The sequence below is a fragment of the Meriones unguiculatus genome, chromosome 6, assembly GCF_030254825.1.
Source record: "Meriones unguiculatus strain TT.TT164.6M chromosome 6, Bangor_MerUng_6.1, whole genome shotgun sequence".
In the NCBI taxonomy this organism is placed as follows: Eukaryota; Metazoa; Chordata; class Mammalia; order Rodentia; family Muridae; genus Meriones; species Meriones unguiculatus.
In genome coordinates this window covers 64,833,569-64,905,311 of record NC_083354.1, presented here as the reverse complement: position 1 = coordinate 64,905,311, position 71,743 = coordinate 64,833,569, and the positions used below count along the sequence as shown (strand labels likewise).

Below are 71,743 nucleotides of genomic sequence, written 5' to 3'. Positions count from 1 at the left end.
CTGCCCTAAAATGTGGGAGGTAACAATCCATGGGCTGTTGCCTCGGATAAAAAGAATAAAGTGAGCTGATCACAGAATTCATCTCTATGCTTCTCTCTTTTTAGCTTTGTTTCCATTTTAAATTCCATGTATACATATATCTGTGTGTGGATATGTGTACATGAGTACAGGTGCCTGCAGAGAACAGAAAGTGTCAGATCCCCTGAAGAGACTTACAAGTGGTGGTGAAGTTACCTGACATCAGTGCTGGGGACTGAACTAAGGTCCTCTGGCAGTAAAATAAGTGCCATTTCTCCAGCCTCCCTCTCTCCGATTTCGGAATGAAAATATAATGTGACCAGCTGCCTCATGTTCCTGATGCTATACCTTCCCCACCCAGGATGGAGCTTACCCCCTCAAATTGAGCTACATAAACCCTTCCTTTCTGAAGTTACTTTTGTTGAGTATTTGCCACAACAATGAGAAAATAACTAATCCAACAGGTATGTCTCTCTCTGCTACATTTCTGCCATCTGTTACCTCCACCTACTATTCATTCTCCACACTGTTAGTTCAAAAGCTTGTATAGCTTTATCTGTTACTGAAAAGGTGCCCTGGACTCAGAGTGCTTCTGAGCAATTTGGAATAGAAAGTCCTACATAGATTTATCACATTAGTCTCTCATAAAGATTAAAAGATCTTAAAGAGTTGTATTCCATCCACCTAAAGTATAAACACTGCCCATGAACTTCCACATACTAGAAATGAGACACAGGAGGTGAAAACTGGAAGGGGATAGAGTAATAGAGAAGTTGATATGATCAAGAATAACATATTATTATAAATATACTAATATATAAAATGTTGATAAATTAATAAATAATTATGTGAAGGAATCTGATAAATGGAGTTTTGCCTCCTGGCCTTGGCAGACATGGGTTTAATCCAAAGTTCAGTTTCTCAGAGACTGACCTTGGCAACTTCTGGAAGGCTGACCTTGGCAACTTTTCCAATGGGATGTTCTGTCCCTAAGAACTAGATAATAAACTCTGTGCAACCCTGGGAACCCCAGATAGTAAACTCTGTGTAACCTTGAGTGCATCCTCAGACACTTTGCCAAGATGAGCTATTACTGTGAGAAAATTGCTTGTGATTCTTTGCTTTATGGGGTCTTGATCAGAAACCTGCCTTGGCCTCCATTCTTTGTATCTCTGTCCCTATCAATTCCCATTCCCTCTTCCAGGTGAACCCTGTTTGATTAGCCCGCAGGTCAGGTCAATTATGTATAATATAATATATTATATATAAATATATGTTTATTTGGCTCAATATATTATTATAAATAATTATACTAATATTTAAGATGTTTTTAGGAATTATTAATAAATAATAATGTATAACATTATTATATATATTATATATAAATATATGTTTATATGGCTCAATTTGAGGGGTATGAGCCATTATGGTAGGGAAGGCATGGCAGGAGGAACATGAGGCAGCTGGTCACATGGTATATAAAATATATATATATTTATATAAACATATATAAAATATGCATTATAGAAATATAACACAGCCCCTTCTGTTATACTATTTAAAACAGAAGTTGAGCCTGGAAAATGACTGAGTGCTTGCTATGCAAGTATGGGGACATAAGTTTGAACCCCCAACACTGTTGTGAAAAATAGACATGGATGACTATGCCTGCACCTCTAGTACTGGAGTACAGAGAGGGGTGGATCCATCAGTTAACCTCACCAAAATTGTGAGCTTTAGGCTCAGTAAGAGGCCCATGTCTCACGGCAATAAGGTAGAGAGCAACAGAGGAAGACAACTGATGTCTGCCTTGCTCTGGGTACTACATCCCTCCACACAAGCATGCACAGCCCACATAACCCAACACCCTCACATGCAATGATAAATCTCTGGGTGTGTCTGTGAATGTGTTTACAGATACATTTAAATCAGATGAGAAGATATACCCTGAATGTGATCATACCATTCCCCAGGCTGGGCCCAGACTGAATAAAAAGAAGCTGCGCTGAGCACCAGCACACCTCCCTCTTCTTCACAAAGTACCCTTCCTGCCATACAGACAATTCTCTCAAGCTAAGAACCAAAGTAAACCTTTCCTTCTTTAAGTTGCTTTTTGTCAGGTGCTTTGTTACACCAAGAAAAGTAAAAAAACTGATCAGCATACAACAAATCCATATACCAAAATATCATAGCATACAGCATGAAATAAATAATTATCCTCTGTCCATTTAAGAAAGGGAATAAAAAAGACAGCATGCACTTGGTGTCTATAGGAAGATGATCTCATTCTGATAATAGAAACATGGTGCACCCTCCCATCCAAACACAGTACTTACCAAGCGGGCCCAGAAACCCCTGCGAGGTATGTGACAGCATCCAACAGCCAAGTTCTTTCAACTCACTCAGTACACCAAGACAAGCAATGTGGGCCCGCAGGCCCCCACCAGAGTCCAGGACAGCAAGGACTGGAGCCTGGGTTTTGGAGGAAGGACAATCAGAGCCAGTGGACAATATAAGGAACAAGAGAGTATCTAAGGTCCTGCTTTGGTAGGGTGAAATCTGTCCCATGTCACTGTTCCATTAGGCTAAGTCTGTAGCTATTCATCCACTCATCCCAGCTCATCCTGGAAGAGCTGAACTACAGAGCCTAGGGACAGCAGAGACAATCCCACCAGTATGACCCCTCACTTGCACTCACCTCATCAGCCTGGGTGTTCAGCTTTTGCAGAGCCTCCAACACTTTAGGGCTACATTTGTGCACAGCTGCCTTTTCTGCTTCCTGAACTCCAGCTACAAAGTAAACCTCAGAGTTTCCCAGGACAAAGGGAAAAACAGGACACTTCAGGAGTTTCGCATTGAGAAAGAAAGCATAGAAACTACCTATAGTATTGCCCTACAAAGAGTTATCTACCAGTTGCAGGTTGCTTAGAAGCAAATGTCAAGGGCTCAGAGTTGAAGATGTATATCAGATATTATAAACATAAACTAAAGAGCAGCCAAGGGCTAGCCAAGATGGCTCTTTAGGCAAAGGTGACTCGCAACAAGTCTAATGACCTGAACTACACAGTAAAGAATGAGAACTGACTTTCCTAAGTTGTCCTTTGACCTATACATGAGCTGTGGCACATGTGTGCAAACCTGTGTGCATTCATGCACTCCCGTATGTACATACAAATAAACAGATAAATAAATAAATGTAATTTTAAGAGAGCTGGAGACACAACTCAGCATTTAAGAATGCTTGCTGCTAATAGCCAGAAACTGGACACAAACTAGACTCACTCAACCAAAGAATGGATAAAGAAAATGGGATACACTTATACAGTGGAGCATTATTCACCTATTTAAAAAATTACATTGTGAAATTTGCAAACAAATGGGTGGAACTATTTTTTAAATATCATCCTGAGTAAGGTAACCCAGACACAGAAAGACATGAATGGTATGTACTCACTTATAAGTGGCTATTAGCTGTTAAGGATAGTCATGCAGCTGGGCAGTTTAATCGCAGCTCCTGGGAGAAAGAGGCAGAGGCAACGTAAGTGTATCTCTGTGAATTTGAGTTCAAGGATAGCCAGGGCTACACAGAGAAACCCTGTCTCAAAACATAAAAAACAAAAAAACAAAACAAAACAAAAAGGATAATCATGCTACAATCCACAGACCCATAGAGAGGCTAAGTAACAAGGGGGTTCTAAAAAAGACTGATAGATCTCCCTGGGAATGAGAAGGAGAATAGATTTTGCAGCGGACTGGGGTCAGGTAGACATAAGAACAGAAGGGATCAGTTTGGGGAGAAGTGGAAAAAGGGAAACAGTATGGGGAAAGACAACTGGAATGGAGGGACATTTGGAGGACCATTTTGAAACCTAGTACAGTAAAAAAATTCCTGGAATCTATGAGGGTAACACTAGTGAGGACTCCTGTTAATAAAGAATACCATCTTCTCCTGTAACCAGGCAAGGCTTCCAGCCACGAAAACCTTCAACCTACAATCTGTTCTATCAGCACACCCAAGTCACAAGAGGGAGACCATGCCCAACATTGCCTGAATAGCCAGGAACAGAAAGTTGGATAGCCCAGAAACCTATGGTAGAACTAAACACAACTAGCCAAAAAAACAAAACAAAACAAAACAAAAGTCAATGAAATGATTCATAATGAAATTCTACCATACTCATAGATTGGTGCCTAGCCCAACTGTCATCAGAGGCTTCATCCAGCAACTAATAGGAACATATGCGAATACCCACAGCCAAACATTAGGCAGAGTATGGAGAAGGAAAGATTGTAAGAGCTACTGAGAGAGGGAGAGTCAGTCTTCTCAAAGAATAAACCAAATATGTTATTAAATTCCAAGTGGAATTTAAGCACATGTACATACAAACAACATTAATTAGACTCATGAGGGTTTGCATGTGTGTGACATGTGTTTGACGATAATTATTAAAGAGGTCATATATTTGAGGGAGAGATGCAGAAAGAAGTAGAGTGGAGAGATGGAGAGGTGGAAATTATGTAAACACAGTACTTACATGAAATTCTCAAAAAAAAAAAATTCTGATAGGTTGACCATGCTCCAATGAAACGCCACACATTCACAAACATATGAGCAATACAAATGAGATTTGAAGGATGAGGGAAAATTAAAGATAGAAAGTTGGGTGGATAAAAAAGGTATAATAGATGTGGGAGGAGTTGTGGGAGAGTAAATATGGTCAAAACACATTGTACATAATTCTCAAAGAAAAAAAAAGGTTTTAAAAATAAGTTTTGTTCTTTTGCCAAGGCTGGTTGATATCCATGAGAGGCCTCCCCTTTTCTGAGAAGGAGGGTAGGAGAGGTGAGTGGGAGGATGGGAGAGGGAGAGACTGGCAGGAGGAAGGGGAAGCAGCAATTAGGATGTAAAGTAAATAAAAATAATTTTTGTTCTTTGACAATTCCATACATGCACATACTGTGTTCTAATTGCCCCTTGCCCCATTCTCTCATTTCCTTCCCACCCATACCATCTCTTCCTTACAAATCTCCTTCCTATATTTACTAGTTTTCATTTTATTTAGTGTCAGCTCTAGAGAGGGAGATGGCTCTCCTTGTCCTACCACCTACTTCTGAGCTATTGGCAACTAACAGATTCTTGAAGAGAGTGTCAACAGTACCCAATTGCATACTCACTTTTGAGCACACCAGACTCTGATAGTTCCAAATGTGGGGCAACACAGAGAGCCCTAGTTTAACTCTGTGAGACTGTATTTGATTTTACACTTCTACCCTCTCCTCTCCTCCTTCTATTGGTGTCCCCACCATTAAATATCTCTCATACTATCTTGTTCTGTTATGTTCTCCCTCCCTCCCTTCCCTCTCCATCTTCTCTTTTTGGTCTCCATCTTCTCTTCTTTTGGTCTTCTTAACACCTTGTTCATCACAGCCATTGTCTTGGAAGTACTCTCAGCATCTGCCATGTTCCTCCCTTCTTTCTCCCATCTTTGTTCTGGACTCAGCAGAACCCTGAAATGAAAGCAGGCCTGAGACCAAATGCTGGCTCCAGTGATCCAGATATAAACCAAATGCTTGCCTTTTACAGTTTCTATGCAAAAGGTTACCACAGGCCCATGTGGACCCCTGTTGATGCCACTCTTTTAAGAGAGTGGTAACTTTCAGGACACAGGACCTACCTCGAGTATGTAGAACCACTATGATGGGCCTTCCACATTGCGGACTAGCATCCCTCCTGGTCTAGTTCTGTGCTTTGTTGGAAGATTAACAAGCTGCACAGTGAACCCCAGCCCATGATAGCAATATGCCTTCCCTATCATGATGGGTTCATATCCTTAAACAATGGGCCAGAGGAATTCCTCTCCTTTAGTTGCTTCTGTCAGGTGTTCTGTCACAGCTATAAGAAATACAGTCTTTAAGCTCAGCTCCCTCATACCCTGGCAGTAGGCAAATGACTGTGATGTTCAAATGGCAAATGCAGAGCCTGTCCCAGGACACAGAAGCACAATAACCTTGCCTCTGACCCCATTGTTCCAATCTCTCCTGTTCATTTACTCTCCTGTTTTATTTCCTCTTTCCTTCTATTCTTGGCCACACACAGCACCTATACAGGTGACTATTAATGTCTTATGTTTGCAGAAGGATGTTACTCTTTGTTAATTTCTCAGGAAAAAAAATGGCCAGAATCACAGGGTCACATGTACTCAACGACTTTACTTCATTAATTTCTGCAGAAAAATAGTTACTACGCTTGCCTTGAGTGTCAAGATCACTCCCTACAGAATGGACTTGTTGCTTCCTGTTAGTTTCTCCAGAAAATATTTAACTAGCCAAGGTGTCTAGGTTATCATCTGTAAATTGCAACAATAGCATCTGTCTCATTGTGTGTTTACATGAGACATGAATACAATCACAACTAACCTTACATTCAGTAAGCAACATTCCTCATGTAAATCATTAATCTTATCAGTTATTACCAGATGGTAGTAAAAGTCAAACAGGAAAAGGGATTGATGTGAAGTTTCCCTTCTACTCTTTTTTTTTTTTGGTATGGTTTTTGTTGTTGTTGTTTGGTTCATTTTGTTTTGTTTTGTTTTCTAAGACAGGGTTTCTCTTTGTAGTCCTGACTGTCCTGAAACTCCACTCTGTAGAGCAGACCAGGCTGGCCTCAAACTCTGGGATATGCCGGACTCTGTCTCAAGTGCTGGGATTAAAGGCTTGCACCACCACCTCTGGGCCTCTCTCCTATTCTTAGAAAACCTACATATTATTCTTCAGGCAATTTGTTTCTGCTTTTTTCCTGTCCTCCATGTGCAAATAGTAAATGTATATATACACATATATATATATGTATATACTAATATACATATATATACTACACATTCACACTATACATACACATTACATATATATACTATGTATGCATATGTACACAGCATATACATCTATTCACTACATATACACTATAGGCGTACCACACAGACTACATATACACATTATATATACACATATACATACTACATACAAGTTAACACTAAATACTGTAAAAGTAAATTTTATTTGCCTGATTAACATAGGCCTCATCCTAAAAGCTTCTGGCCCCACTACGATCTAATCTAGACCTAAAACACATTCAACCTTTTAGACTTACTGCTGAATAAGCATACCCTTTTTAGCTCTTTCTGAACTCTGGCTTGCTGGTTCAACTCAGTTGTTCTGGCTCAAACTCCTCTCCAAGATGAGTGATTCAAACTGGCTTCTCTCAGTTTCTAACTGAATTGTTCAACTTGGCCTGATACTAACTTTGGCAATATGTTCTAATCTTCTGGCTTCTCCTTCTCTGGCTCATTCTCTCTTCACCTGTGTTTTCTCTTCAAACTCTAAAAAACTTCCTCCTCATTCTCTTTGTTGCTTGCTCCATTAAGCAGCTTTTATCTGTATTCTTTCTGCTTCCTTTTACAAATTAACTTTACTTGCATTGTTTAGGATTAAAGGCATGTACCACCATGCCTGGACTTAAACTTTTCTTTACCTGAAATTTGCTCTATACCAGGCTGGCTTTGAACTCAAGAGTCTGCTTGCCTCTGTCTGCTGGGAGTAAAGGCATGTGCCACCACCACTTTTCAGCTGAATCAAACAGACCTAGGTCTTTGGATGTGATCTCTTGCAAGAGCAACCATGTTCTGAATTAAAATTCCTCTACAAAATATATACTATACACATAATTTAATACTACATATATACATACCATATGCATGTGTATACACATACAAATACAATAATACTGTACATACACAGATATATACTATATCTATATATATATCTGATATAGTGATATATGTGAGTGTATATACACTCACAAAACACATATACTATGTATACATATATACATGTGTATATATTTACATATATACACATATATACATATATGTATATCTACACTATGTATTTATATATATACTATGTATTTATATATACACACTATGTATTTACATATATACACTATATATATGTATATATGTATATATTGTGTGGCTGGTGATATAATAGCACACATTTAACAACTGTATGTCTGTAGTAGGAAGATGTTACCTAATTTGGCTCCTTGGAGTATATATTATCATCCCCAGTTTGACAGCAGAGACCCTGACTTGCAGCACCTGGCAGTTCCTGTGGTCAATAGTGTCACCGCAGGTGATTTCAAGCTGCCATCATGAAGAATGTGGAATTGGGAAGAAGAGCCAGTCAAAGAACAGGAAGAACAGCAGGTGCAGGTAGAGGGATGAGGAAAGGGAGGGAATGGGAGAGCAACAAAATTTTTGTATAAAAATGTCACAATGAAGCACACTACTTTGAATGCCAGTTTTAAAAACTAATTTGCAAAAAGGTAAATAGCCCCCAAGGGCCAACGTTATCAGGCTTCAACCCAGCACCAATGATCTCACACACTCACACACACACACACACACACCACAGGTGGGGGAGGGTGGGGGAAATCCAGTAGGGGTTTTAAAGTCCTTTTATCCTTAGGCAAGGGAAAGTAGAAAGAGGGGTTTGGGTTAGGAAATACAGAGATTTGTAGAAATCTAGATGCTTCTCCAGTGATCCAGAATAGAGTGTGGGAAAACTTGATGTCTGGTCATCAACTGATTTGGCAGTCACAAAATCCGAATGAGCCTGACAGCTACCAGTTACTCTTATTTTGGCACCATCCACCATGAAAGGGAAAGAAAAAAAAAAAAAAAATCAAGGCATCTCAGAAAATCCAGTCTTGCATCAATAGGTTCAAGCAAGCAGTCCTCAAATGATTAACCAGACAGAGTTGTTGGCCAAAGGGAAGGCTCAGCACTCCTTAGGAAAGGTGCAGATGGGTGTTACCATGGCCAAGATCTGAGAGACTGAAATAAGCTTACCACACTGACCTCTAAAACCAGCATTCTGTACAGTCCATTACATGCAAGTAACAAAACAAGTAGAGCAAGGGGGTTGATCTGAGTTCTCCTGTTAGAGGAATCCTGCTGTTCGAGGTTGCAGTGCTCCTAGTCTGGATAGCCATTTCTGAGCTCGCCATTAAAGTCCAAGACTTCCTCTTTCCACCAGGGCCTCCTGCTCTCTGCCTGACTTCATCTGGAGAGTGTCCTTAAACACAGATGCCCCTAGACATATTTAATATATGGCCTTTAACACAGCTCCCTTCTAGCTCTGCTCTCCTGTTCCTATAGGATAATTAGGTACTGTGTTCCTGTTCATATGTTAGGAGCATGGCTGTATAATGCAAATCAAGCATCCTTTAAGTGCCTAGTTCCAACCAGTTATGTACACCTATACACAGAACTCCCCACCCACTCCACAAGGCACATACAGCCTTTGTTCTCTGCATTAAAGTTGAACTAGCTCCCTGCTGTCCTGGAGTGTGTGATCCCTGTACAGTGCCATTCCAAGCACACTTCTCATTTTGTCTCATGACCCTCCTGACTTCGTGGGCTGCTGGGAGACAACCCCCGAGCAGGAGGAGAACAACATTCTCCCTCAGTCTCATTACATTGACATTTTTTCTCCAAGCCAACTCAAGATATTAGCAATGAGATTCCCACCCTGTACCAAGGATGGGATGCTCCAACAACCACTCTGTTGCCAATCCTATAAAGTATGTCTTTAAGTACACTTATGTATTAACTCATCTAATTCTCATTACTCTTTGTGGTTACTTATATAACCACAAAAAGTAGTTCTCTTTTGTTCCCATTTTACAGAGAAATAATCAAAGACACAGAAAGAAGTAACTTGTTAGTATAGCATACTGCCACCTACTCCACTTGCTCAACATTTATATCATTCATCCAACTGAAATTTCTTGTCTACTGCAGGCACAATTATCAACTTATATTTAAGAAAACCAGGGTTTAAGTGAGATATCAAGACTCAACCAACCCTCCACAGGCAAACAGCAAAGCCATATTTCACAAGAGTGAAGTTCCTGCTCACCCATACTAGCAAACATAGTGTGAAAGCTGTACAGAACCCCTGCAGTTGCAGCCACCTGATTTTTGACAAAGATGCCAAAAATATACACTAGAAAAAAAAGCCTCTTCAATAAACTGTACTAGAATAAACTGGGTATCCACATGCAACAGAATGAAGCTAGATCTCTGTCATCTTCTACAAAGGTCTGTTCCAAATGGATCAGGCATTATTGTTAAAAAAAAAAAAAAAAAAAAAAGTGAGGCAGATTCCAGATACTCAGGAAATAATGCCAAGAATTAACAAATGGGATTGCAAACTTTAAAAACTGTGCAAAGCAAAGAAATAGTTAAGTGAAAAGACAGCTTGCAGAAGGAGAGGACATCTTTGCCAACTACACATCAGATGAAAGATGAGCATCTACAATATATAAAGAACTCAAAAAAAAAAACCAAATACCAAGAAATCAAACCTACTCAATAATATGAGCAAATGAAATGAACAGTTCTCAAAAGATGAAGTATAAATAGCCAAGTAATAAAAAAAAAAGTTTATCACTGCCATTGAGTAAATACAAATTTAAACTATACTGAGAATCTATCTCACTCCAGTCAAAATGGGAGTCAGACCAACTCCCATTTAAGATGGTAGATTTAAGATCCATCTAGGAAATTTGCTGAAGGGCTCCACAGATATTTGCATTGTAGCACTAGTCACAAGAGCTACGATATGGAACCAGCCTAGGTGTCCATCACAGAGGAATGGATACAGAGAACGTGGTCTGTGTGCACAGAGAAATCTTATTCAAATATAAAGAATATATCACTTGCTATAAAAATGGCTAAAACTGCAAGTTATGAGATGAAATCTCAGGCCAAGAAAGGCAAATATCACATTTGTGGTTGCTGTTTTATAGACAGAGGGGAGAAGGAAAAGATGGAGGACAGTGGGAAGATGAGAGGAACAAGGTCAAAGTGCTTGCTGCCAAGCCAAATGACCTAGGTTCATTCCCTGGGACCCAAATGGTAGAGAGTGAGAACTAACTCCCTCAAGTTGTCCTCTGTCATGAGTTAAGAAGCCAGCCTGGGCTACAAAAAGAGACAATGGCCAGCTTCATTTCAGTAGGCACACACTTGAAAGCCTACTAGCCAGTCACACTCTGGGGACCACATTTCCACAACATTCTGTTAATTTCCAAACCTGCCTGCATCTGACCATTGATTCCTAACCTCTTTGCTTCCCCAAACCCAAATGAGGTCAGCACTCTGATCATGGCTTTACTGTCTCTGGAGCTGTGTGCCCCTTACTGAACAGCCTATTCCTCCTGTCTTCAGGCAACTTCTAACTCTGGTGGAAGATGGGCTTAACCTCTCTTGTCTGCCAGCCCTCAGGTAGGGTCTAAATTTGCTTGGGAGAAGATTGGCTAGCAAACAATCACCACACACCTCTAACTTGTCAAAATCCTGGCAGCAACCTGAGCCTTGATTTTGCTGCCAAGGTGGCAAGGAACTTGCAGGCATGATACTGGCAGTATGCCCAGAATATGACAAACCATAATGGGCAGTGAGGAACAAGCTCCAGATAAAGGAATGGCAATTGGAAGCAGATACTGCTCCCAATGACTAGCTTTGCTACCCCTTGGCCTTTCAGGTAGCTGGTTTATTTTTATCATTAGTGGTCTGGGAGGCCCATGAGGAAAGTAAGATATCTTCAGCTAAGCACAGAGAGGCCTATTTATATCATAGTTACATGAGCTGTTCTCAGGGCACACTACTTGTTTGTAGTAAGCAACAGTTTGTAGCAAGCAACAGTTTCCTTATGAGGGTTAGGGTTTTGTTTTTTTGTTTGTTTGTTTGTTTTTTGTTTGTTTTACTAAAAGACATTAAATAATTGTACCAAACAAATAGCTACATGGAAGGGGTTGGATGAAGTCACTCATGAGACATTTAAGGCTAAGTTTAAGTTTAGTTCATTTCATATCTATATGGAGAACTGTGGTGAGTTCCATTCAGTTAGTTTAGAAATGCCTTTCCAGCATAAAACACTTCCCATCAAGCTTTGCTGCAGGTATGGTCATATAACTAAGATCTGGTCATTTTGATTTACCTTAAACCTAGAGTGCTGCTTCCTAGTATTCATTCTTCAACCTCCAATGATACCCTCAGACATACACCTAGAATCCTGTTCTATTTATCCTCTTTCCACTTAAATAGGCCTATGACAACTTTTAAGCTCAGCTGGATTTCACCCTCTGGGGAAGATTCATGTACCCACTGCTTACCCGAATCCAGGCTTATCTCTTCATTGTCCACAGACTCTAGCCATCAACATACCTTCAGTTGCAGACTTGATCGTGGCAGGTTCCATGTTCTCAGTGATGCACAGGAGGTTCTCATGGCATACTTACTGTGAATATGTATATGTATATATGTATGTGAATATGCATATGTATATATGAATATGAATACTTACTGAAGCAGATAGCCAGGACCAAATCCTATCTCACCCTTCTCCACCCAGATGGTGGAGCCCTGTGCCTCAGAATCTCCACCTGTTAACTATACATTAATAATAAACTAGTCAGACTCATTTGTGAGAGTACTTCCTTCCAAGGCAGGAAGGCAGCAAGTCACTTGGTTCAGGCTCAGGCTTGCACAACTGGATCCCATGAGAACTGACAGTGCTAGCCAGGGACTATAATGACCCCAGTGCTTCAAGCTCCTGTGACTCACCTCTTTCTCAGCCCAGGCAGTATTGCAACCGCAACCAAAAGAAGGCCCAAAAGACGTCTTTTTTATGTGTATGTAAGTGTTCCTATTGATGTGTTCACATGGGTATGCAGGTTTATGTGTATACTTACGTATGCTCTAAGTTAGTGTTGGATACCTTCCTCAGTCACTCTCTACCTTATTTTTTGAGGTGGGTATAGTTTTTCACTTAATCTGGAGCCTGACAATTCAGCTAGCCTGGCTAGCCAGTGAGCCCCAGGGATCCTGCTCTCTATTGCCTCAGCGCTAGATTACAGGGACACACTACTTCTGCCTATTTTTTTTTTTTGATGGGTTATGGGGAAGATTATACTTAGGTGTTCATGCTTACAAAGCAAGCACTTTATTGACTGAGCCATCTCCCCAGCTCAACCAAGACAACTGCTTTTAAAGGGGCTTAGTGAAGGCTAGTTTTATGTCAACTTGACACAAGTTAGGGTCACTTGAGAAGACAGAATCTTGACAAATGCTTCCACGAGGTTGCCTGTAGGCATCTGTAGGGCATTTTCTTCATTAACAATTGATGTGAGAAAGCCCAGCTCATGTGGACAGTGCCACCCTTGGGCTGGTGGCTTTGGGTGCTGTAAGAATAAACAGGCCAACTGTCTCTGACTCTGTTGCCTACCTTTGGATCCCTTTCCCCTAACTAGGCTACCTTGTCTGGCCATAACAGAAGATGCCCCTTCCCCCCCCAACACACACCTATTGCAACTGATATGCCTTCAAGGCACAATGCTATCTATGGGAGGCCTCCCTTTTTCTGAGAAGAAAGGGAGGACTGAAGGAGATGGGGAGGGCCTGAGAGAGAGAGGGAACTAAAGAGGAGGGAGGGAAAGCTTTGATTGGGATGTAAAGCAGATTAATCAATTTTTTTTTTTAAAGAAAAGAAAACAAGCCAAGCAAGCCAGAAGCAAGCCAGCAAAAAAGCAGCACTTTCTCTGTGGCCTCTGCTTCAGTTCCTGGCCCTGGCATTCAACCATGACTTCCCTCAGTGGGCCTATAAGCTGAAATAAACCCTTTCCTTCTCAAGTTGCTTTTGGTCAACCTAACTAAGGCAGGCTTTCACTCTGTCCCACAAGAATGTCACTAGCCCTGCAGACCTGGTTGTCTACCCTCCTTCTGGTCCATGTCTCCTCCAGCTGTTGCAGGTCCCTAGAAAGCTGCCAGGGCCCAGTTCTTTCTGAGACCATCTCAGAAAAGCAGGGCTTTCTAGAAGATTCTCCCTCTCATCTTAGGAGCCTTTCTATCACATCTGCTGAAGTTCTGCAACATGTCTGTGTCTTCTCCAGCCTCAGGTGACTTTCATGGGACCACAGACTGGCTAGGATTATCTGTACCCCTGTGAAGACTGAAGCACTCAAGAGATAAAAAGGAACACTGGAGGAAGACTAACAATGATGCTAGTCTCTGATCACATGCCAAAGAAGGCTAGTACTCAGCTAATACTTCTGAGCACCTGCCATACACCAGACATCATACTTAGGGCACAGCCATGAGCAAAACAGCCACAGTTACTTCAGTTACTTCTTGATCTTGTGGAGTGATGACTGAAATGCTACACTGAAGATTCTGAGGTGATGTCTGGTGACAAAATGATGGGAGGCACAAATGGAAACTCCACACCTGGGTACTGCACTAAGTCTCCCAAAAACATGGGAACCTTCTTTGGAAGATGTTGGACTGACTGCCAGCAGGCCACTGGGTTGGAGTCCTAAGTGCTGATGCTCTTGGCCAGGGCATTTGGTGGCCCCTGGCCATTTCTGTGTCTTCATCTATAGCTGTAAAAGAGCACAATAGTGACACCCTGCCAGAGTGCTGGCAGTTCAAAGAAGTTAAAACATGAAAGCTTGGCCAGGCAGTAATGGTGCATGCCTTTCCCTTTAATACCAGCACTGGGGAGGCAGCAGCAAGATCTTTGTGAGTTCCAGGCCAACTTGGTCTACAAATCAACTTCTTAGACAGCCAGAGCTGTTACACAGACAAATCCTGTCTCAAGAAAAAAAAAAAAAGAGAGAGAGAGAGAGAGAGAGAGAGAGAAAGCTCTTGATTGCTACTATTCACTGATTAGCACTGACTACATGTGGCTATTTAAAAATGAATTGATCTGTTCTAGTTCTAAGTGGCAATGACCATGTTCTGAATGTTACACAGCACAAGTGGCTGTAGGCTGCCAGACTTCAGGGAAGAGGGGAATTGTCCAGCACCTTGCATGGTCATATGCTGTACCTGTGAGCTCACATTAGCTCACAGAGTTCAATATAGACCTCCTCACCAAGTAGGCATTTGATAGTAATTTATTGAAGAAAGTGAAGCATCCCAGCCCCAAGACCCCAACCCCATGTCCCCATACACAACAGGCAACACCACCAGTCCAATAGTACCCAGGTTCCCTCAACCTCCACCCCAAGCCCAGGAAACCAGGGAGCTTAACAGTCTTCAAAGTCGGAGTCCAAGTCTGAGTTTTGCTGGTTCTGAATCTGACTCTGTTTCCGGTACAAACAGGCCACCTGAGGAGAGGGTTTGGGGTGGGTTATCAGCAGCTCCCCCAGCTATGCATTCCTCTACAGCTCCTGGTCAGAACCAACCTTCTGCCCAGGGCCTCACCTGGTCACTGGTAGTGGCCTGCTCTGGCTGCTTGTCTTCACGAACATGAATGAACCGAGGAAAACGAAGGGAGATCCCTTTCTCTTTGTCCACCTGTGGGAGAGGACAGTAGGCAGATTAGGGCTCTGCTGGGCTCCAACTGCAGTAAGCTGACAAGTGATTTCCTATCTAGTCTCTTTCCTGACCAAGGCCTTAGCTCAATGGTGCTGAGCAATGGGCTGCAAGGGTTAAAGAAAGTGTCAGCATGTTTGAAATCTTGGTATCCAGTATACTGTAACACTCAGGAAATATTATTTCTATAGTTATTTATGCTGTTAGCATCCTGAGGATAATAAGTGCTGAAAAGCAGTCAGAGCTTCAATGCCAGCTAACAACTCTCAGAATCCAAGCAGCTATGAGCCAGTTACTTCAGATCTCTGTGGCATTATCTCTTTCTTACCTATAAACATGGGTGCACAGATTGGCATTTCTGGGAGGCCTAAAAGGTTAATATGCTAGTTACTAACCTATGGCTGTGTTATAGTAAGTATAGGATAAAAGCCAGCTCCTTGCACTTGATACAAGAGACCCTGGCTCTCTACTATATATTGAGAAAAAGAAGATTTTTTAAATGAGATAAACCAAGCCTGGTAGATCTTGAACATAACCAGCTGCTAAGAAAGATAAGACAGGAGAATCTCAAGAAGTTCAAGGCCTGTATGGGACAATGACAACTTGTCTCAAAACAAAGGATAAACACACACACACACACACACACACACACAAACAAGAAAAAAAAAAAAGTAAAAAAAAGAGGGGTATGCCAGAACACAATACCCGAGTGAGGGGCCAGTGAAGTGGCTCAGTAGTAAAGCACCTGCCTAGAATCTATCAATGAGGGGCTAAGGGCATGGCACAGTGGCAGAGCACCCGGCTAGACTCCCCAAGTCTATGTAGCAGCCAAGCAACTTTCTTAAGCACCAGGAAAAACCCTAAAAAACAAAAACAACAACAAAAACCAAGAAGGTCTATTTTTCAAGATATAAATCCACTTCTACAACAGCAAGCTTCAGGACATGAAGAAAAGTCAAAGGAAGAGCCGTTGAATTTGAGTTGCACTGTCTCCTGTGTGTTGCCCACTGACTACCAAAGCCACCAAAGCTACATCACTGATCTGTTCTGACACAGGGAGGACAATAGCCATGGAACTGTAAAACTTGGCAGTATAACAACTAACTCTGAATGAAGCAGCAACCTCAGTCATGAAGGAAACACAGGGGAAACGTAGTAAACTTTCTTGTAAGTCTGGGTTCTCAATTAACTGTGGAGAAAAAAGTGAGATGCTACCAACGGGAGCAATACCACTGTCTTCTGACATGATATCTGAGAATGATACCTGAAAACCCAAATATATTCAAGGGTTTTTAATCAATACACAGGAATAGCACATCCTAAAGTTCCTCCATATCAACTCTGTCTTCCCTCCTAGAGTCCTTCCCACACCCCAGCACTTACCAATCCCCGTGCAGCAGGGTAGATGGGGGACAGGGAGAGATCAGCACACTTCACCTCCCATACAACGCTTGGGTCTAGCCAGTGGTCTGGGGCCACTGCCCCATCAATCCTCACATACGGACGTGGAGTGGGCAATACCAGGGCCTGCAGTGAGCAGAAGGAAAGGAGATGAGCTTAAACCTCAAAGCCAGGACCAAAGCTTTAGGGGAAGAGATATTAGGGATGAAGGAAGAAAGTGGAGCAGTCCCTAAAGTCAAAAAGGTAGAGAAGGGGACCAAAGAGATGAGGCACAAACCTGGGGAACAGCAGAAATATCTAAGAATGGGAAATAGATGGAGTCAGACCTGAAGATACCAACACACAGGACAGAGCTTCATACCCCAAAATGCTTGAAACCACTCAGAAGGACAACTATAAGAACCTAATGGAAACAGTGTGCTGTGCTAAGACAAGCAGCCCCTTCGACAGCACTACCAGGAAATAGTTGGCAGATCTGTGAACTGGATGTTCTAGGATCCCATGCAGCCAGAGCCCTGCACAGTGAGTGTGGTGAGAGCCACAGAGGAGTCACAGGGCCCACCTGAAGGCTCTGGTGATGCTCCTCCAGTTCCTCATCACTGAATCCGGTTCCCAGCTGTAGGAGAATATGGTGATTAGAAGCTCATCTAGCCAGCTGGTACAGCACCTAACACTGCTCCTGAACTGAAAGGCTGCACCTGTCATACACTGCCCTTTGCTTTCTGAAAATAAATAATAAAAACAAAAGCCCACTCTCCTCTGTTGTGTCTCTCCAGTGTCTAGGCAAGATCTCTACCACTGAGCCACAGCCACAACCTCTCTTTGGGGGATTCTAGGCAGATGCTCTCCAGCCCCTCGACCGGAGGATTCTAGGCAAGGCCTCTACCACTGAGCCATGGCCCCAGCTTCTCACCAGAAGATCCTAGGCAGCAGCTGTAGTACTGAACCACATTCCTACCTTCATACCCAGGATGGCACTGGACTTGTGACTCTCCTACCTCCCAAGTGGCTGAGATCACAGGTTTGCATCACCACTTACCACTCCTACTCTTAACGTTACCAAGGAAATGCTAAAAAGGAAGTAGTAATAGTCTGTGCTACATCTTTAAACTGCTTATTTAAGTTTCTAACTAGATAGGTCCTCACTGATTATTTTTGCCTTCTGCCTTAACAATAGTGCTTTTAAACCCCCATTCTAGATAAATATTGTAAAATGGTAACAAACTACTACCCAAAAATACGACAAATTACAAGCCACTTGATCACATGGATAAGCATGTAAAATGTCACTCATTCATTCAGAACTGGCTGAACCGGCACATGCACGATGACACGGGCCCACCCCAGAGGGAAACTACATCCCTCCTGATTCTGTGACCAGAAACCAGTCCCCAGTACCTTACATATGGCCTGCAGCTCTTCACTCTCCTCATCATAGACAGCCAGCAGGAAGCCCCCATATCGGCCAGCCCGCTTTCCCCGGCCCAGGTAAGCGCCAATCACCACAAGGTCCAGAGTGTCGCCAATGCCATCAAGGTAGTCCTTCTTCAGCTGGAGGAGGAAAATAAGATATGACAGGGGCAGAAGGGCAGGTAGAAACTCACTATTTGAAGTCTGTCCTTGAGTTCTTGAGGAATTTAAGGAAGAGAAGCAAGGCTCTTTTGGGAAGCTGTAGGTAAAAGGGCTTTTTAGCTTGAAGCAAAGCTAAAATGAGCTCCTAGAAGTGTATGAGGAGAATCATCTTTTATCTCTTCAAGCTGACCTGGAATCTGGATCCTCCCACCTCAGCTTCCAGAGTGCTAGAGTTACAGTATGCACCCCACACCCAGTTTGGGAGTCACCTTGTTTCCCTCCTTGCTACAGCTCCCAAATAGTCAACATTAACTCATTCAACCCATTCCTTCACACTTAACCATCTGTTCAAAAAACACTTAAAAGGCACCAACTGGGTACCAGGTAGGTGCTTAAGAGTCTGGTTACAAGAGTGAATTACTGCTAAACAAGGAAGTTTCACATACAATGAGCTGATTCTAGACAGGAAAAACAGACCAGAGCAAAGAGAAATGCACTTGACTGGCTTGCCCAAGAGCCCCCATCTGTCATCTTGTACCAGAAAACACTCCCCTACTCTCCTCATTTGTGCCCAATCTGTATCAAACTGGCTCATTCTCTACAAAAAAGGCAGAGGACCCCTGCAAAATGACAACAGGATCACATGACTTTCTCTGAGGTCCCGCTAGCTCCCTGAAACCTTTAGAAAAGATTCCAGATTTCATCTCACTGGGTCCACAGTGTTACAGTCTACGGCCTGCTCCCTTAACCTCCCCACCCACTCTATGTCTTACAATACTGAGCCTACTCCACCTCTAGGCCATTTCATCTGTGGCTCTCTTGCCCAACTGCTCTACCCCTTCCTGCTATCCACTGCTGGGCCCAGATTTCACTTCCAGAGGACTTTTCTAAACTACCCAGGGCCCTCCCAGGAACCCCCTAGCCACACTGACTCTTTCTTCATGAGCTCATCAGAGACAGTTTACCTTGGACACAACAAAGAAGCCTCTCCCTTGTACACGTCATGCAACAAGGACATAAGCACAGGGCCATAAAGACCTGGCTTGGATTCCTCACCATGATATCCCTAAAGCCTAGGCTAGGAAGTTCATAGCAAGTTCCTGGAAGAGACATTAACCATGCTTTGCTTCGCAAGGACATTTGAATGGGGTAGAATCATATAATGGGACCCTGCACTCAATTAGGGAGGGGCTGGGCTGGAGACTCTAGTACACAGTAGGGATAGACATCCACACTGGGAAGGCCAGGCTGAGGCCAAAATCACCTTGAGCCAGTTGTGTGACCTCTTAGCAATCTCATATGTGGCATCAACATCCAGGGTCTTCACCATCAAGCCCTCACAGGAGTCTGTAGGAAACATGGAAGTCTGACTAAAGAAGCAGCAGCTCACAAGAAATAAGCAGGTAGTATTCCAAACAAATCTCAAGGGCCAGGAGATGGGAACATGGTAGACACAGGCTACAGCAAAGTTTCAGACCCTCAAAGAGAAAAGTAGTTGCACTCACCCTTCACTGACTGCTCCAAGAATTCAGCAATCTGCTCAATGTCCTTGGTATCCAAGGAGGTGGCAAAGACAAACTCACCCTCTGTCTCCACAAAGTTCTCCCACAGCAGCTGCCGGCGTCGAGACAGGGGCTGGCGAGCCAGGGACTGTGAGGGAAAAAAAAGGGACAACACTGAAGAAACAAAAACTGCAGAAGTCAAGACCTTGACAGTATATACAAGGGTCACACATAATGATGAATTTGTAGAAAGCCTTGGGGAAGGAAGAACCAGTAGCCAGCAGGACTATTATGTTAAAGCTTTAACTGTACATAAAGGAATCAGAGAAAGGCAGACCCCATTAACACCCTGAACTCAGAATTACTTAGTAGGGAACCACCACCTTGCTGGTGCCACAATGGACACTTTGCGGAGTTATAATTTAGTTTTTATTTATTATTTGTTTGTTTATCATAATGTAGAAGTATGAGTGTGCCATGACAAGCATCTACTGGTCACATGATAATCTTTGCGGTCGGTTCTCTCCATCCATCTTACATAGGTTTCAGGGACTGAAATCATATCATGAGGCTTGCCTGGCAAGCACTTTTACATGCTGAATACCCTCTACAGTTTTTTTTTTAATCTAATTTTACTTTTTTAGCAGATACCATAAATATAAATAGTAAGCAGGCACTTTTACTTGTGAGCCCCAGCCTCTCACTGGGGGATTCTAGGTAGGTGCTCTACCACTGAGCCACACCCTTAGCTTGTTAAAAGGTACATGAGGACTCTCTTCAAAGGGCTTCTATTTAGAGGGAGGGGAGAGGAGGTCATACTCCTTGATATTCACCATATCAGAAATTCAAAATTTAAAGAATAGTTGGTAATTCTTTAAAAAAAAAAAAAGAGCATCTAATATGTATGCCCAAAAAACATTTACTTTTCCCTTTTTTGTTTTCTGCAAATGAGGAGGCCCTTGAGAGCAAGCCAAGGCAGGTACTCTACTCCCATGTCATACCTACACATCACCAAACAGTGTCTTTTATAAAACACACCTTTATTTAAAAATAAATAGTAAGAGCCAGTGGCCCTGATCTGATCTGATAGACTAAGATCAGAAGGAAGGAGAAGAGGACCTCCCCTATCAGTGGACTTGGGGAGGGACATTCGTGGAGAAGGGGGAGGGAGGGTGGGTGGGATCGGGAGGGGAGAAGGGAGGGGCTTATGGGGGGATACAAAGTGAATAAAGTATAATTAATAATAATAAAAAAAATTAAAAAGAAAAAAAAAAGAGAGCCAGTGCCTGAGCATGACATCCCAGCTCAATGATGGGGCAGATTCAGAACAGGAAGCCTGAGAGACAGCTTCAAGCTCACTCCAATCTGCCACCTTGTGGCCACCTATCACAGAGCAGAACTCACCTCTCCATTGAGGAAGATGAGGTCAAAGGCATACAGACACACCTGCACCTGTATCTCTGATGCGTCAACCTCCTAGTTGGAACAGAACAAAGAACAGGCATCAGGGAAAAGGAGGTGGCATTCTGTGTCCTATCCCATCATGCCACAGGCAGATGCCTATCATTCCTCCCCACAGCTAAGGTCACACTACTTAGGAAGCAGCCATGATCCAGGCATAAGACCTAAATAAAGATGGCTCCTGGAAAATCCAGACTTCATTCTCCTTCACACATGATTTGCTTTCCAGCCTTCCTTGCAGCTAATGATGATAATATATCACAATTCTAGTTAACTAAATATAAAAAGAAAGACAACTGAGGTACAGGATATGTGACTTCCCCAACAGGACTTTCAGAGTGAAACAAGACACAAGAAAAGAACCCTTCCCTTTCCTAACTGAGATTTTAGGATGAGAATGTGTTGGCTGGAACGATGGTGACCACTTTGCAAAAGCCAGAAGATCCACATTAAGATTCACTTTGCCCCTTAGAGGACCAGGCAGAACCCAAAGTCAGGACTGGGAGAAAGTCAGAGTGCGTCAGTGCAGCAGGAAGTATATGGGTTGATGCTACCTTGCGCTTGCGTGTGGTGAGCACTTGGAATGGCTGGATCTGCTTCTTTTCCCGGTCCCAGGCCACTGCCTCAGTGTCCAAAATGAAAGATGTGACTGAGGGGAGTTTTATCTGCAAAGTGAGGGAAAACATCAAAAGACAGAAGCAGGCCAATGAATTTATTTTCCTTCCCATTGCTAATGAACCACAGTTGACCTCAGGAAGACACAAGAACATAAATCCTCCTGAGTTCTCACCACAGAAAGTACTAGCATCCTAGTCCTCACCACTAGAAAGTACACCTCACACAGAAAGGTGTACTAGCTTTCCTGATGACATGCCATTTGGTACCACAGACCAGACACAACAACAATGGCCACAGAGATACTTCCCTCTTCTTTTAACCACATTCAACTTCCTGTGGACCCTCTGAGGTCTCTGACTAAGCCAGACTGTCTCCACCTCAGCCACCCCAACTGCTGGTCTTCCATCCTGCACTGACCCCTTCAAATAATTTCTGGCAGCAATCACAGTGATTGTCACAAACCCTGATCATTACTGCTGTACTTGCTGATAAAAAATGGTATGCCACTTCCCTGAGCTGTGGAGAACTCTTCATCAGCCCGTGGTCCTCTCTTTCCTTGCCTGGTCCCCTAGCCCTCTCTTCACTTCAGCACATCAGCTGGCCTGTGCCTTAAGGAGTAGGTGTCTCACAGCACTAGGCCTTTGCACATGCTGTTCCCTATACAATGTTTGCCTTCCTCACAACCCCCTTTTCTGTGGTTTGCCTTCCCTGGGAAGCCTTCTTTTCTCTCAGTATAACACTGGTACAAAGCCAGAAGTTGCCTTTCACATTGCATCCAAGAGCTAGCTATATAGTTTTAAAGCACTACTTTCTTGACATTTCAAATCTACTTTTTCCTCACTTGGTGCTAGGGATTGAACACTTGGGTACTATATGCCAGGCAAGCATTACCACTCAGCTAACACCAACAACCCCTCACTGATGGATTCAAGGAAATGGCTCTACCACTGAGCCATGCCATCAGCCCCTCACTGATAGACCCAAGGCAAGAGCTCTACTGCTAAGCCACACCCCTAGTTTCTCATTGGTAGACTGTAGACCAGTGTTCTAAACACTGAACAATATCCTAGCCTCAGTTATGATTCTTATTCATGGTCACAAATATTGGACCCTTCCTTCAAAGTCCACATTCGCCCTTTCTAATGAAGGCAACAAGCCCTGGCTATGATACCGCAGATCATGGCAGACAGTAAATGCCAAATCAACACTTGCTGAGTGAATGGACACAGAAGACAACATGCTGCATAAGGCCACTTCCAAGAAACAGCAAAACTAAGATGTGCTCAGTGGTTAAGAGCACTTGATATTCTTGCAGAGGACCTGGGTTCAATTCCCAACATCCACAAGGTGCATTGAAACCTCTGGCCTAAGGACCAGCCCTGCTATGCCTCTGAACTACTTGTAAAGCTCCATCTATTCACAGCCTGGTGCCCTTCAGGTCCTCTCAGCCTCACCACTGGACAGACTACAGTCTCATTCAGGATTCTACTAAGGATGTTCATGGAAACCTGTGTTAAACAGTATCCACAAACTTTGCCAGTAGGAGTAGGGAGGGAAGGAGTCCAAGAAAGCATTAACTTCCCCCATGGGCTAGGTGGGACATAGCCTAGAACTTTCCTTCCCTCTGTCTGGAAGTATAGTGACTATGGGGAGACAAGAACGGGGATGAAAAGCTGGACAACCAAGGACAGTGGAGTCAGAACAGCCTGGATCGCCTGCCTCCAGACTAGAGAAATAAGCAACATCTGCTCAGGCCATGCTGAAGTAAGTCTGTTATACGCAGCTACACATCTTCTAATCTCTTCCTAATAAGTACCACTCTACTGTACCAAGTTGGTCTGGAGGAAGACATCCACACCCCAGCAGGCAGATGCTCACCTTGGGAATGCGGCTGATGATGTCAGGATATTTTCCTGTGTTGTCCTCCTGGTTCCTGCTGAAAATCTTCACCTCTCCTCCTTCCAGAAGGTGGATCTACCATCACAGGGAAAGGGAGAGCAAATCCTTCCTGTGTGACATGTTCTTTAGACCCCACCTTCTCTCAGGTTTGAGAAGCTCACAAATCTGCACAAGTCACCTCAAGGTTCCTGGTACCTGCCACTTGGGTATGGTATCCACCACCTATGTTTTTTCTTTAACCTTTATTTAAAGTGTGTGTGTGTGTGTGTGTGTGTGTGTGTGTGTGTGTGTGTGTGTGTTTGTGTGAAAGAGAGAGACTACCAGATTTACTATACTCTGAGCGTGGAGATCAGAGGACAAGCTAAGGAAGGTCTCTTCCTTCTCTATGTGGGTCCTGAGGACAAAATTCAGGTCATCTGACTTGGTAAAACATGTTTGCTCACTGAGCCATTTCACCAGCCTGGTGCCTGCCTTTATAGTTTCCATATTCCCATTTTCCTACCTCCCTGTATTGCTGAGTGAGACACAGACCCGTCTGAATGAACAGTGCTACAACTGAACTATTCTGGCTTCTACTGTCAGCTTAGTTGTTTGAATACTGTTTGGTCACAGGGTTTGATCAGGGCTTCATATCTGACATCTCTTATGTGTATCTTTAACATATGTTTATAACCATGACCACTATTACAAACTCTTTTCTGATTGCCTTCTCCATATTATTCTGGAGCCACTGCTGAGTTTGTACATGTGAAATCCTCTGCTATGACTGCCTCAAAACACCAGATACCACTCACATCATGTGCTACCCCCTCCTCATGTGACAAACACCAAGCTAGTCCCAAATCCCACCAAAGCAGAAGACCCATAACACACTTCCCCAGGACCAAGGCCTTGGGTCACAGGAGGCACGCGCCTATCACTATGTTAGGGGTCAACCCCCTAAATTCACATTGCACTCAGCAAGCACAAGGGGAGTCAGCATCTCCTGATGCTTCTTGGAATCCCATTTTGCCATAAGCTGAGGGTGAAGGGTACTGCACTTACTCAACAGAAAAGATATTCAAGCCAGAGAGAGAACTGTGCCATTTAGGACCTGTACCGAGCACATGCCTCAGACAAGAAGGGCTGTGCTCACCCATACCTGTGCCCGTTGTCCATCGTATTTATACTCGCAGGTGAAATCTACCTCCTCGAAGCGTTTCAGTACCTCACTGACACCCCGAGTGGGATGGGCCAGCATTGGTTTAAGAGGGACCCCTGAGAGGAAAGAAAGTAAGTTAGGGGGCAGAAGGTTCTGGATGAAGGAATTACAGGGAGAGGCAAAGGCTACCAATATGCCTAGGACACATTTCAGAAGAGACACCTGTGTCCCCATGCCAGCCTCCCTGGAAGCTAGAGAAGGCCATCAATGAATACAGAAGTAACAAGAGCAGTATATGGTTTTATGAGTCACACCCTTTACAAGCAATACTACCTCCCCTCTATCCCTGATCATACAGGCTCTAGAGTGATAGCTTCAAGATAGCAGAGGGACAAGATAGATGGAACACAGATCCCTGGATGACCACTGGAGCACAACCACATGCTGCCATGGATGGCTGCCCGGCTTGCTTACAACATGTATGTGCATGACAAATTCTCTATGGCCAAATCATTGCCTTCTGGAGAATCTCTACTGCTGTAGCCCATGCCCTGCCCATAACGTCTCCCTCAGAGAAATAGATAAGGGCCGTGGCTAAGGAAACAAGTACTCAGAAGCTGTCTGGGTGCAACTGCTCACACCTGCTCCACAGAGGATAGCTGCCCAGCCTCGAGGGCCCATGGCATGGTACCTGGGCTCAGTTTGCAGTGGTCTGGGAGACGTTCCAGGCCATGTTCCAGCAGCACAGGGATGATTCGGTCCAGGTCAGGCACCTCACTAGGGAGAGGTTGGAGAGAAAAGAGCAAGATGACAAAGTCTTTTGTTCTCTTCCATAGTGCTGGGACACAGTGTAGAACCCAAGTGTAGAACCCAGGGCTTTGGGCAAATAAAGTAAATGTTCTGCTCTTGAGCCATACCCTTGATGCAGATGGGGATAGATCTAGACAAGCACTGGTAAATTCTAAGTGGTGGATTGTAGGCAAGCACTCAACTGCTAAGCCGGCTCCTTGATTTAATAAGACAGGTTCTTGCTACATACTCCAAGTTGGCATACTGAGACTGCAGGTGTGTATTAGCACACCTAGCCCACGGAGGGTCTTTCTAGAACTCTACCTTGAAAATTCCACTATCTATGTACAAGTAAAGAGATTCCTCAGTCCATGTCAGAACTGTGCTCCTGAACACCTCTGCTTATCTCTGTGACCATGTCCCCAACACCTATCACTTTGTGTCCTACTCTTATTCACTACACATCATGCTGATTGTCTCTCTGAGCATGCATCTTCCATCACCCCTTTCTCATGTCCCAAGCAGAGACTGTGCCCCCCTCAAGTCTACAGCTGACTCATTCAGCTAGTCTGGGATAGGGCAGAGTAGATTGGACAGAGCTTCACAAACGGTGGAGTCTCCAAAGGCTGGGCCACTGAGAGTTCTGTGAGAAATTCATCACTGCTTTGGGCCCAGCACTCAGGGTGGTCAGGCCCAGATCAGGTGCCTTGGGAACATTGTGGGACTACTCAGTGTTCCTCTTTTGTCTGGCATGGTCACCAAGACCAGTTACCTAGGTTACCTGCTGGCCAAAGTACCTCCATGTGGCTCACTATAGAGACTTCATCTTCTCTGTGCCGGTTAACATCTATTATAAGTAGTCACGAGCCTCTTCTCTGGGTCCCTTAGGGCTTTGATTGGAACTTTGGGAATTTGTGCCAGCAGCCCTCATCTGCTGTATCTGCCTATCACTGTTCACAACCCAGCACCATCCCCAACTAAAAGTCCTTAAAATTATCAGCCCAATATCAGTCACTCACGTGTCGGCCATCACTCTGGCCCAACCCTGCATCTCACCAGAAGGTTTGCTTCAAGATCATTCCTTGTTCTTCCAACCACATCTTTCTGGCGTCTGCTGTCTTGCCCTTCCCAGCATCCACCACGGCTGGGGGAAATTCTATGAAAAGACCCACCAGCAGCTTAGTAATGAGCAAGACCCCTCAGGTATTCAAGGGTCCAGGGTCACAGAAGGCATTGTATGGCATGTGATAAGGCAAGGAATAAGGTAGGCTGCCCAAGAGCATTATCAGAGCAACAGATGGAGGAGAGAAGGCCTGGGAACAGTGATGGAATGAAAATGGGCCAGAGCCTCTTACCTTGGCCAGGGGGTGTAAGGCTCACAGCTTGGGCAAGCGCAGCCAGCACCGACTGCTCAGCCAGCCCAAGGCGCAGCCGCCCACTTAGGGACCTAGGATAGAGCAGCAGGTGTGAGCTAGCTGGCCACTCTCATCTTGCCCTCCACACTTTATGTGCTCCTGTCTCCCCAATTTCTACAATTTATGGAACCTCTTCAATATCCTGATAGTCTTCAGAGCCTCAAAGGAACCCAAGATATCACATACCCCCTAAACAGCAAGGAAACTGAGGCCAGCCAGGAATGGCTATGACCACTGGCCACTGGGAAACAGAAACAGGAAATTCACAGGTGAGAGGGCAGGAACTTAAGAAGGGCAAGTCCCAGGCAAAAGCTGAAACAGAACTTGACTCTAGTGGGTGTGACAGTCAAAAACCGACTAGCCAGGCTGTGCTTTATGCCAGTGAGTACATGAGTAGCTAAATGGCCTGCACCTCCACCTCTATACCTGCAGTGAGGATGACAGGATCTACCTCACAGAATGGCTGGGAGACTTGATGGCATCAAATGGTAGGTACAGGGCAAAACACCTAAAATATTGCTTTAAGACACACTTCAAGAGAGGTCAGTGACATTTCTTCCATAGCCATGACAACTTTATGCTGAATTCAGGAAAACATCACTAATCAATCACACAATTTACCCTTGAACCTCAGGATCTTTATCTAGACAGCATCACCAATGGAGGGGAATTAGCCCATGACAGAAGTCATTATGGTTTGCTATGAAATGTTCTCAGGCTCACATTTTAAATGCTGTCCACAGCTGATGGTACTTTTTTGGAAGGCTATGGAAACTTCAGGAAGTAGGGCCTATCCAATGGAAGCAAGTTACAAGGTGACTGTGTAGGAGGTTTCAGTCTGGCCCCACACAGACTCCTATTGCCACAAATTCTACCATGCCTTCCCCACCGTGATGAACCCAAACTATCCAAACCATGAACTAAAATATTCCTTTCCTCTGTCAGGTAGTTTAACCACAGTAATGCAAACAAACAAAAGTAACAACACAAAGTCATAACTGGGTCATGATGGTACATTTCTCATGAGAAAGCAGAAAGGGTATTAGCAGTGTCTGAAGCTGCCGAGTACTCACCAACTAGGCCCATATGCCTCCCCAGTCTCATGAGCTCCATATTTACCTGGCAATGAACCGGGCTTCTGAGTGGCGGCAGGCAACAAAAAGGCCCTTGATGATGTCCATCTTCTTGGTCATAGACTGAACAAAGTGAAGAATAGGCAAGGAACCATCAGAGGAGAAACTCTTTTTCAGCCTTGAAAAAAATTGCCACTGCCGCTACCACCACTACCACCACCACCTGTTGTAGCCTCTTGCTCTGAGGACAATGACAATGTGCTAGCTCTTTTTGCCACTCTCCCTTTTTCCAACAAGCATTAACAAGAGTCCTGACCCCAGGAAGCATGGTATTAGGTGCTAGCATCTCCAGAGGAGAATGGGAAGAAACACTGCAAACCATAAAAGCAGAAATGAATACTCAGACCCCAATAATCAAGGCACACAGTCCCCACCACATGCTTTGCTTTAGGTCCCAGGACATCTGGATGTTGGGATGAGCCAGGCTGCTCCACTTACAGCACTGCCAGTGAGCTGGGCAATGTCGCAGAATTTGGTAAAGACTCCAGAGGTGGTGAGTGGAGGTGGGGATATCATGAGTCTCTGAGTGCTGCGACTGTTCTCAGCTACCAGCCCCACATCACCCTTCTCAGCCACCTCAGCCCGGATGGACTCCAGATGACGACCTTAAGGAAACAGTGGGGTAGGAAAAGGAAAGGACACTGCAGCTACCTGTCTCCTTAGATGGATGCTTCTCCAGCTACCTGGGCCTGTGGTGTTTCCCCTTTCCTACAGATTGCTTCCTTGATACAACTAGTTAGTGCCTGCTCCTGTTAGGTTAGTGTAAGAAGCCTAAGCAACAGTCATTCAGAGAAGACAAGCAGCTAGGTGAGCACACCTAGACTGGGAGACATGTGCAGATGGAACTGAAACCCATGGGATGGGATGAGGCCAATGGAAGTAGAGAAGGCTGCCTGTACAAGCCTTAGTTGGTCTATAGCAGTCTCCACCCTCTTGTTATACTGTGTTTCTACTGTTCTACTTTTCAAAAATAGCAATTACAATATGAAATGTGCCTTGCCGTTGCTTATGTTCCAAAATAGAGTCCTATTCATGGCATACATGAGGTAAAAGCAGAAGGCTGGCAAGATGGACAAGCAGGCAACCAAGACAACTCAGTTGGCTGAGCTGTGCCCCAGTGTCTTTCCTCACCCCTCCTTTCAATCTCACAGCTCCTGCCCCAACAAAGGCTGTGCTTCCCCACCTTATACTGCCTAGACCTTGAAAATCTGGCCGTCAAGTACTCTTTCCCAGTGGCCTCTTTCTCCACCTACATCCTACAATGCAACTTTTCACACCCTCCAAGTGCCCCTCCTGTTGGTCCCTCCTACCTGTGGCCTGAGCAACTGCCTTGAGAAGAACACCGTCACCAATGCCCAGCTCTAGTCCTTGTTGAGGTGGCCCAAGGCAGTTGAGGCTGAGGTAGAGGACAGGGAGCAGGTCTGGAGGTGATAGTGCCACCACAGAGCGTAGCAGGTTGCTTAGTGTCTCTATCATCTTGAGCCTGGAAGAAAGGCCAGGGTGGGTCCACCTATCTAAAGGTCAGTGGGGTGCCAGGAAGTGAGGGGAACAAATAAAAGGAATATGAGAAAACAGGGGGTGAAGAGCCAAAGGAACAATGATAGCTTGTTTGTGGAAGGGGAACTGTGAAAAAAAATGACAGTGAAGATGGTGGTAATCACTAACAAAGAACAGCAGCCATACCCAGAAACTTCCTCAAGAAGGTATTGGTCTTAACCTTTTCCACCATTTAACTGATGGATCCTCATGCCCACTCTGAGACAGAAGACATTATCATCTCCAATTTACAGGTGAAAAAACAGACAGGAAAGACTTGCCCAAGGCCAGGAAGCTAAGAAGCATCAGGCTGAGGTTCAGGCCAAGGACTCTCATGCCACTGAAAATGATGGCCATGCTCCCTGTGAATGCTGGTTGTGGTGACACAGACAGAAACTTGCTTGCTGTTTGCTCAATGTATGTGGCCTAACTAAAGAGGCCATATGGACTGAGGATATAGTTCAGTTGAAAGAATGACTGTACAACATATACTAATCCCCATATAATCAGGGTGTGGAAACTCACCTGCAACCCAGCACCCAGGATGTGGAGGCAAGAAAGAGCAGTTCAAGGCCTACATGAGACCAGTCTCAAAAAAACAACAAATTTTTTGAAAAGGCTGGGTTTTCCTTAGAACAAGCCTGAAGAACAATTCTTTTAGAAAGGTGGAAGGGAAGGAAAAGAAAAACACAGAATCACTATTTCACCCCTGTGCAAAAACCACAGGGAAGGATGGCTGTTCCAGAAAAGAATCAACTGCTGGATGTTGGGATGTGCATCTTCCTCCCAAACCCATGCCTACTCAGCTCCAGAATGTGACGTATCTGGAAACAGGAACTTTGTAGGTATGATTAAGGATGAAATGAAAAGCATGCTGGATTATGGTGAGCTCTAAACCCAGGACCTCTCAGAAAAGGACATGGAAAGAGAAGGTGGTGATATATAAAAGCCAGAAATGCAAAGGCTGGCTGGAGTCCCAGAAGCTAAAAGGTGGGCCAAGTTCTCTTTCCAAGCTTCAAGAGGAGTCATCCTGCCTACTAACATCCAAAGTGTTGCCACCATCTTGTCTTTGGACTTCAGGCTACCTGAGTTGTGGGGAAATAACTTTCTCTTGTTTTAATTCTCCAAATGGCAATCTGTTTCTGCTGCCCTGGGATAGCAACAGAGGTGAAACAATGGGTAAAGCTTAAAAACAAAACGGGAAGTCTCCAAAAGATTGCCAAGAGGGAAGTTGCACAGTGGAGAAGCCAGGCATGCAGCCTTGGGGCCTGGTGACAGAGGACCAGACTAGAGACATCATATGCAGTGACAAAGCATTGTCTAAAACTACTTCTGATGAAACATGCTACAAATCCAAACTGAGACCTTCACATAAACAACCAAAACCTTCAGCTTTAGCTAAAGCACAAAGGACAAAGAGAGAGAGAATGCCTGAGGACAAGCCAGCTAAACACCAAGGATGGGAATCCCAGACTAGAAACCAGGGCAAAAGTGAACAAATGTCACAAAGCAAATGAAAGCAGAAATCCCTGTCACTAACAGCCTGAAGAACAATATCAGCCTGTGCTGACATCTTGATTCTGCTCTTCTTGGTTCTGACCATAACCCTAACAAAACATCAACACAAAGAAAACCAGTCCAGATACATTAAAACTCTATTGTCTTGAGAGTTCCCAGAAAACCTTCCAAAAAAGCTTAAACAAACACACAAAATTGATAACCTCTGTACCCCAGGATTTTGGATTATGGGTCAGGACAGCCACCTACAGTTCCTTCCAAGTAGACAACATATGAGATTCTGTGAAAGCTAATGTCTCCCTCCCCCTTTGTCATATCAATAAATTCAGTCTCCATAGAAGACATAGATGTATGCTTTCCCCTTTACTCATGGGGAAACTAAGGCTCAGAGAGCCTTCCATAGGCACACAGACAGGAAGCAGAGCAATGCTGTTTTCTTGACCGCCTCACCCAGCTGCTACTGTAAGCCATTTTTTGAACTACATTTCCTGGTACTCAAAGTCCTTCCTGTGTCTTCCATTACCTCACTGTGGGGTTACACCCTATGGGAAGTTCTTAAACATTCCCAAGGAAATACTTCTAAGGACAAATCATTGAAGGCAGACTAAATGTTAGAGGAAATTTTATATATACCAGGAAAGCTTAAACGAACATGAAGAAGTAAAAACAAGATTGAACAGATAAGAACAGGCAGCACCCCATAATACCTAGACACACAGAAGAAAGCCCTAGATATGGGAGGCCAGCAAGGGATAGGATTGTGGAAAGGAGCAAAGGAGCCAACATGGACAACTGATACTGACACTGAGCATCACTAGGAGGGAAGGCTTTGCAGAAGAAGCTGGGCCAGGGAGGTCATACTCTCTGTAACCAAGACTAGACTTCCATTCACTTGAGATATAGAAGCAAGGCTGAAGGCACTTTATGTAGCATCTCCTGTAGTTCCTAGAATCTATTTTTTAATCCTGCAAACCTGGCTGACTCTATGTCTCACACAGGCACGTTCAACCTTTGACACTGACAGTTGAGGGCATCTGTAATGTTCATACTCCAGAACGGCACAATTGAGTTCCAGTCAATGAGAGATAGTTCTCACAATGCAGTAAGGGTAAAACCTCTGTGTTCAATTTACAGTCATAGCTATCTTGACTGTGTGCAGCCTTTGAGCACATACTGGACCCACTTAGACCAAGAAAATATGCCATCAAAAATGATGCTATAGCCAAGCATAGAGCATACGCTTTGAATCCCAGAACTCAAGAGACAGAGGAGGGTGGATGTCTGTGAATTCAAGGCCAGCCTGACCAACAAAGTGAGTTCCAGGACAGCCATGGCTATTTAGAGACCCTGTCTCAAAAACCAAAAGGAAAAGAAATCATGCTGAGGGTCTTCTCAGGAAGGGGCTCAAAATGATGAGAGCCATTTTTGTGAATGGACAGTGACCATGAGAAGATATGAAGAAAGACAGAAAAGCAGCACACAATACCATGCTCAGAACAGAACCACGAAGCACCTGGCCCCATGCCTGAGTAAAATAATTACCGAGCAGAAACCTCCTCAATCTTCTCAAATGTCCGGGCCACAGCGAGAAAAGGGACCCTGGGAAAGGAGAAAGAGATATGAGAACCACTTGAATAGGTCAAACATCCTGTATCTAGCCTGCCTCCTTACACCCTCCTGAGGGACAAATGCAGAGGCAACTATCCACTATCCTTTCCCGTGGTGCTGTGTTCCCAGAACAAGCAAGGGAGAGATATGACAGCTCTTCCAACAGAGGCCAAAGTGACAGCCTCCCATAGTCACAGGGACAGAAGTTAGACAGCATGGGAAGGTAACTCCTTACTTCTGGCCGTGTTCCCAGCAGGCATCTTCAATGGGATGGTAGTTATTCTTGGAAGGATTATAACTTGTTGGATCCAGGGTTCTATGGAGGCAAAGGGAAGATAAAATTGTTTAACTCTGGGTCTAAGAAGTTAATGGAATGTTTCTACCATATGTTGGGCCTCGCTCACAAAGCCAAAGGCCACCACACTTCCATCTCCTCAGTGGAAGATTCTAGGCAAGAGCTCTACCACTGACCCATGCCTCTAGCCCCTCACTGGGGGATTCTAACAGGTGTTCTACCACTGAGCCATGACCCAGCCCCTCACTGGGGTATTCTAGCAGATAATCTACTACTGAGCCATGCCCAAGGCCCTCACTTGGTGATTCTAGACAAGTCCTCTACCATTGAGCCATAACCCCAACCTACATACAATTTTCAGTAAAGCAAGAATGGGATCTGATCCTATTATTTTATAGGACATTTATCAACCTATCCACCAGACTGTCCATTCACCAAATCTTACGTTCATAACCAGTGGTATAAGAATGGCCCAATCACAATAAAGCAGTCATTTAGCAGCCTATTCAGAGTCCCACAACTCTAATCCACAGTGGTTATCAGGAAAAAGAAGTGGCTCTACATATGCCATACCCACTAGCCACCCAGGCTGGCACAGAGGCCTTCAGAGTGCTTGCTATTTCCAGAACATGCGCTCAACCTGGTAAGCTCTGTATGGTGGAATGAGTGAGTGCTAAGGGAGTGCTTGGGTGAGATCAGTGAACAAAGAGGCTTAAGATTTTGTCCTAGAAACAACACAAACCACTCTAGGCAGACGGGTAAGGATGAGGAGCAAGGATTATTACCATGATTACCTTGTCACATGCCCTCATCCCTTTGTGGGTCAGACTGAAGACGAAAAGTCAGGCAAGAAGCTAAGCAATCAATGGGTATGCAAACTATGTCTCTGAGCAGTTCTTATTCTGCCTGCAACCTAAGGCCTTGCAATAGGGGCCAAAAGTGTCTAAAACATAGACCAATGGCTAAGCCATGTAAGAAGAGGAAGCCCAAGCTGATTCTTGGACATGGAGAAGGAACTGTGCTAAGAGACGCTTCTCAGACCTGGGCACTCAGACTCGGACTCACCCCTTGGTCTCTTCCTTTCTTGGAGTACTTGACTCTTCTTGTTTCACTTCAGCTTTCACTGCTGCCTTCCGGGGAGCTACAAGGGAAGACAAGAAGTAGAGGGTCCCTACTTCACATTCCCCATATCCCATGCCTTGTCCAGTCAGCATTCCCTGAACAGAGCTGCACAATCTATTGTCTGCATAGCCCAGAGGGACAAAGAGGAAAGAGGTGCTCACTGAAGAAGCTGCTGAGTGTCTTGGCAGCTCTGGCAGGAGGCTTGCTCTGCTTCTCTTCCTGAGGCTCCTGTTTCACTCCGGCCTTACACGTTGGAATGTTCTCTGTCTTTGTCAGGGTTACTGACTCTGAAGAGAGAGGGTAGATGGTGATACAGTTTCTACCTTTTGACTTTTAGATCTCAAAGTCACAGTGCCCTATATGTGGAAAACTAAGCAATTCCAACCTTTCTCCACTTGTTATGCAAATGCAGGGTCTCTCTAGCCTAAAGTTCATGCCTCAGAGTTAATAAAAGCACAGCTGACAATGGGCAGGAAATGGGAAGGCTTAAGAATAGTAGTGAAAAGAAACTTCAGTTGAGGCTGGAGAGATGGCTCAGAGGTTAAGAGCACTGCTTGCTCTTCCAGAAGGTCCTGAGTTCAATTCCCAGCAACCACATGGTGGCTCACAACCATCTATGAGATCTGGTGCCCTCTTCTGGTGTTCTGATGTACACGCAGACAATACTATATAGAGGAGGGAGGGAGGGAGGGAGGGAGGAGGGAAGGAGAGAGAGAGGGAGGGAGGGAGGGAGGGAGGGAGGAAGGAAGAAAAAACCTGAGCACCCAGCTGGGTGGCATCAGCCTCAAGTACCAGCTATTCAGGACACAGTGGCAGGGGGATTACAAAACTATACAGCCACCCTGGACCTCATAGTAAGATCCTGTCTCAGAAAAATAAAATTCAGAACTGGGAGTGTGGCTCAGTAGCAGAGCACCTACCCTGAACCCCTAGTGAGAGGAATGAGGTGTGGCTCAGTATTAAACATTTGCCTAGAATGTGTCAGACCCTGGGTTCTACCACCAGCATATCACACACACACACACACACACACACACAAAATGCTTACCATGAGTTTGAACAAACAGTACCATTTTTCTTGCATTTGAAGAAAACAAAATAAAGTATGTGCCTATGTATGTCCTTGCAGTCGTCACCTACGACAGAGGTCTCAAGAACAAGAGGGAACAGAAGCTGCATATGCTTTTGCATATGCAAGAACCACGCCCACTTCTGAATCCTGCAACTAGGCTTAGGTGTCACACTTACTAAACTTAACCTTCTCAGTTTGTTATACCTGACTGGCACTTATGATGTCTAAAAGCCCTTTAGTTGAGAACTCTTCTCTTTTCCTACATGCATGGGGTAAAACAAACAATAAACCCAATAGTAACAGCAGAACCTATATTTATCTTGGGTCACACAGAACCCAAGTTGGAAAGTATGTGCCTTGATTTAAATGAGCCACCCTCTACAATCAAGTTACTCCCCAATTCAAGATCATGAAGCTGGGGAAATAAGCAACTCATCAGGAGACTTTGTGGGCTCACAGGGAACTATGAGCTGGTCCCCCTCCTTTTCTTCCTTCTGTTTTACCTGTTCAGCCTCTGTGTGGCTTTCTTTTTGGGTCTGTGTTTCTGATGAAAGACAGAAAAGTTAAATGGCAGTGAGGCCTAAGGGCACTCCCACCGAGTACAGTCTGTAGCAGGAAAGTCACAAATTCAAAGTCTGCCTGGGCTACAGAACAAATTCAATTTTTAGTTTGGGCATTTCTGTGAGACCCTGTCTCTAAAACAAGATATTCACATGTAGCTCAATAGTGGAGCATTTGCCTAGCCCATACATTTTTTAATTACATATGTACTAAAAAGTCATGACTCCAGGGTAATGACAAAATCACAGACACTAACTTAGGGGAAATTGCTTTAGGGCAAAGATACTCCTTTTACTTGGAGATACTCAGAATGGCTAAAAATCTTCAACTTAAAGTGAAATTTTTTACTGACTACAAATTGCCAATAGGAAATCAAGACGCCACCAAATAATTCAAACCAGTCTCAGGTAATTGAGCCTAATGAAGATTTTTTTTCTTATCACATGAACAAAAACCTGGCTGTGTTAACAACTGCAACTGATGAAATCACAGACAGCCCCATGATCAATGGCCCCATCCCTATGGCTGTTTCCCAGCACTGCCCCAAAATAAAGGAAACCCTCTCAACAGTATGACATTCTGCAGTCTCCGAGGGAAGAGAACAACACCTGCTGGACACTACATGAAAAGCTAGCTGAGGGAATTTCATTATAAAAACAAGATTTAAAAAAAGAAGCAAAAAGACACACACGGTATATACTCACTCATATAAACATACAACATAGAATAAACCCACTAAAATCTGTATATCTAAACATACTAAGCAAAGAGAGGACCCTAACTAAAATGTTCAATACCCATCCTGAAAGGCAAAGAGGATGGACATCCGAAGAACAAGAAAACAGGAAACAACCCAGGAACCTGCTACAGAGGGCCTCTGAAAGCCAGAAGAAGAAAACAGGAAACCTAGGAACCTGCCACAGAGGGCCTCTGAAAGCCTCTGCCTGATGCAGACTGTGAAAGCAAATACTGAGCCTGATGGCCAACTGACGGGCAGAGTGAATGGAATTTTATGTAAGAAGTGTGAAATAGTAAGAGCTGGAGAGGACAGGAACTCCCAAGGAGAGCAACAGACAAGAAAATTTGAACACAGGGAACTTCCCAGAGACTCATACTCCAACCAAGGACTATTCATGGAGATAACCTAGAACCCTGACAATGCAGCCACTTCTGATGAGAACTGATAGACTAAGATCAGAAAGGAGAGGAGGACCTCCCCTATCAGTGGACTTCGGAGGGGCATGCATGCAGAAAGCGGGGGGAGGGTGGGACCGGGAGGGGAGGAGAGAGGGGCGTATGGGGGGGATAAAAATGAATAAAGTGGGGCTGGAGAGATGGCTCAGCCGTTAAAGGCTAGGCTCACAACCAAAAATGAATAAAGTGTAATTAATAAAAGTTAAAAAATAAATAAATAAAATAAAATAAATATATATATATAAATACTAACTCAAGAACAAAATATGTTTCTCAAAAAGCTTTCACAATGAGCTCCTGTGAGGGGTAATGAATATTTATTCATTTAACTATTTATTGAAACTGGGTCTTGCTGTGTAGACTAGAATGACCTCAAAGTGGCAGTGATCCTTCTGTGTCATGCCTGGCCCCAAATCTGAAATGTTGACTTAAAGGTTTAGATATCAGATCCAGAAGTTGATGTACTGCACACACCTCTCCTACCCTTTCAGGTCAACATTCTTTGTCATGGGTTTATGTGAGCACACACTTGTGCATGCACGCACACGCTCACAAACACACATACATACAACACACACTTTTCTCATCCTGGTCCCTCACCTTCTTCCTTCTTCCTTTTCTTGGCTGCTCTATCTTTGTCCTCATCCTGCTCCTCCGGAGTGTCTTGAACTGTCCGCTTCGGGAGCTGCTTCCGAGCTAGGAAGGCAAAAGGAGCACTGTGGCTAAACAATGGTTTGTCTGTGCATGCCCCAGCGAGATCAGATACACTGCCTGGTAGAGAGGCAACTTAAAAACGTTCTAGATTCCCTTCCCCTTCTATACCTGCCATAGCTACTAACCAATGTACACCTCATCTTTCAAGCTCTGAATCTGTGACCATGAGTGAGTTTTTTACTGTCCCCTTTCTTTTATTTTGAGAAAGAAAACAAGCTCAACTAAATAACAGGATGTATTCAGCACTCTCAGCCTGGTGTCTGAGAGTCTTGAGGACCCAGCCACTACTCTCCTCTCTCAACATACTATCCTCACACTGCCTCTCTGTTCTTCAAACCACACTGTATTCTAGAAACACCAGTGTCAGAATTCCCACATGTCCTGTTTTTCCTACCTCAGGGCCTTTGCACATGTGTCTCCTATCTGGGATAATCTCCACTTGCCTTTTCTGACCCTTCCGTCCGTAGGCACCATGGACCACTGACTTCTGATCTCTGGAGCAGCACGGTGCCCAGCTCTACTCCATGGAAGAATTCAGGGAACTGCATATGTGATATTAAACTTGAGCATTTAAAGGGTGAGGGGAAAAAAGCCAACAGAAGAACCTAGTTTTAACCATAAATTATGATCTGACCACATTTTCTATTCTAAATTATGAGCAGCCTTTTCTTAAAGCTGAGTAACTTGACTAAATCTGGAATTCTTAGGAGACACAACTTTGTGAGGTGTGAGTTTTAACTGTGGGAGACTCACCCTGAATTTGGATGGCACTATCCTATGCACTGGGGACTGAGAATATATAGAAACAAAGGAGGAGAAAGTGAGCTAAGCACCAGTGTGATCTGCTTCTGCTTCTGCTTCTGCTTCCTGACATGGATGCAACATGACCAGCTGCCTCCTGCTCCTGTTGTCATGCCTTCCCAATCCTTATGGACTGCACTCTCAAACTGTGACCCAAAATAAACTCTCCTATCTTTAAGATGCTTTTGGAAGATTTTTGTCACAGTAATGAGAAGGGGAAATAAGAAAAAAGAAATAAATATACACTAAGTCTTCAAAATCTGACCTGCTACACATACATGTCAATTCACACATCAGGACTTTGTCATGAATATTTGGCCTGTGTTTAGGTTCTTAAAAATTGACAGCATTCTGTATAAAAAGCCAATTCCCACACCCAACCTGTTCATAGAACACTGGAAAGTCCTCCCTTGCTGAGGCCAGCTCTGATGGAGCACCCTGTATGAAATGCAGAGTTTAGTAGGGTTTTTAATTTTAAGTCTGCAGACTACACTGGCTGAACTGGTAAGCACTTCAGATCTGACAGATCACGGATGCTCAGATTGCACTGGCTTCCCAATGTCCATTAATTAAAGCACCAGAACTTTACAAGTCCCCATCTCAGTCACCACACTGCAAACCATCAGAGCAGGCTCAGTCCCCCAATTCACAGGTGGGCCCCTCAGCTGGCCCTTTCCCATAAAGTCTTCCTCCATCTAGATTCTCTAGAATGTTCTCAAGTGTCTTTATCCAGTGTCCCTTTAACTCTCTGCTCCCTATAACAGAACTCCAAACTTAAGTGACCCAGATGTTCCCAATTCCTTCACACTACCTGGAATTCTCTTCCTTTCTCCCATCCCACCTGGTTCTCTTTGTCTTTCAGGGCTCAGCTTAGTTACCTTCTCTTCTAGAACTCTATATACTTGCACTCTTGTGTTCCTATGTTGAGCTGTGAGCAGCCATCACTCCCCATGATAATCACAACTTCTAACATATACCATATACTGACTGTGGGCCAGGCCAGGCCAGGCCCATGCACTTTACATGAATCAGCTTTTAATCCTGGCACTTCTGAGCAGTTGGCACTATACCTCAGTGGCTCAGTAAAGTAGCCACACCTTTGCAAAGGTGAAGTTGTTTGAATCAGGTCACAGAGCTGAGGGACAGTTAACTGTGCTCATCATCACAGAATACCATCAGAGCCACTGGCAGGATGATCACCATGGGTAGTACATATGGAAGGGAAGAAGCTGGCCTGTCCTTACCAGTGCGACGCTTTGGGAATCCTGACGGGGAGAAGTCCAGTGAAGGGCTGCTGGTGAAAAAAGGGCTGTTCTCAGGACTTGTGTCAGGGCTGGGAGGAGTACTCTGTTTGGAGTCTGACACAGGCTTCTGGAAGAAGACAGAAAGAACAGTTAATAAATAGGATAAAAAGGATGCAGGTATCACCTGGCAGTCACAGCTACAACATACTTCACAGTAGAATGGACTCAGCCCCTTATGTCTATCTTCATTTCTAGTTCCTCTGTCCCATCCCCACCAAGGCCACCTTCTCTCACCTAGGTGTCATTAGACCTACCAACAAAGTTTTAGTGTCTCAGATTCACTCTATTATGGACCCTAAAATTAATTCTGGCTCTTAAAGTAACAGAATCTTCCTTTTTCAGTCCTTTTTCAGTTATATATATGGTGGCCTCACTAAAGACTGTGTCTCAATCATGGTCCTGAAGACTACATTTCTCTGCCTCCTCTGCAGCTAATGTAGTCATGAGACTAAGAACTACATTTTCAACCTCCCTTATAGCTCCCACAAGGCACAAGGAGAAGACTAACTCTCTACATTATTCTGTGATTCCATACACATGGTATGCACACACACACAAAATAGTTATTTTAAAAACTTAAGCAGAAGCAAGAAGAGTCATAAGGAAATGTAACCACAGAAAGCAGAGAACATAAGCCTGGCTCAGCAAATAGAGAAAGAGGGTTCTCTTCCCGGAGAGAATCCAATATCTAAAGGCCCTGCCCACACCCTAAGATAATCCACTCCAGGTACCTGATCTACAGAATTGCAGGATAATTGTGAAGTAGGCAGTAGCAGAGGTATGTTCTCCATGAGGTACCTGAGGCACGATGTCAAAGGACCAAATGAGCCACACCTCACAGAGAAGAGGCAGACTGTGACCCTGTACCCCAACCCTCCTGTTTCAAGGTACAACAGCAGAGATTGCCTATTTCCTGGACAATGTCCCCAGAGTCTTCCTGTACTACTCCAATCAACTGCATAGGTAAGTAGAAAACTGGCAGCCCAGAGGTAAACAAGATGGCTCAGTGGGTAAACATGTTTGCTGCACAAGCCTAGAGACCAGAGTTCGACTCCTAAAACTCATGTGAAAGTGGAAGGAGAGAACACCACAAAGTTATCCTCTGACCTCCACATGCACAGCAAGGATACACACACACACACACACACACACACACACGTGCACAGAAATAAATTTAGAAAAGAAAACCAACAAGCTGCTGGAACCTACCTGGACTTTAGGGGTGCCAGGGGTTTCTTCTTCCTCTTCCCCTTCACTGCTCAGGACTTGGGCTGCCTTCCTTCCTGGCCTCTTCACTGGAGAATCACTCTCAGGTACCACTCGATTCCTCTCCTTCAATGCCACCCTGGAAGTCAGATGACAGAGCACATGGCAGGCAGCATGGCAAAACTGATCAAAAAACTATGCATTCCCTTATCTTCCATTTCAGTAAATATCTTCTAGATGCCTCTATGACATTCACTTTTTTTTTTTTTCCCTTTTGAGATGGTTTAATGTAGCTGGGCCTGGCCTCAGACTCAGTGTGCAACACAGGCTGACTTTGAACTCCTGATCCCCCTGCCTACACTTCATTGGGATTATGATGTGTGCCAGCATACTTGACTTCATTACATGCTCTTAAAATATCCTTTCCTCCCTTCTTTTCTCCATCCCATGCCTGAGGCATCTTGTGGTGACATGTCATGAATAACATGTGTATTTCTTGGCAGAGACCAGGGACTGGCTTGACACTAACAGCCATTTGGAGACCTTTTCTCTTAGTCACAGGAGTCTCAGTTGCACAGGGACTAGTGTAATAACCTAAAGTCTTACATGAGGAAAGGGAGACTATTATTCTAAGTCATTGTCCCCTTGGTGCCAGCTCCAAGCTCCCAGCTTTATGGAGACACAGGCATGGTGGCATGCATGCCAATGACAGTCACTCAGGTACTGAGTGTCCTCAGAGCTCACAGTGTAAACAGAGGCCACCATGAGTACCATGAGTAACAACTCCCTACTTCCTGGTGATGGGCATGCAACCTATACAACTTCTTTACAAAGAGAGAAGCAGGTTCATACTCAGTACCACAGAAAGAGTTTTACTTACAGACTTTTTGGAGAATAGAGGAATAGCTGTCCACTTGGTTCCCCTTAAAACCCAGAGTGCCCTGAGCTGTATCTGACACATAGAAAATACTTGACAGCTGTTTTCTGAGTAAATGCATATGTGCAATACCATGAACAAACAACACAGAATCAATCTGCATATACAATAGCCTCACTTTTGTTATTTAAAAATAAGCTGAAGGTATTTGTTAATGAGTATGAATTACATGTCAGGCATTGTGCCAACCACTTAACCTCTAACAGTGGCAAACAGGCAGACCCTGGGCTCTACCATAACAGATACTTACCCACGCATCAGATATATTATATTAAGTATCTACTGTGCCAATAAATGTGTTTGCTGCAGCACTGCAAATTGGCCACAGTGCTTCCTCTATGAGGGATTAGTAGAAAGAAGTCAAAACATCTTTTTTGATTAAATATATATACACATATTTATTTTTATGTGTATGGGCGCTATGCTTACATGTATATTTATGTACCACATGAATGCCTAGTGCTGAAAAAGGAATCAGATCTCCTGGAACTAGAGTTACAGGTGGTGGAAAGCCACCACCTGAGTGCTTGGGAATTGAACCCAGGTCCTCTGGGAGAGCAGCAAGTGCTCTTAACTGCTGAGCCATCATACACATATATATCTATGTATGAATAGGTGCAAATGGGCATAATTGTTCCAAGAAGCCAGAGGCATCAGATCCTCTGAAACTGGAGTTACAGGTAATTGTCAGCCACCTGACATGGTTGGTGGGAAGTAAATTGTGGTCCTATGCAAGAGCAGTGTGTGCCCTTAACTGCTGTACCATCTCTCTAGCCCCAAGGTCAAATTCCTACCTTAGTTTTCTTAGTTAATGTTTTTACAATCACCATTTATAATTTCTCATATGGAGACCTATGTTAGAGAAACAAAAATACCTGCACATGTAACTACATACACATTTAGCTAAAAATAATAAAAGCAAATCTAGGTATATTAGCATAGACTGTTACAGCCACAAAGAAAAAACCTAAATATTCACCAAAAATGAAATGTTAACTAACTTCTATGATATTCATAGAAAGGAATACAAAAAAGAAGGTAAAAAGAACTGAGCCTGTGTTCCTTAACAGAAAAAAAATATTCTTTTATGCCATGTTAACAAAAGCAAATTGATGAACAATAACACATAAATATATAGCATGACCTAAGTAAATCAGAGAACACAAGCCTTCATATGCAATTTGCAAAAAGCAATGTATATGACACAATAACCAACCTCAACAAATGCCTATACTGCTTGGTACATCTGGCCAAGCATTGGTAGCCCAGGCCTTTAATCCCAGCAGAGGGAGACAAAAAACAAAAACAAAAAACAAAAAGCACATCTGATATCAGCCAATCGGATATTAGGCACCTTTTTACTCACAAGGAAACAGGGACAAAAGAAGTGTGGTTTCCTGCTCAACATCTTAATTTAGGGACTACGACCTAAATGTATTCACATTCATGCTCTGGCCCAAGGATGATTGTGTTACCCAAGCAAGGCCACACAGCATCTTTCCTGCAAATGTATGAATCAAAATGTGGCCAGTTCCCCTACCCAAGAAAAGAGTCTGGTCTAGAATGAATGCAAAGCATGTGAAAATAGAGTCCTGACAAGAACTCTGAAGTCCTGGATCCAGCTATGCCTAAAGTTGTACCTGCCTTTGGCTGACAGCTATTTAAATTAAATATCATTTGAGGCCTGGCACATGTGAAGTAGGTTTTTAACACCTGCAGACAAAAGATGCTAAATACATGCTAAACACATATATAAGCTCTATCCTAGCCCCCTTACATACTTTGGAGGGGGTCCCTTCTCTCTGATGTTTCCGGGTGTCTCCTTCTCGGGTTTCTTCGCTTTACCCTCTTTTGTGGGCTGAAAAAATGACCTGGAGGAACAAAAGGGGAGTCATTAATAGCATCGATGCTCTGCCCATCTGGGCCACACCTGCAGCTCCAAACACCATTGTCAGCCCTGCAGACTGCTCTACTTGTATATAATCTTAAGACAGGGGAGGGGCACAATTGGGACACAGGAGCTCAGTGGTAGAGGGCTTCCCTAACATGGGTAAAGACCCTGGGTTTTATTCTATTCTGGACACAATAAATAAATAAATAAATAAAGGGCAAGAAAACAAAATAAGAGGATAGAAAACATATCAACAAAGAGTTGCCAGCCCAAGACAGACAATACTCAGGTTTCCTATCACAAGAAGTAACTGAGGATTTGTGCCTCCCAGATTTCTAGAATAGATGTCCAGGTCTGAGTCTGCTAGCATCTATTCCTTTCTTTCTCTTAGTATATGACATGCGTGGCCTACACTTACACCTATGACACATGGACACATGACCTAGGCCTGGAAAACTAGTATAGTACACTATACACCTGCAGCCAGCATAATTGTTCCAAGCCAAAACATGACTATAGATATTGCTGTACCAGAAAGAGGTGGATGGCCAGGAAACAGGCTGGACAGCCTAGAGATCCAGAATAGAACCAAACAAAACTAGCAACAAGAAAAAGTCAATGAAATGATTCATAATGATATTCTGCTATGCTCATAGATTGGTGTCTAGCCCTATTGTCATCAGAGAAGCTTTCTCTAGCAACTGATAGAAGCAAATGCAGAGACCCACAGCCAAACACTAGGTGGAGCCAGGGAAACTTCACAGAAGGAGATGAAGGAATATAGGAACCAGAGGGGTGGAGGACACCACACCATGGCAGAATCAACCAAACAGGGCTCATAGGGACTCACAGAAACTGAATTGGCAATCATGGAGCCTGTATGGGTCTGAGATAGGTCCTCTGCATATATATTACAGTTGTGTAGCTTGGTGTTCTTGTGGGACACCTAACAGCGGGAACGGGGATATCTCTGACTCTTTTGCCTTCTCTGGGACCCTCTTCCTCCTACTGGGTTGCTTCATCCAACCTTGATATGAAGATCTGTGCCTAGACTTGTTATGCCACTTTCAGTTAGTATCTCTGGGAGGCCTTATTTTGAAGGGAAACAGAAGAGGAGTGGATCTGGAGGAGAGTGGAGGTAGGGAGTGTGGGCTAGAAGGAGCGGAAGGAGGGGAAACTGTGGTCCAGATATAATGTATGGTGGATAAAAATAAAATAAATAAATAAAGGAGAGAGGTACTCTTTTCCCTGGGATTGGTAATCTTGGGAGAACCAGCCTGAGGATAAAAATGTCAAATGTAACAGAACTGACCACAGAGATAGACCAGGACAACATTTTTATAGCTGAATCTAATCAAGCCTGTCACTATGGAAACCAAGTATCTTCCTCTCATGTCCTTAAAGCTACTTTTCATTAGTACACGATTTCTGAACCTACCGCTGACACTGTCCTGTACACTGAGGGGGTTCTAACTTTTGTCCACTAGATATCAAAAGCAGATTGCAGACTCCCTAAATCATCAGGACCAAAAATGTCTCTAGACATTGCCATAGGTTCCCAGGAAACAAAACTGAAGACTGAGAAACAATGCAGTAGGGATCCATACCCTGCAACTAAAAATTAATAAGTGAATTGACTGAGGCATTACCTTTCTTCCACATCCCATCTCCCATTTTCCTAACTATTTAACTCTAGTAAAGTTCAACTTGAAGTCTCCCTAGGAAAAGGCAGATTTGAAGCCAAAAGGCCAGGGTTTGGAGAGTGTATTATATGGATTCTCCCTCTTACAGGGAGAAGGGAGCTCAAGAATTGGGATGCTGAAGACACTGAGGAGGTTCAGAACGTTATAGGACTCACTTGTCGCTCCCCAAGGTTTATATAAACTGAGCAATTGCTGGGGTGAGGGGATTCTTCAGTGGAGCTGCCTGAAGGTTGAGCAGAAAGCTCCAAGGATGCGACTTTCAGAAGTCATCACCCATGCTGGAGTTAGCTTTGGAATGATACTGCTGCCTCTGAGGCACCAACTTTCCTATAAGTGATATCAATAAACTCACTGGTTCACTAAGCTAAACTTGGACAGAACCATTTCTTTGGCTTGTCATTTCTTTGGTGCCCTATCTGGCACCAAATGAGAATGTCATTTCTCATTTTTCCAGGAAACATCACAACACACAGTGCCTGGAGCATGGCAGGGACCTTACATAATGCTTCTCTGCATGGTAGCAGCAGAATTCTCCCCTTTCCTCTCTTGTTCTTTTTTTCTCATCTGTTGTACCTGAAAAAGAAATCCAAAGAACTAGCTGTTAAGGACATTGGCTATGCAGAGACTAAGACCTGAGGGTAAAGGGACAACTCTTAAGGAAATGAAAGAACAAATACAACTGGGCAGGCCTGCAGAGAATGTTCAGTGGGTAAGAGTGCTTCATATAAAAGCAAAAGAACATGAGTTTTAATCTAGCACCATATTAAAAATAAATAAATGTCTATGCAGCACAATTAAGATGTAGGAATGCACAATATAAGTAAGCCTATAAAGGCTGTATTGACAATTTATTGGTGATAGTGATCACTTTATATTTCTTGTTGTTTTAATTTTTACAATTTTTCATATAACATTATTTAGATGTAGAAATACACCTAATGAAGATGCAAAGAATGCTTTATTTTATCAGTAAAAAAATAAATAATTAAAATAAATAAATAAATAAATAAATAAATAAATGTCAAGCATGGTTGTACATGCCTGTAAACCCAACACTGTGGGATGGAGGCAGATGGAAAAAGGCAGATCCCAGAAGCTCACTAGCCAGACTGCCAGATTAGCCAGAACAGTGAGTTAGCTTCAGGGTCAGTGAGAGACCCTGTTTGAAGACAATAGGTAGAGTTGTAGTTGCACACATGGACCTGGATTCCCATACATTCGTGCATTACCAAACACATTATATGCACAATACCTGTTACACATAAATACATACACACAAAGAAAATAGCTTTACAATTAGAAACATGAACTTTCTCTTCAGGAAAAACACCCAATTTTAAGAACCCGTTTATCTCATGCCTCGTTCTGACAGCCAAGCTCACCTGGTTCTTGACACGCCAAGCTTCTCTCATCTTTAATAAATAAGACCTCTAGCTGACCAGTGACGTCATCTTGCTCTCACTGCAAGCGTCCCATTACACCTGGACCCATTACATCTAGCATCCTATACTGATTGACAGCTGGTGTCTAGCGTTAAACTCCGTACACTGTAAACATTCCCCTCCCGCCCCAGGCCGCCCTCCCCCTATAGGCGCTACTAACTCCGACGACCACGCCCACCACCGGCCTTTCACCCAGGGCTCACCCCCTCCCAGGCCTCCACCAGTCCCCGGCAGACGCCCGGCGCTTTCCAGCCAGCTGTCGCCTTGGTCCACGACTCAGTCCGTGGCCCTTCCTCCACCTGGCTCCTAGCTATCCCTCTCCCCTGCGCCCTCGGCCGCCGCGATGTCCCCACGCCCGTTCCTCTACCCACACCCCGGAACTAGCGAAGCTCACCTGCGACAAGCGCTCCGCCTTGCTCGCCGACCCGAGCTCCAGCCCCAGCCACGTGCTTATGACCCACCTGTCTCTCAAGTCACCTCGCCGGTCGCCGCACTCGCTCGTTCAGCCACTTGGACCCGAAAACCCAAATTCGCGCCACACAGATTTCGCGCGCAGACTTTGGCGGGCGGGATCGGAGGCGAAGACGGCTGAGGGCGGAGCGTGAGGGTGTCGCGCGCCGCACTATCGCCCGAAGGCTGCTGGGAGTTGTAGTCCCCAAAGCGTGAGGCAGCCTGGAAATGGGACAGAGTGAGGAGGGGAGGGGCGCTGTCACGCACAGCATGCTGGGATGCGGCCCCAAGCCTGTCCAGCCTGTGGATGAGCCGGTGAGGCTGCTGGGTCGTAAGGATGACAGACGGGGAGAAGAGAAGGGTTGGTGAAAAGCCACCTTGCTAGGCATCGCAGGAAGAAAGGCGGGATACCGCGCGGGGCATCCCGGGAGCAAGGGCCGGGCCGGGCTTGGGCGCGGGGCATTGTGGGAGGTGGACGCCGCTTGGGGTTGGGTAGGTAAGTTGAGGGGGAGGGGGAGGGAAGGGTGCACAGCTTAAGGAGTGGAGTAGCACCACTGTGTGGGTTGGTCAGGCCTGGAAGGGCAGCAGAGAGACGTGCTGGGAGGGTGTGAAGAGATGGGAACTGGATAGAAAGGGGTTCGCAAGAGAGAGAAGGCTCAGCGGGACTTGGGGGTTGGGGAGGGCCAAGCATTAGGGGTGAAGAAGCGCATCTGATGACAAGCCCAGAACGAAGACATACATTGAGAATTGTAGCTATTGCTGGAAAGAGGGCTATACAACTTGGCCCAGGAGGAGAGTAAGTCTTAGGAGTATGAACCAAAGATGAATGCTGACATTTCTGAGTTGAATTTGCCACAAGTGCCTGTAGGGATGCCTGTAGGCAAAGGATCCGTAACTGGACATGAAGAGAACACATGGAGATAAGAGCATCTCTGGGAAGCATAAGCCACAGGTCAATGTAGCAATTCCAGGCAGTGTAACAGAGGGGCCACAGTTGCACATCTGACATATCTAGGGAAAAGGAAGCGAAGGTGTATGAAGAATATGCCTGGGATGAGAGGATAGATACGGGTTAGACTCTTGGGGGAAAAGGAATTCTAGATGAATGTGGCCACTAGAAGTTATCACCAGGGGTAGAAGACACATTGGAAGGAGAAATCTTAGCTAGAAGCTAGGAATACATCTACAAATATGTCCACAGCTAAATATTGAAGACAAAATATTTGGACAAAGTGATTCTACTTGTACATAGAGGTCACATCTAAGTCAGCTAGGACTAGAATTAAAATTGATTAAGGGTCAACTGAATCTAGGAAAGCAACAGGTGGACCACAAAAATGGGATGGAGAGTCCTGTCTAGAAAATAAACAATTAAACCACTTTTTAGCCCAGAGATCTATCTGAGGCATCAGTAGTTGATAAGACAGTCTATAAATAGGGAAAATGGGTAGAGATTGGTATAATGTCCAACTCTTCTCCCCCACTTTCATTCAGGGCCCCAGGATGGAGCTGACAGAACCCCCACCAGGTACAGCAGTGCAGAAGGAAGAACAGGAATTGTTGGATCGAACCTTCTTCTCTTGGGCTGAGTTCAGCCGCTTCTTTGACAAGTGGTGCCAGCAGCGGCTGGTGGTCTTCTCGGTGAAGAGCTCCACACATGTGGCACGCAGCCCCTGGGCCAACACGCCCCCACTCTACAGGCTTATCCACGTGCTCAAGTACAGCTATGTGCTGCTGGTGTGCAAGGATGTGCGCATGCCCAACCAGTCCACAGTGTGGTGCGTGAGCCTGAGCTGTGACCCTGCAGGGGGAGGGGAACAAGGAGTGATATAGACAGAGAGCTTCCTATCCATAGATTCAATACCAGGGAGAGAAGCCCACTGACTCTGTCAAGTACAGAGAGGCTAGTTGGGACAGATTCAAGGAAGGATGCTTACTGAGACAGAAACCAAACCAGGAAATAAATATACTAACTACAAAACAACCCAGGCTTGATATACAGGATCTACTAGTGGACATCAGAGAGAGTGAGGGACACAATGAAACAAGGTAAAAAGAAATAGAAGAATTGGTTCCACAAATACTAGAGCTAGCCAGGGTAGTTAAGAGAGCCAGGTTTTGCACACCTATGAAAAGCAGCCTTGAAGGCTGAACTGTGAGGAAAGCCATAAAAAGCTATCTCTTCAGTGTAAAACCAGGTTCTGTGCTAGGAGCTGGGCATAAAATATGCCCATCTGTAACTTTCTGACCAGCCAGGAAGATTGATGTTAAAAGAATAAGTTTGCAGGTAAATCCTGGCAAATGGGTCGTGCCACCGAAGGGGTGGTTAATAGGCAAAAAGAGTCACTTAGGGCTAGGGAAGTTCTCACTGATAAGTCTTCAGTCTTCCTTGATTATAGGACAAAAAAAAACCATGCTTCTGTATAGTAAATGGTCAGCTGCTGAAATAAGCCTTTCAGTTCCTGTTTGTCCCCTATTCTACTTCTCTTTATTGAATCATACTCAGAGTTATGCTTGTTTTATCCTGCCTGTCTGATACCTGTGTATGTGAGAGAGAGAACATTAGTTTGAAGCCATTGATAAGAGCAGAGTGCCTCAGAATGCAGGCTCTGTGTTTGGACTTCCAGGCTACAGCTCTACTGTTTACTGGAGTGGGGTACCATTGGGCAGTGGGTTTCATGCCTCCAAACCTCAGTTTTCACATCCCTGAAATAGGGCTGTCACATGTATACCTGCTTCGGAAGACCATTGTATGACTATATGTGCATATGAAAGAAGGGATTTACCCCATACCTGACATCCAGGGCAGCCAGTTAAGTGATAGTTGTTACCAAAGTAGGGCTATAAACTTGGGCCTGGTGTCTACCTGATTATAGTCATGGAAGAAATAACTTCACCTTCCTGAGCCTCAGTTTAATCATTTGGAAAACAAGGAACACAGAAATGTCTATGTAATAGGTTTTGAATAAATGAATTAATACCTGTTAATTGTTTGGAAGGGCATCCCCACATGGAGTAAGCACTCCACAGCTGTTCCTACCTGAGGTATTTCAACATTTGCTGTGGAGCTATGCTCTCGATTGTTCCTTATTCTAGAACTGGAATTCAGAGTAGCATCAAACATGTCTTCTCACAACTGTCTAGAGTGAGCACTTGCAAAAGGGGCAAATTTAATCCAGAATTTACCTTTGCTAAGAGGAGCCAATTCAACATTTAACAGCCATTTACTGAGTACCTTTTATGTGAATACTGCATGTTTAAAGACCAGAGTTGATTATCTGAACCACTCAGAATCTAACCAAGGAGACAAAGACTGGAGGAATGGAAAGAAGAGAGAAATTGTAGATAGCCACATATTGTAGTAAGAATCAAGTTGAGGGTAGAGATGAAAGGTGGAGAAAAGGAAAGTGGTCCATCCACTCTACTTCAAATCTTTTTTTTTTTTAACATGTATTTACTTTGTAGGAAATGGGGACCATGCCACAATCTAGGCTTGGAGGTCTGAGTACAACTTGAGGGAGTCAGTTCTCTTCTTCCAAATGGGTACCAGGGATCCAACTCAGGCCCTTAGGCTTGGCTTGACAAGCACCTTTACCCACTGAGCCATCTTATATTTGAAATCTTAGGGGTGGTTCTAGAAGGTTTCTTAGAAGAGATGACCAAAAAAAAAAAAAAAACAGTCCTTAGAAAGTGTTATTTATATCCTTATTCATGTACAGGTTTTTAACACATGGTGTTTACTATCTGTAGTTACTATCCCAGGTATTCTACAAATGCCAGGAAAAGCCATTGGACAGGTGTTGCATGGCTGTAAAGAGAGAAAATGGTCCTGAATTTGAGCCTTATGACCCACTGAACAGAAACATTGGTTTCTAGGTGGAAAGCTCTGTGGTGGGGGATTAGCTAGTTTGGGGGCTGTGACTTGAACTCATCATTTCTGAGCTCTTGCACTTGCCCTACCCAGTTGCTTAAAGCAGGGCCGCTCTGGCACCACAGTCCAGGGACAGGCCATGGGGTGAAGTCTGCAGCAGGGATAGTGTAAAAGTTGGGACCTGTCAGGGCTGGGTCCAGGGATTAGGGCTTCATCCTTGGGATACTGAGGAGTTCCAAAAGGCTGTGAGCAGTCAGTGCTGATTTAGGAAAGTCTCATCCATGTGGGTGTGGCCTAAAGGATGGTTGAAAGGTCAAGGAGTATGTACCTGGGGATTATTTTAATAACCCACTTTCCAGAGATTCGGTGACCTTATGTTACCCTCTATATACCTCCAGCTCTCCAGCACCAGTGTTGTTTCCCCTAATATATTTCTCTGCAGGACAGTATTCCTTAACCCTTCCCAACATACCTCAGCCTTCAAAAACAGTCCATAAGATCTGCAAGATTATGTCAGGCCAGTGAGATGGCTCACTGAGTAAAGGAGCCTGCCACCAACCTGACCACCTGAGTTTAATCCCAGGGATCCAGATGGTAGAAGAAAAGAAATGGCTTCCAGAAGTTATCCTCTGAGCCCCACATATGGCCTGACACTATTTTTTTTTAATTTAATAAATATGAGGGGAACACTAAACAGGTGAAAACTGAATCCTTTTGGAAGAGAAAAATGTTTGGGAATAACAACCACCATTTGTTAAATATTTAGTCACCCTCTCTGTAACCACTGAACACCTTTCATCAAGCCTGGAAGAATGGCAGTATGTCAGGCCCAGTTTCCAGATCAGAAAACCAAGGCACAAGGACCCATACACATAATGCTGTGGGAAAACCAAGACTTGGATCCCACAGTCTTGATTGCAAAGCTCATGCTTCTAATTTCTATCCTATCTTGCCCCACCCACCTGTATTTCAATAATAAATTGTCAGTGTAGGAGTCAATTATTCCAGTACCCTGGTGGTCTCTTGGTTCTGGGGATCAACCCATTAGTCCAGTCAAGAAAGTTGTTTTGTATACCTCATATGTGCAGCATATGTCTTTTTTTAACTTAATTTTTTTTAATTTATTCACTTTACATCCCAATTGTAGCCCACTCCCTAATCTTATCCTGGTCCCACCCTCCTTCCCTTTTTCATATTATACCCCTCCTCCCCTACCAACTGACCTCAGCCTATCAAGTCTCATCAGGACTCGCTGCTTTTTTTTCCACAATTCCTGGCAAGGCACCCCACCAGGGGAAGGTGATTGAGGAGCAGGCAACAGAGTCCCAGTCTATGTGTCTTAAGATGTAGTGGGGTGCATCCTTCACACTGTCACTCTGGTATGTCTTGGAATCTATCCTAGCCTGGTGTTCATCTGAAAGGCAAAAGATGTTTCATGACAGAGGAAAGAATGCTGGTGGCTGTAAAGATGGGAAAAACGTGAATAGTCCAGAGACACTTTGAAAACATGACAGTTCAGGGTATGGTGGTAAGTGGTTTTGATGAGATGAGAATGGTCACTGAATGTGTTGCCAGGTGGTTAGGTGGGATTCAATGATTCACTTGGTATATACAGTTGTCTTTGGTATCTGTGCATTGATTCTAGAATACCAGAGTCCACAGGTGCTCAAATTGTAGCATTTTCATGTAACCCATGTATATCTTCCTGTGAAATTTAAGTACCACTACATGATTTATAATAGCCTGCATGCATGTGTTTAACTCTGTTGTACTGCTGGGGAACATGACAAGGAAAGTGTGTACATAACACAGTATAGATGATTTGGGGGTAGAGGTTCTAAGTAACTTTGATTCTTAATTGGGGCATCTGCAGTAGAACTGATGGGTGTGAGGGAAAACACGGTAAATATTTGCTGGACTTTAAGGGCCATGTACAGCTGTAAGTGACCAGGGTAAAATGGGTAATTCCTATCCACATGGAGTTTGCACTCAAGGTTGCTGGCATTACCCACCCCTGTCTTGCTAAAAATGGCACATTGAGTCATCTGTATTTTGTCATGTGAGACCCCACAATGGATATGTGTTTTCTGGCAAGATGGGTGCTTCACTGATATGGTGGCATCCCCTGAATGAAGATCTGACATAAAGGAAGAAACCACCCAGTCTCAAAGTGACCAGACCAGATTCTAGCAAATGACTATGAACTCACCCTAGAAAATAGACTGGGTGCAATCTTGGGAATGTGCCATTTTTGGTAGATCAAATATAGCTGCACGTTGCTTTCAGCTAATACCATTGTGGGCCCTATATGTTTGGTTTTCTTCTAGGAATTTTCTGATTCCAGCACTGAGGTAGGGAGATTGTTAGTTCAAGGCCAGCCTGAGTTACACAGCATGATTCTGTCTCAAATACCAAAATGTATTACATTTCTAACTTCATATTATTATTTTAAATAAGGGAGAAAGTTCCTTTTTTTTTTCCTTTTTAATCTTTCGGGTTTTTGAGAGTACATGTAGGAGAAAAGAAAGAGGTGTCTCATGATAGTTTTTCATTATGCTGTTGATCCTAAAGACAATCAGCTATCTCAGGAGTGATTTGGAGACAATGAAAGACCATTTGGGGGGCATTCACTACTTACATTTACTAGACTACCAAGAAACCATAACTTCCTAACTACATAACAGGCTGTTTATGTTATAAGGGCCCCCAAGCTAAGAAGCTTTTGGGCTCCATCCAATCTGAAACTCATTTTTATAAAATTTTAATGAAACACAGACACACTGTTCATTTGCAAGCATTTGCATATATTTTCATGTATCTGTTTGCAGTATATCTTCTATCTGACCCTTAGCAGAAAATGTTTGCCAACCATTATTCTATAGGTAAAACCTGCAGAAGTTGGTATCGTACTACTCCATAGAGAAATACTGCTGAACCCTCTTTCAGGAGGCTGTCAGTTTAAATATTATGAAAATACTGTTTTGTTTTGTTTTTAAGATACTGGGATCAAACCCAGTTATTGATTTGTATTTCCTATTCTCATTAACTCATTACAATACTGACTATAACTCCTGAAATTGATTTCATGCAACAGGCTGTCCTCTGCAGTTTGAGAACCACTGTTCCAATCTCACTCACACAGAGAGGTATCAGAGTATCTGCTGAGGCTAATGACTGCCGGGTTATATCACGGAGCAATAGTTAGCAAGTGAAAGCCTGGGAAAATCTAACAGTCTTCAAAAGAAGCACAGAGAGTGTCCATTGTATTTCTCTTCTATTTTGGTTTTGTTTAGTTTTGGCTTTTTTTTTTTTTTTTTTTTGAGACAGGGTTTCTCTGTGTAGCCTTGACTGTGCTGGAACTCACAAAGATCAACGTGCCTCTACTTCCTGAGTGCTGGGAATAAAGGTGTACACCACCACTGCCCGGCTTTGTCCTCTATTTTGTAACCAACTACCACAAGAATGGTGACTTATACTCATTTTTTTTTTTTTTGAGACAAGGTCGCATATAGAAGTTTGTGTTTGAACTTACTATGAGTAAGTTTGAACTTACTATGTAGCTGAAGGTAACCTTGACTTTCTGATACCCCTGGAGATGCAAGGACAACTATTCTCTACCCTTTTAGCTTCTGTATCCCACACAAGTGTTTTGGTTCCTTTTCTGGGTCTTTCACTTTCTTCTCTCCCTTGTAAAGATCCTGGTGATGGTATCAACCCCCTCTTGGCCACTATAATCCAGAATTGTCTCATCTCAAAATACTTAATTTAATTACATCTGAAAAGTCCCTTAAACAACAGTTGGTGACACATAGTTTTGATGACTAGGATGTAGACAGTTGTGAGGGGCTATCAATTTTCCCACTAAACTACTTCCCCAGAGTGTAACACACATATAGGAAACTATACACACTATGAATGTTCAACATGATGACTTTGTCCAAAGTCATGTGTAAAAAAGCCTAGAGCTCCTGTGAGTCTAAGGCCAGCCTAGTCTACATAACAAGTTCTAGGACAGACAAGGCTACACAAAGAAACCTTATATTTAAAGGGAAAGAAAAAAAAGCTCAACCAGTTCCACACATCCTCTCTCCTAGGATTAACCACTCAAAACCCATTGCTGTCTAGTCTAACAGTAGAGGTGAACTTAGTCTGCCATTAAATACAATGTATAAGGGAACCCCATGATGAGTTGCTCTTCTATTCCTGGCCTTGTTGAGGTACATCCATATTGGAGATGGTAATGATTAGTTGGTTCTTAATGTTGTTTGGTGTTACTTTTTTTAAAAAAAAGAGTATATCAAAGTTTTCTTAGTGTGTGGCTGTTTGTCTGGGTGTCAGATTCTGGCTGGTATATATAGTCCTGTTGTATACATATCAATCAGTGTCTCTTGGTGACCACATGCAGGCAGTCATGTTGATTAGGATTGTAAGGTATAGGGCTGGTACCACCCTGGTTCTTCAAAGTGTCTTTTATCAGTGTCAGGAACTACATAACTTGACATATTGTCTTGACTGACATATCTTGTCAGTCTCTATTCTTGAAGATTTTTTTTCTTTTGTTGGTTTATTTAAGAAGGGGCCTGGCTGTGTTGACCAGTCTAGTCTGGATTTCCTGGACTCAGGTGACCTTCCTACCTCTAGCCAGAGTATACAAAGCTTGGAAGCAGAAAACTGCCATCTATTGCTTGTGGCTTTGAAAACATGGCAAGGCAAAATACATAATTACAAGTTGTGGTTGCCTCTGAGGACAAAAGGGAAGGGAGAATTCATTAAGGTCTCATCTGGATATGGTTTTGTGAAACCAAAAGGAGATACAAGACAATCTGAAGTGTTTTTATAGGATTTTATTACATTTATTTACTTATTACATGTGTAGCATTCAGAGAACAATTTACAGGAGTCCATTTTCTTCTTCCAACATGTGGGTTCCAAGGATCCAACTTAGGTCATCAGGCTTCGTGGCAAGTGTCTTTACCCTCTGAGTCATCTCTCCAGCCTCTAAAATATTTTATTGCAAAAAATCTCTGGCAGTAATATAACAAGGTATGAGGTTATTTTTAACAGATCTGGATGTATAGATGAAGACTTTACCAGTGTGTAGTGCTTACTTTATTGTAGGTGCTGTTTCAGTCTTTTGAGGGTTTTAAGCATACCAGTTCTTTATCATCCTTTCAAGGTTCATATGAGGAAAAGCTTTATCACTTGCCTTTTATTTTACAGAAAAAATGAAACACAGAAACGTGTACAAATTCACCCAGCTGGTATATTCTTAAGCCTCTCCACTCTATCCTTGAAATTTAATGGGGGTTATGGGGTGGGGTTGAACAAACTGAGAGAACTAAGGCTGCACCAAGGGTTGTGACAGAGGTGCTAATGGTTCCCCCTGCAGGCCTCCTCAGCCAAGCTGCCCTGCCTTCATCACTGTCAAGCTGAGCCCTTTGCGGGATCGACTCGTGGTGTCTGAGTGCCAGCTGACCCACTCCCACCCTGCCTGCCCACGTGAATTTGCTTACCACTTCCGCCCGGGTCACTTACTGTCCAATGCCTGCCTGCCGGTCCGCATCACCAACCAGATCTCCAAGCAGTTTGTAGCCCCTGCTGATGTGCGTCGCCTGCTGTCCCACTGCAAGGGCCCAGACCATGGGGTCCTGGATGCCCTGCAAGTGCTTGAGGGGCTCTTCCGCACAGATCCGGAGGCCAAGGTAAGGTCTCACAAGAGGCAGCATTGGGCCGGAAGACCTACATTGTCGGATTTCGTTGGTCATTCATTCTTTCTCTCTCACCACACATCATCAATTTGTTCAGTAAACAACTGCTAGGGTGCTTACGGTGCAGCAGCAGAACATTTTCTACTGTGAGCTGTCCAGCAGCAATTTTCTGTCTTGTGCAAACTCTTTTATTCTGCATTGCATTATATTGGAGCTCCAGACATGCATGGATGATTAGCACTTGAAATGAAACCGGTACCATACGGGTCTGAGTCCATTTTAATGGGCTGAGCATTAAATATATGGCTGTTGGCTGCCTTGCAGAAGTTCTAGCGGCAAAAACAAAATTGCCCACATAGGTTGTTAGTTGAGTACTAAGAAGAAGAGGACCCAATCAAGGGAAGATAAAATCTAATTTTTTTCAACTTAGACTATACAAATGAAAAATATATACTCAATTGTTTAATGAATGGACCCAGGATATGCCCCTGAACTCTCTACCCCAGCAGCTGTGCTATATAATGAGAGGAATGCAACCTATTGTAAAGCAGTAGAAACTAAGGGTGTGCAAAGAGATTGTAATGTGTTACTGTCTGTTGTTTATTTTTGCACTCCTAGGGCTAGAACTTGAGGCCTACCACATGCTAGGCAAATGCTTTCCCAGTGAGCCTTATTCGCCACCCATCACTGGAGAGTCTAGTCAAGTATTCTCCCACTGAGCCATGCTAGGAACCCTTCACTGGAGGATTCTGGGCAAACATTCTACCTCTGGACTTCATCTCCAACCCCAACTTTCTGTACTAATTAATTTTATTTCTGCTATCCAATATAGTAGCCGTTGGCCTCATATGTTCTTGATCATTGAAACTGACTCTAACATGATTAAGGACCCGGGATTTTTGTTGGTTGGCTCTTTGACTGTTTGGTTCGTTTTGATTTGTTTGTTTGTTTATTGTTGTTCTTTGGTTGTGATGGGGGGTACGTATACATGAGGTTGACGGTTTTTAAATATAGTTATTTTTGGAGAGTGTGTATGCAAGTGTACCCATGCCACAGCTTACATTCAGAGATCAGAGAACAATTTATAGGAGTCAGTTCTTTCCTTCTACCATATAGATCCCAGGAATGGAACTTTGGTCCTCAGTCTTGGCTGTGAGTGCTCTTACCTGCTGAGCCACCTCACTGCCCATGCCCTTTAATTTTTGAGACAGACTCTCACTAAACCTAGTCATTAATTTGACTAGGCTAGCAATCTGGCCAATGAACTTCAGGGATTTACCTGGCTCTGCTTTTTATGTGGGTTCTAAACATCTAAGTGTAGATCCCTATACTTGAGTGGCAGGAAATTTACCAACTGTGCCATTTCCCAAACCCAAAGCTGGAGTTTTTAAGTAATTAAATTTAAACAGACCTCTTCACATGCAGCTTTTGTATCAGGTAGCACAGAGATGTACATGTCCAGGTAAGTCTGCATTTCTGTATTTAAATATATATGTATATATATTTAGAATATATATATTAGAACATATCCACTGCACAAAGCTATAAGTTCACAAGATTTCCACTCAAGTGTACTACGTATTTGGACCTTAGTCACCACCCACATCATCCTCTCTCCTCCTCCTCATGTTATACTCCATATCCTCTTTCCTAATAACCCTCCTTAACTTTCATTCTGTGTATTTTTTATTGCACCTATGAGAGGAAAATTCTATTTCAGTCTGACTTGTTTAATATGTTCTTAAGGCCCATCTGTGTCCCTGTAAATGACAAGTGACTTTTTGACTTTTTGTTCTTTTTTGGCTGATTAAAACTCTATTAATCATAATCCTCCCCGACCTGCACACACGCACATACCACTCAACAGTATTGTCTATTCTACACATCATTTGCATCTTTTTTGTTGTGGTTGGTTAGTTGATTGGTTGGTTGGTTGGTTGGTTGAGGGCAAGGGTCCATGGTAGCTCAGGCTGGCCTGGAACTAGCTGTCTACCTAAGGATGACCTTGAACTCTTGATCATTTAGCCTCTACCTCCTGAGTGCTGGGAGTACAGTAGTAGGCTACCATGCCTAGCACACAAATGGTTTGTCTTACCTGCATGCTGAAGAATGCAAGAATTTCCTTCTTTCTCTGGGGCTTGGTCAGGTCCCCTGAGAAAAGTCTTCCCACCTACTGATTGGGGGTGAAGGCTAGGCTGCCAGAGTCTAGCAGCTATGTGGGGAAGAGACTGGAGCTGGCAGTCAGCATGATGCATGCCTACCCTACATGGAGCTTGGGATCTCCCTCCTTCATCCTCAGGTGGGCCTGCTGTCCCTAAGGCCAGCAATTTTTTCCACTTACCCTGTTTACAGAATAAACCTCTAGTCACTTGGAAAAGTGATAGCCTGAGGGGAGAAGAGAATCACAGGGTTTCCAACAGCCCTCATCTGGTCTTATGAAAAAAATCCTGTATTGGCTGGTCCTGATAGGACTCTGCTATTAGGTTCTAGTACTCCCCATTAGCCCACTTAGGGTTCATAGTTTTTGTGGGTGGGATGATGATCAGTTTCCTCACCTGCTTTCCAGTTTCTAAGGTAAGTTTTCCAACTGTCATCTTCTAAGGTAAGTTTTCCAACTGTCATCTTTTCTCTCTTCTCTGTCTTTAGACGTTGAGAAGAGAGTGAGGTGCTCAGTCCATCCCCTTGCATAGTCTCACCCAGTTTCTTTCACTTGTAAGTTCTTTTGAAAGAGTTCTATATTATAAAGCATATCAGTACTCTGAAAAGAGTTCTATATTATAAACACTTAAGTAATCTGAAAAGGAGTTCTTTATTGTCATCCCAAGACTAGATACACAGCATTCTTATATTCCTTTCACTTTGCACCAGTTTTCTAAGTAAGAATGCTTTGGCTTTACATCACTATCCTGAAATGTCCAAGGCCATAAACTTACAAAGTAAAGAGGCTCTTTTAGTTCGCAGTTTAAGGGATTTGGGTCAAGAACCAGTAGCCTCATTGCTTTGGGCCTCTGACATAGTGGTACATCATGTGGGAAGAACATGGCAGAGCAAGCTGCTCAAGGCCCTGGCAAGGAGGGAAGCAGAAAAGCTGCAAGGACAGGTGGGGGTCAGAGTCTTTCAGCTGCATACCCCCAATGAACTAAATACTGCCCCTAAGGCTCCAAGGAGTACCACATGAGCATGAGCCTTTAACACACACACCATTGCAGGACACTGCTGATACTGTAAAGCATAGCAGAGATTGTTTTTTGAAAGCTCAGTACCTGACCCTTTTCTTTATATTTCATTGACCAAAGAAAGTCATGATGCTACCCACGTGCAAAGCACATGAAGAACAAAATACTAAGTGCCCAGGATGGAGAAAGCTGCAGTCACCTGTCATGGTTTAAGTGTGAAATGTTCCTTTTAGGCCCATGTGCTTGAACATGTGGTCTCGAGTTGTAACACGATTTTGGAACACTGTATAGTCTTTACAAGGTGAAGCATTGCTAGAGGAAGTGCAGCACACAGTCTTAAGACTTTATAGCCTGGCCCAACTTGCTGTCAGAGCTCTGCTTCCTGGCTGCAGTCACAGGTTACCAGCCACTTCACAATCCCCTCACCCCTGCTGTGAAGGACTGTAGCTTCTCAAACTGTAAGCCAAAATAAACTCTTTCTCCCTTCAGTTGTTTCTTAACAGGTATTTGGTCATAGTGATTGGAGAAATAACTAGCACATTTTGGCAAAGGACAAAGACAGGGGCCATGTCATGAAGACTTTCCCCAGGTTTGCCAGTGTTTCTACCACATCAGCCATCTTGGTGGAGGGGGTTGGTGCTGTGGATAGAGTCAAAGCTGGCAACTTGTTTTGTTGCAATTAATAGGTCCTAGACTCTTCCCATACATTGTGGCTGTGTTGTTTACTGGCTGTGGCATAGTGAACACATTATGAACAGGTAACTTAGTTTCTTGAAGCCTCAGTTGTTCATCTGTAAATGAAGGTCATAATAACAGACACTACTTACAGGATCATGAGGAGAGGATTAAATATGTGTATCAGAGAATGTGTGAACTTTTCCTCAGGAGATAAACAAATGCTTATTCTCCTCGGATAGGACACTAACAACATATCCAAGATGCAGTTCCACCCAACTCTAGCTTAGTAAACCGGTGAGTTTATTTAGGATTACAGAAGCAATTTACAAGGAGCTACACAACTGAAGAAAATGTCTCTCTCCTAGTAAGCAGTAAAAGCCTACACATCTTTGAGGAACGCTATTCCTCATGAGCCACTCACCACCATCATGGGCCCAATCTTATGTGGGTCTCAACAGATAGAGTGTGTGTTTGTGTACAGCTGGTAAAATGTAAAGAGATTAATGTCATGTCATGCCTAGATGACAGTGTTCCACAACAATGAGATAGAGACAGAAAAAGAAAGAATACAGAAAGTAAGAGGCCCTGTATATGTAGAAATTGTTGTAACTCCCTCATTTTCCCCTTCAGGACAAAGTGGAGAGTAATATCTGATCATGTGAAAGGGAAAGGGTGTACTTGCATATAGGAAGGCATGAGTGGCAGTGGTAAGTGCTGTTTCTTGAGCTTTTCCATCTCTGCAGATGCACCACTGTGCACAAAGCCAGAGCCTGTGAGTCTGGCCTTATGCCCAAGCCACATAGACTCAAAGCCTTACTCTGCCAATTACTATCTAGATGACTGCAGGCAAGCAACTGGCCTCTCTGTGTCTCTGCTTCCTCCTCTGAAAGAGGGAGGGAGTAATTACAGTGTATGCCTTGTGGGATTATTAAAGGGTTTGGAGAAATGCCTGGTAGAGAAGCTGTTTTGTGCATGACTAATATTCCTCAGCACTTCATTCACTGAGAAGCATCAACTTAACATGTATTTATCTTTGGTTTTCTGCCTGTCCCACATATACCCTCTACAGTGCACCTTGTTTATACTCTTTCATGCCTAGAGCAGTGCACTGCATATCATGCTTGTCCCAAAAATATTTGGAAGAAAACTAATCTAGTGTACAGTATATAGTCCCACCTTCATCAAATGTCAGCACACCCACTGCCACCTACACATCTCTTCCAACTCTGCCCCACCACTCCTAAAGGCCTGAGCCTTTCTTCTAGAACTACCACTTGCTAGCCCCAAGACTTGGGCAAGTCACTCCTCTAGTCTGGTTGGAGACTTTTTTGACCACTCTGGCTTTCAGTGACTCACTGAGAGTCATAGAACACAGAAAGCATGTTATATTCAAAATTAACTGTTTATTTAAAACAAAAAAGACACAGCTTAAATTGTATTGTAAACAGCTCCATGTGGCTATGCTACTGGATACAGCAGGTGTGGGTTGAATATCTTTTAAGTAGATTCAGTGTAAAATAATGGAGGCTGGAGGGATGAACCAGTGGTTAAGAGCACTAGCTGGGTTCTCTGGGTTCTTCCAGAGAACCCAGTTAAATTTCCAGCACCCACCTGGAGGCTCACAACTTTAACTCTAATTTCAGGGGATCCAACATTCTCTTCTGGCCTCCAAGGGCACCAGCCACACACGTGATGTACAGACATATGTGATACAGACAAAAACATACATATAAAATAATAAAAAGTAATGTCAGAAAACATTGTAGTCAACTGAGTCAATGATAAATTTATTACATGTTTTTTTCCTAAAATATATTGAATCTCAGTACCCTTTGGGGTGCTAAGTGTATGGCTTTATGGCTAAGAAAGCAATATATTTCTCTTTTGGACTCTATCAAGCCTATTTGCTAATAAATAACATTTATTATTTACTATTATTACTAAATAAATAATAGGTTTGGTTGTGTGTGTTCATGTACCTGAGCATAAGGGTACACACATCCATGCAGAAGCCAGAGCAGATCACCTCTCTTCCTCTATTACTATGTTATTGCCTTGAGACAGGATCTCATGCTGAAGTGAAAATTGCTGTTTTCATTTAGTCTGGCTGTCTCCAAGCTCCCAGGATCTGCCTGTCTTTGGTTCCCAATGCTGGGGTTACAATCAAACAGCTGTGCCCAGTTTTTTGTTTTGTTTTGTTTTTTATGTGGGTGCTGTGGATTTGAGTCAGGTCCTTATTTTGACTGAGCCAGCTATTCAAGTCTGTCCATACATTTTTTTTAGTAGATTTTGTGAAGGCTGAACATTATCCACTGTTTTTAAAATAGTCTTGCAGGATGAGGTTGAATTATGGAAGAATGGCTTTGGAGAGGTCTCTGATTAAATTGGATTCAAATCCTGTTTTCACCAATGCAGGTTATTTTTTATGGAAACTGGCTGAAGGATTCCCCAGCCACTGGCCCAGAATGTAAAGAGATCTGGGGCTGGTAATGTAGCTCAGTTGGTAGAGTGTTTGCTTGAGTGGCTCCCTGGTTCCATGCCCAGCACCTAAATATAAACCAAGAGTAGTGGCACAGGCCTGCAATCCCGAATCTTAGAAGGTAGACACAGAAAGATCAGAAGTTCAAGGTTATCCTTAGCTACATAGTTTGAGACCAACCTAGGCTACCTAGTCTTGGGGGTGAGATGGGAGTCTTTGAGCAAATAATCAATATGGTCATTGTGAACTTGGACTCTTAGAGTACTTTCACTTCTTAATAATGGGGATATTGCTTGCACCAAGCAATGTACAACGCTCATTAATGCATTCAATCCCTCTAGTCCCAAGACTTACCGTGGATATTTTTGTAGATGACATTTTGGAGGTGAAGCAAGCTGCCAAAAAACACTCAGCCAGAAAGAAGTGAGTGCAGGACCTCAGGCTGGGCAGTCTGGTCTAGAAAGCTTTGTGTTTTACTGCTGCTCCCTCTCTCAGGGCTGGGAGGAATGAACAGTCAGTTCCTAGAAGAAGAAACTGAGGCAAAGAGGTAAAATCAAGCCATGAGGTGGGGCAGGGAGGCTCAAATCAAGATCATCTAATCTGCCTCCACAATCTGCTGCTTATCAGTGGCCCTCAAACTAAAGCAGCGGGGACTCCATGGGAGGCTTGTCTAAGCAAGTTCAGAGTCTCAGCTCCAACAGGCACGGGGAGGTAGAAAGGGATTGGGGCAGAGGGAGTGGGGGCGGGATTGTCCAGGTGGCTGTTTGTCTGTTGCAGTTCCTGCTGCCAGCCGTGGTCCAAGGCCCTTGGGTAGACAGCTGCTTGGTGCAGGAAGGACTAATAACATTCCGCTTCCAGCAGCAGCAAACAAGACTCAAAAGTATCACAGGGGCTAACAATGTCACCAAGTCCCAATATTGTGACATTGGATCAGGGTGTCCTGGTCGCAAACCCCAGAGAGCAACTAGGTTACAAGAACACCTCGTATTTATTTTCTAACATGCCTCTTGCCAATCAAAAGATTCTGTGCAAATCTATGAATGAATGGATTCTCATTTCTGCAGAGGACCAAGCTTGTATCCTGGGAACAGGGAAGGTCGTGCACGCGCGCATACTCACACACAGTGTCCCCTGACCTCTTTCGTTCCTCCCTGCCCATGCCTGCAGGTGAAGCTGGTGTTTGTGGAAGACCAAGCGATGGTGGAGACTGTGTTCCTTCTGACATCGCGCACCAGGGCGCTGCTGAGGCGTTTTCCACGCATCCTGTTGGTAGACCGACTGCCCGGGCTGCAGGGCGCGCTAGACTTAATGGCAGTGCTGTGTATAGACAGTGCTGGACGCGCGCGCCAGGCTGCCTGTTGCGTGGCGCGCCCCGGCACGCCGAGCCTGCTGCGGTTCATGCTGGTCTCCCTGCTGCAAAGCGCTCCCGACGTCAAAGGCCGGGTACGCTGCCTCACAGCTGGGCCCGAGGTGGCCGGGCAGCTGCGCGCAGTTCGCCAGCTGTTACCTTGTGCACGCGTGCAGATCTGTCGCGCTCAGGGTCTGGAAACACTCTTCAGTAAGGCACAGGAGTTGGGCGGTGCCAGCCAGGAGGATCCAGACCTGTGGCCACTCCTCTGCCGCCTAGCAGATTCAAAATCCTATGCAGCATACAGCGAGGCTCTGGCTGAGCTGCGCTCACAGGCTCCAACTGCCTTCATCAGATACTTTGAACACAACTGGGCACCCCGCCACGACATGTGGGTACGTTTCCGGGCCTATGAAGCAACCCGTGACCTGGATGCCTGTGCTCTAGTTCGGGGTCATCGCAGGCGACTCCTGCGCCGCCTCAGCCCCTCACACAGTGTGGCTCAGTGCCTTCGCGACCTAGTGGCCATGCAGTGGGCTGATGCGACTGGAGAGGCAGCCTCTGAGGGTGTTAATGGTGACAGAGTGTTGTTGGAGAGTGAGCCCAAGAATAGGATGGAAAAAGAGAAGGTGAGGTGTGCAGAGACCCGCAACTGGGGAAGGGCTGGGCAGGAGAGTGAGAACGGGAGAGGATTGCATCTGAGAGATGGACAAGGAGTTTGGTTGGAGAATCAGACAGTGAGGGGGCCTGAAGGAACAGGAACCCAGCTGGAAAAAGAGCACTTGAGAGGACCAGAGGTCAGAGACTGGAGGGGAACCCTGATGGAGGATGGAAGAGTTAGGGTGTTAGGGTCCATAGATCAGGGAGGCACCCAGATTGAGTCTGAGAAGGCCAAGAGTCTTGAAGGAAACCCCTGGAGGGACGTCCAATTACAGCAGGAGAAGGCACGTGCACTAAAACCTCAAGACTGGAAAGGGCCTCAGTTTGAAATGGAGAAGGGGCTAGACACTAGAAAGTGGAGGGAGGTTCATATGGAGAAGCCGTTAGAATTGTTCCCTGAAAAAGGAGATCAGAGAGCACTCCAGTGGGGAGGCGAGGAGCAGAAAAGGCCAGAGGTTGCTGAGGAGAGAAGTGGGAGAGTTCGAGTCAAAAGGAGACGGGGCCTGGAGGACATCGTTGTTGTTCATTTGGAGGATACAAGAGCTACAGACGTAGTGAATGGAGACAGAGGGGGACCCCAACCTGTGGGGTCCAAAAATGGAGAGCAGATGGAGATTGGAGATCCTGGTGAGAGGCTTTCAGGGGTGGGGAATGGTGCACCGTGCATCACCCCTGTGCGGACTGTGCTGGAGGGCAATCCAGAATGGGCAGTGACCAGAGTTGAGTCACTGGCCACAGAGCAAACAGTACAGAGAGGAAGTGAAGAAGGCCTAGGGGAACCAAAGAGGCTTTGCTGCCCCTGTAGAGATGAAGGAGTAGACTGTGAGGCACTAGCCAATTTCCGAGCAGCCTGTGGGCCAGAGCTGGGAGACCTAGTGGCAGAGGAGCTGGCCTTTGCTAGGCAGCATGGGACCCGTGGTTTCCACTGGACTGGAGCTGGCTTTGCCCTTAAGGATGGCACCTCAGACTTCTTCCTGGATGGGGCCCTGACTCACTGCAGCTGCTCAATCCATGCTGCCAGACGCCTACCCTGCAGACACCTCTTTGCTGCTCGTCTCCTCACAGGGGCAGCCTTGTTCCACATGGACCTGCTCAGAGATTGCTGGGGGAGATCTCAGGAACCCTGACCCTGTGTATCCCTGCCTGATACCCTCCGAATGGAGGGCAGGAACATATTCTTTGATCCCAAAGATAATAGGGCTCATGCCCAGTGGGCCACCCCAGCCCTTCTAATCACCTCCTGAGACATCTAATGACCTCCTCTTGGCCCTCTTCCTCTATACCCTAGGGAATGCTGGCCATGATCTCTGAGATCCTGGAGTCACACCTATGGGAAGTGCTAATGGCCAGAGCACATTGCTCTGAGGAAGAAAGGAATGAATGAGGAGAGGTGTAGATAGGGTCAGCCAAAACAGAAGACAAGAAAGGGACAGAGATGGGGCAGGGAGAGGCACAGTGGAGGTCACAGAAAGAAGCTAAGCTATGGGGGCACTAACAGGAGTAAAGACTGAGAACCTTAGGGACTACAAGGCTGAAATGGGAGTGGGAGAATGAGCAAAACTGAAGAAAAAGAAAAGGTAGGAGACCTCTAGAGGAGAAATGGAGAAAAGATAGAAGGGAGGGCAAGAAACAGGACTGCAGAAGTGAAGCACAGAAGAGGGTGGTAAGGGGAAGAGACAAAATTTTAAGGAGATGGCAAAACAAAGGAAGAGAAGAAGATGATAGTATGACTTGGGGAGTTGGCCATTTCTCAGGGGAGATGGCTCTCTGGTGGGACAAGCTAACTACTGCCTCAGAGCAAAGGGAAGTAATTGAACAACTGTGCTTAGAGATTGGAATAAACAGCATTATTTTGGTCTCCAGTGTGAGTTCATGGCTTCTGGGGGAGTGCGGGGAACACAGATCCAGAGGAAAAATGAAATGGCCCAGCACCCCTTTATTCTTTTTGTCAGTGAACTTCTAGGGCCAGATGAATGGAAGACTCACAGTATATTACTAGGAAAACTGATGGCTCATCCTTCTGAACCACCTCACAATCATGGCAATTTCCAGACATCTAACCATGCAAAAGTCTTCTCAATAATTTGAAAATGAACTTTTGGCCAAATTCTGGCCAATGGAGTTTTCTCAAATGGAGGCAGGACTCCTAGGAAAGATTGTCTTACTCCTAAGATATTCCAAAATGAGATGATTCTAGGCCTGCTCACCCACGAACTACCTTAGGCAACTGTGGAATGAAACCTACACTGAGGAGGAGCAGAAAAATGGGATCTGAAGAACTTCTAATGTCAAAGAGATGGCTCAGCAGGTTAAAATTTTAAAATGATTGCCTTGCAAACCTGGTGATATGAATTCAATCCCCAGAACCTATGGTGAAAAAAAAGAACAGGCTCCCAAAAGTTCTCTCACCTTCACACGCATACACACACAGAACAACAACAACTGTGTTTTGAGATTGGAATAAACAGCATTATTTTGGTCTCCAGTGTGAGTTCATGGCTTCTGGGAGAGTGTGGGGGACACAGATCCAGAGGAAAAACGAAATGGCCCAGCACCCCTTTGTCCCATTGGAGTACTCAGTGCTGTGGGGTATCCACTCAGACACAGGTTTAAGCCAGTAGAAAGTCTTTATTAGCTGGCCAGTAACCACACTAGGATAGCATAAGATACGAGATCTCAGTGTAGCCCCAGTCTTTCTGAGGCTGAGCCTTTAAGCACTTTCTTTCCTTCTTTCTTTCTTTCTTCCTTCCTTCCTTCCTTCCTTCCTTCCTTTTTGTTTCTTTCTTTCTTCTTTTTCTTTTAATGAAAGGGTTTCCCTCTGTAGCTCTGGCTGTCCTGGAACTTGCTATTATGAGAGTGACCTCAAACTCAGGAAGATCGGCCTGTCTCTAGCTTCTGAGTATTGGAATTAAAGGCATGAGCCACCATACCTGACTTTTGATAACCTTTTAAATTTTTTATTAATTTTTATTTAATATGCATTGGTGTTTAGCCTGCATGTATGGCTGTGTGAGGGTGTCAGATCTTGGAGTTACAGACATCTGTGAGCTGCTAGGTGGGTTCTGAAAACCCTGGTTCCCTGGAAAAGCCATCAGTGTTCCTAACCACTGAACCATTTCTCCAAGCCCTTGATCACCTTTTTAATGAGATAGATAAAGAGAGAGCAAGAATGCGGAATAGATAAATAGATAGATAGACACATAGATAGGTAGAGAAATAGAGAAGAGAGGGAGCTCGAGAGACAGTTCACTATGTTATGTGGTTGGAGAGGTGGGACAGGATCTGTGAGGAGGTGGAAAAGGAGAATGAATATGATCAAAATAAATCATATGAAATTCTCAAAGAATAAACAAAACATTTTAAAATATGTTTCTACAACTGCAAAATCATATTTTTCCAAGATAAATCTTACGTCCCTTAAGAATCTGTAAAATACTGCCCTGAAGAGCTGGCTCAGTACTTACAATCACTAGCTCTTCCAGAGGGTTAGATTACCAGCACAGATGCAGCTGCTTACAAGGAACTCTAGATAGGGAATAGGATATCCTTTCCTGTTCCCTGCAGGCATTGCATGCATGTGTTGCACAGGCATAGATGCAGGCAAAATACCCATAGACATAAAATAAAAAATGATGGCAACATTTAAGGAATTTAAATAAAATTACTCTTTCCACTTAAAATAAAAAACCATGAATTCTGAATTGTATACTTCACAAGCATTAAATCTAAAAGTAAAAGTTATATGACATGTCCTCAATGGTTAGGCCAGAAGGAAAGGAAGGGCTACACTGACCTTGGAAGTACACGTTTGAGGTGTTCTGAGTTATTTGAAATGTGGGCTGTATATATTTTCTTGTTCTTTTATATTTGCAGAATGTGTTGATTAGGAATATTTAACATATTTAATTACAGAAATATTATTTATCTTATTATCATAGCAAGGAATTTAAAAATAAGATTCCATAGGAAACAAAAGTGTGTTCCCACTATGACTAATTCCTGTACAGTGGCCCAAACCAAAATGCACAGACTAGCATCACATCCTCTATGGAAGATGAAGAAATTAAAAGCACACTGTAGAAGCAAGAGGCACAATGGCCTCCGATGAACCAGAGAGTGTGTTCCCTGGAGTCCTGCTCAGTGCCCAGGCTGTTTGAGTGGCTGTGGTGATGTCCACCACTGCAGAAGAACTAACTTTTAATGACCATTCAGATCCCAGAATTGACTCTCTGGTGTAGCTCATCTTGGGGAAATGTGTGTCCTCAAAGGCACCTGGCCTTATTAGCTTAATAAGTTCACCAGGAGACTCATTTTAAGGGTGGAAGCCTGATATACTGCTCCAAAATGTTGCACTAAAATAAGGCCATTGATGCCTCAGGCACAATGTGGGCCATGCCCATGGGGAGGAAACATGCTGCATTATGTGTGTCAACTTAGTTGTGAGTGTGTTTAGGAAGCCTTTCCAACATGTGTCTGTGGGATGGAGTCACCTCCAGTGAAGATGCCAAGACACCGAGACCTGTGACTGAGAGGGAGGTATGAAGACCCTGTCAATGTCCCCCTTTCCCAGCCTCCTTCTGCAGATTGTAATCTTATCAGATATTTTGTCTCAGGTTTCCTATCAAATATAATATTTCCCCAATCTTATTTTCTCTACATCTCTTGACCTTCATTCAAGTTTTTACCATTTTCTTTCCCTTCTCTATCTTAGCACATGTTCCAGCCAAGGATGCAGTCCCTTCATGAGAGCATTCCACACTCACAACTCCGTACAGTTCTGGTGTCCTTGATGGGAAGCTATGCCCTAGAACCTTTTCTATGTCCAAAAAACTCCCAGATGTGCTAACATAGATCCCAGGATCTCATCTTCTCACAAGTATTTGCATTTCCCAACTGCTGTCTGCATTTAAACCTGATACTATTTCCTCTGTCCTGGGCAGTGCAGCGGGGTATCCTTTACCAGGTACTGACAACTTTCAAACTCTCCTTTCTCCAATCATCCCTATTTGTTTGTTTGTTTGTTTGTTTGTTTAGATACAAGGTTTCTCTGTGTAGCCTTGGCTATCCTAGACTCACTTTGTAGACCATGCTGGCTTCAAACTCACAAAGATCTGCTTGCCTTTGCCTCCCTGAGTGCTGGGACTACAGGCGTGCACCACCACACCCAGCTGCCAGTCACCCCTCTCAAAACATGTACTCTTTCCAGTTCTGGCAAGAATGTTACAGTAAGTTCTGAGCTGCCAACTTAGATTTGTGGACTGCCTTGCTCTGTGCTTTTGTTGATTTGTACTTAGACCTCAACCAAATGGGAGAGAACTGTGCTGGGCACAACAACTGTGGCTGAAAAACTGCTTACTTTCACAGGTAGGAATCTATGGTTCTGTGTTCTCCTGGCTTTTGGGGTTGCCGGCTTGGGAGCTGATGTTATTCTCATATGGCTGTCTGGGTACACGAGTTGGCAATCTCTCCTTATAACACCTAAGATTGGTTCTGGGCTTCACATTTTTTATATATCTATGATATGTCTTTGTGCGGCTCCTCTCTAGTCATGTCTATTCAGGGTTTGTTTGGATGATCATCTCTTCTGTAAGTTTGGGAAGCATTGGTTCTGGTTTTGTTGGTTAACTCATTAGTGCCTGTAGACTTTAACTCACCAAGCTCTTACACCATGTTGGGTTGGTTTAGTTGACTCCACAGATCTGGACACATTCCTTTCTTTACATACACCTCCTGGTATATGGTATTCTTGATGTTGTCCTCCAGCCTGGAAATTACTCCCCTGCTTGGTCTCATCTGCTGCTGACACATTCAGCTGTGCTTTTGATTTGATTTGATTGATTGGCTTTATCATTTGCAGCATTTCTGTTTGCTTGCAGAGTCCCAATTACCTTGCCAGTATTTTCTTTTGTATCTTTAATTACCCTTTTCCATTGCTGGCTCTTTCATCCCCTCCTGCCAATGTCCACTGTGCCCAAATCAGGCACAGTGGATCTGTGCCTGAACTGATCCACTTACAACATTCATTCATTTGGGTCTTGCATGTGGTCATGGGTCCTCTGCAAACTAGGACTCTGGAATGA

At 44.1% G+C, this 71,743-nt stretch overlaps 2 protein-coding genes across 10 annotated transcripts; one reads left to right on the top strand and one right to left on the bottom strand.

The window, feature by feature from the left end:
• Positions 1-15,019: 15,019 nt before the first annotated feature.
• Lig1 (DNA ligase 1) lies at positions 15,020-47,908 on the bottom strand. 5 transcript variants are annotated; one of them, XM_060385549.1, is made up of 28 exons: positions 47,688-47,896; positions 46,893-47,010; positions 46,351-46,424; positions 44,039-44,128; positions 41,324-41,459; positions 40,055-40,181; positions 37,896-37,991; positions 34,630-34,755; positions 34,412-34,487; positions 33,287-33,367; positions 32,986-33,042; positions 29,700-29,872; positions 28,828-28,994; positions 28,376-28,452; positions 27,197-27,288; positions 26,898-26,997; positions 25,744-25,829; positions 25,053-25,168; positions 23,891-23,986; positions 21,949-22,059; positions 21,338-21,409; positions 19,937-20,081; positions 19,696-19,778; positions 18,258-18,410; positions 17,422-17,475; positions 16,842-16,985; positions 15,348-15,440; positions 15,020-15,250 (listed from the first exon to the last, which is right to left on the bottom strand). In XM_060385549.1, the coding sequence occupies exons 3-28, from the start codon at positions 46,413-46,415 to the stop codon at positions 15,170-15,172; spliced, it is 2,697 nt and encodes an 898-aa protein (XP_060241532.1). In that variant the 5' UTR covers positions 46,416-46,424; positions 46,893-47,010; positions 47,688-47,896; the 3' UTR covers positions 15,020-15,169. The 5 variants fall into 5 exon arrangements, with proteins under 5 accessions (XP_060241532.1, XP_021515527.1, XP_021515526.1 ...); XM_021659852.2 differs by lacking the exon at positions 46,893-47,010 and having other exon boundaries at positions 47,755-47,908; XM_021659851.2 differs by lacking the exon at positions 46,893-47,010.
• Positions 47,909-47,966: 58 nt separating this feature from the next.
• On the top strand, positions 47,967-67,525 carry Zswim9 (zinc finger SWIM-type containing 9). 5 transcript variants are annotated; one of them, XM_021659853.2, is made up of 4 exons: positions 47,967-48,058; positions 49,238-49,521; positions 57,004-57,316; positions 64,823-67,525. In XM_021659853.2, exons 1-4 carry the CDS (start codon positions 47,972-47,974, stop codon positions 66,788-66,790), a joined length of 2,652 nt encoding a protein of 883 aa, XP_021515528.2. In that variant the 5' UTR covers positions 47,967-47,971; the 3' UTR covers positions 66,791-67,525. The 5 variants fall into 5 exon arrangements, with proteins under 5 accessions (XP_021515528.2, XP_060241534.1, XP_021515529.1 ...); XM_060385551.1 differs by having other exon boundaries at positions 48,045-48,104; XM_021659854.2 differs by lacking the exon at positions 47,967-48,058 and adding an exon at positions 48,115-48,239.
• Positions 67,526-71,743: the final 4,218 nt, after the last annotated feature.

Bases quoted from the DNA above. Each gene is read 5' to 3' on its own strand.
- Lig1 (XM_021659850.2), bottom strand. From the start codon at position 47,263: ATGAGAGAAGCTTGGCGTGTCAAGAACCAG. The intron at 44,129-46,350 runs GTAAGGTCCCTG...TTGTTCCTCCAG, and splicing joins ACCATGCAGAGAAGCATTAT to GTCATTTTTTCAGCCCACAA. The intron at 28,995-29,699 runs GTAGGAGGGACC...TGTTTCCTTAAG, and splicing joins GGCAGTTGCTCAGGCCACAG to GTCGTCATCTGGAGTCCATC.
- Zswim9 (XM_021659853.2), top strand. From the start codon at position 47,972: ATGGGACAGAGTGAGGAGGGGAGGGGCGCTGTCACGCACAGCATGCTG. The intron at 48,059-49,237 runs GTGAGGCTGCTG...ACTTTCATTCAG, and splicing joins TCCAGCCTGTGGATGAGCCG to GGCCCCAGGATGGAGCTGAC. The intron at 49,522-57,003 runs GTGCGTGAGCCT...TTCCCCCTGCAG, and splicing joins CCCAACCAGTCCACAGTGTG to GCCTCCTCAGCCAAGCTGCC.